The sequence below is a fragment of the Oncorhynchus keta genome, chromosome 10 (genome assembly GCF_023373465.1).
Source record: "Oncorhynchus keta strain PuntledgeMale-10-30-2019 chromosome 10, Oket_V2, whole genome shotgun sequence".
Taxonomy (NCBI): domain Eukaryota; kingdom Metazoa; phylum Chordata; class Actinopteri; order Salmoniformes; family Salmonidae; genus Oncorhynchus; species Oncorhynchus keta.
In genome coordinates, this window is record NC_068430.1 from 73,358,797 (window position 1) to 73,429,954 (window position 71,158).

Here is a 71,158-nt window from a genome sequence, read left to right on the forward strand (position 1 = left end):
TGGGCTTGGTGTTTGGTATTGATGTTAGACACAGTGTGGGCTTGGTGTTTGGTATTGATATTAGACACAGTGTGGGCCTGATGTTTGGCATTGATATTAGACACAGTGTGGGCCTGATGTTTGGTATTGATGTTAGACACAGTGTGGGTCTGATGTTTGGCATTGATATTAGACACAGTGTGGGCCTGATGTTTGGCATTGATATTAGACACAGTGTGGGCCTGATGTTTGGTATTGATATTAGACACAGTGTGGGCCTGATGTTTGGTATTGATATTAGACACAGTGTGGGCCTGATGTTTGGTATTGATGTTAGACACAGTGTGGGCCTGATGTTTGGTATTGATGTTAGACACAGTGTGGGCCTGATGTTTGGTATTGATGTTAGACACAGTGTGGGCCTGATGTTTGGTATTGATATTAGACACAGTGTGGGCCTGATGTTTGGTATTGATATTAGACACAGTGTGGGCCTGATGTTTGGTATTGATATTAGACACAGTGTGGGCCTGATGTTTGGTATTGATGTTAGACACAGTGTGGGCCTGATGTTTGGTATTGATATTAGACACAGTGTGGGCCTGATGTTTGGTATTGATATTAGACACAGTAGATGTTTGGTATTGATATTAGACACAGTGTGGGCCTGATGTTTGGTATTGATATTAGACACAGTGTGGGCCTGATGTTTGGTATTGATATTAGACACAGTGTGGGCCTGATGTTTGGTATTGATATTAGACACAGTGTGGGCCTGATGTTTGGTATTGATGTTAGACACAGTGTGGGCCTGATGTTTGGTATTGATGTTAGACACAGTGTGGGCCTGATGTTTGGTATTGATATTAGACACAGTGTGGGCCTGATGTTTGGTATTGATGTTAGACACAGTGTGGGCCTGATGTTTGGTATTGATGTTAGACACAGTGTGGGCCTGATGTTTGGTATTGATATTAGACACAGTGTGGGCCTGATGTTTGGTATTGATATTAGACACAGTGTGGGCCTGATGTTTGGTATTGATGTTAGACACAGTGTGGGCCTGATGTTTGGTATTGATGTTAGACACAGTGTGGGCCTGATGTTTGGTATTGATGTTAGACACAGTGTGGGCCTGATGTTTGGTATTGATGTTAGACACAGTGTGGGCCTGATGTTTGGTATTGATGTTAGACACAGTGTGGGCCTGATGTTTGGTATTGATGTTAGACACAGTGTGGGCCTGATGTTTGGTATTGATGTTAGACACAGTGTGGGCCTGATGTTTGGTATTGATGTTAGACACAGTGTGGGCCTGATGTTTGGTATTGATATTAGACACAGACACAATTTCCACAGATTTTTCATTACGAAATGTTTTTCAACTTCTCCAAAAAATGTCCAATAATTATAACCTGGAAATTACAACGACATTTCCTGTTGCTGCAGGATTAGTTTCCTGCTGTGGCAAACTGGCTCAAACTAAGATAATACGTATGTATAAGGAGGCTCGTTGATTGACAGGTGATATTGTCTTTCTGGTAGGGCTGACTGGAGTGGACTGGCCTCTGGTGTTGGGATATCTTTCTGTTGTGGTTCTGTTCTTCATTGTACTGGTGGGCGTGGGTGTGGCGGTGCAGAGGAAAGGTAATGTTACACCTGTTAACCTATACTCTGTTCCCAGAACAGTTTGTGCTCTCTTGTCAACCAGGAGCGGTTTACCTTAATAGGAGTTTGCAGGACAGCACAAACTGATCTAGGACCAGGCTAGTAAACCTTTAAAGAAATGTCATTTACCATTCAAATATGACATCACTGACTCTGTTCATTACACCTTTTCAGTTTGTAATTCTCTTCTCTCGTTTCTCTTCTCATTGTCCAGTTAAGGTAATGGGGGAAGAAAAGCGTAAAAGGTGGGTGTTGGATCCTCTATGAGTCTCTAACTTTCAGGGAAGTACAGTAATATCATAGAGCATGAGATGTTTTAGAATAGTTTTCTAATAGTATTTCTCCCTTTAGAATAGTTTTCTAATAGTATTTCTCCCTTTAGTATAATTTTTCAAATAGTTTTTCTCCCTTTAGAATAGTTTTCTAATAGTATTTCTCCCTTTAGTATAATTTTTCAAATAGTTTTTCTCCCTTTAGAATAGTTTTCTAATAGTATTTCTTCCTTTAGTATCATTTTTCAAATAGTTTTTCGCCCTTTAGAATCATTTTTCTAATAGTTTTTCTCCCTTTAGAATAATTTTCTTAAAGTATTTCTCCCTTTAGAATCATTTTTTCTAATAGTATTTCTCCCTTTAGAATAGTTTTTTAATAGTATTTCTCCCCTTAGAAAAGTTTTCTTATAGTTTTCTCCCTTAAGAATAGTTTTCTAATAGTTTTTCTCCCTTTAGAATCATTTTCTTAAAGTATTTGTCCCTTTAGAATAATTTTCTTAAAGTATTTCTCCCTTTAGAATCATTTTTCTAATAGTTTTTCTCCCTTTAGAATAGTTTTCTAATCGTATCATTTTTCTAATAGAAAACTATTCTAAAGGGAGAAAAACTATCAATTTAAAATAGTATTTATAGTAATATTTCTCTCTTGTGTCTAGGGAGGGGGCTCTTCTATGGGCCAGGCTTCATTCCGGGGACCATGTTCTTGGTGAGTGTTTGTAAGTGAATAGAGTGATTCAATGATCTTAAGTCTCATAATGCCTTCATATAGTCATCATCACTGACATCCTTCTTTACATGATTCTATTTGTTTGCGTGTTTCCAGACCTGACCCTCAAACGTGTCAGCATTACCTCTCAGGTAAGGTCTCTCTCTCTCCAATTCAACTCAATATACTTTGTTATTTATCTAAAAGGTCAACCTAGTCATTGACTTCCTCCACCTTTTGGACACCTAAGCAACAACCACATGTCTAATCATACATCACAACTCTCTCTCTCTCTCTCTCTCTCTCTCTCTCTCTCTCTCTCTCTCTCTCTCTCTCTCTCTCTCTCTCTCTCTCTCTCTCTCTCTCTCTCTCTCTCTCTCTCTCTCTCTCTCTCTCTCTCTCTCTCTCTCTCTCTCTCTCTCTCTCTCTCTCTCTCTCTCTCTCTCTCTCAGCAATAACAATAGTAGTAGAGGAAATGGGATTACCATGAACAGCAACTACAACAACAATATCAATGAGAATAATAATACATTAAAGCAATGTTAGTAGACCAGTCTCAACCTGACTGAGAAGCCACATGGCATGAAAAGCAAAACAAGATGGGAAATATTATTGACATTACATTGCACTTTTCACTGGCTGACCCTCAGGTTGTGTGCTCCCTGAGTCTGTACCTAGTCAGTGTTTCCCTCAGTTGTTTTATCAGTCACAGTGGTCAGATAGTCTGACACCATGTACTGTCCGTTTAGAGCCAAATAGCATTGATGTTTACTTTGATTTTCTTGTGGTGTCTTTCCAATAGGTGATGTATTCTTATTTTGCTTTGTGCTGTCCTGAGGCTCTATGGGGTTGGTTTGGGTTAGTGAACTGAGCCCCAGAACCAGCTGGCTGAGGGGACTCTTCCATTGTTTCATCTCTTGACATTGTAGAGCTGTGTGATGGAATGTTTTGGGGTCACTTGTTTTTAGATGGTTGTCAAATTTGATGGCTCTTTTTTGAATTTGAATAAGGAGGGGTATTGGCCCAATTCTGAGTTTTTCATTGCACTTGCAATACAGTCTTGCAAAACACTGCATGCAGTATTTCGATGGGATGTTTGTCCCATTTAGTAAATTCATTATTAGAGAGCAGATCCCATACTTCGCTGCCATATAGAGCAATTGGTTCTATAACTGATTGGAACATTTTGAGCCAGATTCCAATTGAAATTTCGATTTTAATGTTCCTTTTAATGGCATAGAATGCTCTTCTTGCTTTGTCTCAGCTCGTTTACAGCCATGTGAAAGCTACCTGTGTTGTTGATATTTAGTCCTAAAAACGTGTCGTTTTTGGTGTGTTGTAATAGAACTGTGTCCAAATAGAATCATTATATTCAGGTCTGACAGAACCTGTGCAGATGATCTAGGTGCTGATGTAACCCCTCCTTAGTGGGAGACAGCAACACCAGGTCATCTGTCTACAGCAGACCCTCCTTAGTGGGAGACAGCAACACCAGGTCATCTGTCTACAGCAGACCCTCCAGCAGACACCAGATTTGCGTGACACTTGTTTTGTGTTGTGTACGGTGAAACCAGTTGCTGCAGATTCGTCTAATGTTTTTGCCAATTCATTAATGTAGATGTTAAATAGTGTTGGACTTATTGGGCAGCCCTGTTTCACTCCATGTCCCTGAGAGAAGAAGTCTGTTTGCTTGTTGCAAAACACATATTTGTTTTTAGTGTACATTGATTTAATATCATCATTATGTTTTCCTCCAATACCAGTTTCTATTAGTTCATTTAAAAAAAATAGTTGTGTGTCAAATTGAATCAAATGCTTTATTGAAGTCGACAAAACACGAGTACTTGTGCTTTTGTTTTGGTTTACTTGCTGGTCAATTAGAGTGTGGATGGTAAATGTGGTCTGTTGTACAATCTCTTTTTTTTTATTCTGGCTTCTGCTCAGGACGTTGTGTTCATCAAGGAAATGACGTAGTCTACTATTTATGATACTGCAGAGAATTTTCCCCAAGTTGCTGTTCCTCTGTCATTATTTGGGTCAAATTTGTCTCCATTTTTATAGATTGGTCTGATCAATCCTTGGTTCCAGAAATAGGGGGAAATGTCTTCAGTGAGGATAATGTTGAAGAGTTTGAGTATAGCCAATTTGAATTTGTGATCTGTAAATTATATAATTTCATTTAAAATACCATCAGCACCACAGGCCTTTTTGGGTTGGAGAGTAAATTGTTTTTCCAATCATTCTTCTTCTGTAGTTGGGGTATCCACAGGATTCTGATAGTCTTTGAATGCTGATTCAAGGATTTGATATTTTTCTTGTATATCTTTTTGTTCTGGGCTCTTTGTTATATTGCTGTAGAGGTTTGCAAAGGTGATTTCTCCACATATCCCCATTTTGGATAGCCAATTCCTCATGGTGAGGTTTGTTTGTCTCCCGGAAGTGGTTTGATTCTATGGATTCCTCAATTCCATCCAGCTGATTTCTAATGTGCTGTTCCTTTTTTGTTCTTAGGGTGTGTTTGTATCGCTTCAGTGTTTCCCCATTTTGAAGGTGTGTATTGTTGTTGTCTGATTCTGTGTTTTGCATTAGATATATTTCTCAATGACTTTCTTTGATTCGCCTGGGTGGGTTTGAAGCTGGGCCTGAGCTGCACTGGCTGTGGTGGGCGTTGAGGTTGGTGGTGCTGTGGCCGGGGCTGGGGAGCCTGGGTGCTGGTCCGGGGTGTTGCCTTAGTGATCTCGGGGTGGAGATTGCTTCGCTGTTTCTGGGTGGAGAGGTTGGGTTTAAAGTCATTGAGAGTCTTGACAAGGATGGTGACTGTCTCCCTGTACAGGTGAACATGGTCCTAGAGACAGTCCAGATCGAGGGTGGGATGGTGGGGACTGTCTCCCTGTACAGGTGAACATGGTCCTAGAGACAGTCCAGATCGAGGGTGGGATGGTGGGGACTGTCTCCCTGTACAGGTGAACATGGTCCTAGAGACAGTCCAGATCGAGGGTGGGATGGTGGGGACTGTCTCCCTGTACAGGTGAACATGGTCCTAGAGACAGTCCAGATCGAGGGTGGGATAGTGGGGACTGTCTCCCTGTACAGGTGAACATGGTCCTAGAGACAGTCCAGATCGAGGGTGGGATGGTGGGGACTGTCTCCCTGTACAGGTGAACATGGTCCTAGAGACAGTCCAGATCGAGGGTGGGGTGGGGGGACTGTCTCCCTGTACAGGTGAACATGGTCCTAGAGACAGTCCAGATCGAGGGTGGGGTGGTGGTGACTGTCTCCCTGTACAGGGGAACATGGTCCTAGAGACAGTCCAGATCGAGGGTGGGATAGTGGGGACTGTCTCCCTGTACAGGTGAACATGGTCCTAGAGACAGTCCAGATCGAGGGTGGGGTGGTGGTGACTGTCTCCCTGTACAGGTGAACATGGTCCTAGAGACAGTCCAGATCGAGGGTGGGGTGGGGGGACTGTCTCCCTGTACAGGTGAACATGGTCCTAGAGACAGTCCAGATCGAGGGTGGGATAGTGGGGACTGTCTCCCTGTACAGGTGAACATGGTCCTAGAGACAGTCCAGATCGAGGGTGGGATGGTGGTGACTGTCTCCCTGTACAGGTGAACATGGTCCTAGAGACAGTCCAGATCGAGGGTGGGATAGTGGTGACTGTCTCCCTGTACAGGTGAACATGGTCCTAGAGACAGTCCAGATCGAGGGTGGGATGGTGGGGACTGTCTCCCTGTACAGGTGAACATGGTCCTAGAGACAGTCCAGATCGAGGGTGGGGTGGGGGGACTGTCTCCCTGTACAGGTGAACATGGTCCTAGAGACAGTCCAGATCGAGGGTGGGATGGTGGGGACTGTCTCCCTGTACAGGTGAACATGGTCCTAGAGACAGTCCAGATCGAGGGTGGGGTGGGGGACTGTCTCCCTGTACAGGTGAACATGGTCCTAGAGACAGTCCAGATCGAGGGTGGGGTGGGGGACTGTCTCCCTGTACAGGTGAACATGGTCCTAGAGACAGTCCAGATCGAGGGTGGGATAGTGGGGACTGTCTCCCTGTACAGGTGAACATGGTCCTAGAGACAGTCCAGATCGAGGGTGGGATAGTGGGGACTGTCTCCCTGTACAGGTGAACATGGTCCTAGAGACAGTCCAGATCGAGGGTGGGATAGTGGGGACTGTCTCCCTGTACAGGTGAACATGGTCCTAGAGACAGTCCAGATCGAGGGTGGGGTGGTGGTGACTGTCTCCCTGTACAGGTGAACATGGTCCTAGAGACAGTCCAGATCGAGGGTGGGGTGGGGGGGACTGTCTCCCTGTACAGGTGAACATGGTCCTAGAGACAGTCCAGATCGAGGGTGGGATAGTGGGGACTGTCTCCCTGTACAGGTGAACATGGTCCTAGAGACAGTCCAGATCGAGGGTGGGATGGTGGTGACTGTCTCCCTGTACAGGTGAACATGGTCCTAGAGACAGTCCAGATCGAGGGTGGGGTGGGGGGACTGTCTCCCTGTACAGGTGAACATGGTCCTAGAGACAGTCCAGATCGAGGGTGGGATAGTGGGGACTGTCTCCCTGTACAGGTGAACATGGTCCTAGAGACAGTCCAGATCGAGGGTGGGATGGTGGGGACTGTCTCCCTGTACAGGTGAACATGGTCCTAGAGACAGTCCAGATCGAGGGTGGGGTGGGGGGACTGTCTCCCTGTACAGGTGAACATGGTCCTAGAGACAGTCCAGATCGAGGGTGGGATGGTGGGGACTGTCTCCCTGTACAGGTGAACATGGTCCTAGAGACAGTCCAGATCGAGGGTGGGATGGTGGTGACTGTCTCCCTGTACAGGTGAACATGGTCCTAGAGACAGTCCAGATCGAGGGTGGGGTGGGGGGACTGTCTCCCTGTACAGGTGAACATGGTCCTAGAGACAGTCCAGATCGAGGGTGGGATGGTGGGGACTGTCTCCCTGTACAGGTGAACATGGTCCTAGAGACAGTCCAGATCGAGGGTGGGATGGTGACTGTCTCCCTGTACAGGTGAACATGGTCCTAGAGACAGTCCAGATCGAGGGTGGGATGGTGGTGACTGTCTCCCTGTACAGGTGAACATGGTCCTAGAGACAGTCCAGATCGAGGGTGGGATGGTGGGGACTGTCTCCCTGTACAGGTGAACATGGTCCTAGAGACAGTCCAGATCGAGGGTGGGATGGTGGTGACTGTCTCCCTGTACAGGTGAACATGGTCCTAGAGACAGTCCAGATCGAGGGTGGGATGGTGGGGACTGTCTCCCTGTACAGGTGAACATGGTCCTAGAGACAGTCCAGATCGAGGGTGGGATGGTGGTGACTGTCTCCCTGTACAGGTGAACATGGTCCTAGAGACAGTCCAGATCGAGGGTGGGATGGTGGTGACTGTCTCCCTGTACAGGTGAACATGGTCCTAGAGACAGTCCAGATCGAGGGTGGGATGGTGGGGACTGTCTCCTGTACAGGTGAACATGGTCCTAGAGACAGTCCAGATCGAGGGTGGGATGGTGGTGACTGTCTCCCTGTACAGGTGAACATGGTCCTAGAGACAGTCCAGATCGAGGGTGGGATGGTGGTGACTGTCTCCTGTACAGGTGAACATGGTCCTAGAGACAGTCCAGATCGAGGGTGGGATGGTGGGGACTGTCTCCCTGTAAAGGTGAACATGGTCCTAGAGACAGTCCAGATCGAGGGTGGGATGGTGGGGACTGTCTCCTGTACAGGTGAACATGGTCCTAGAGACAGTCCAGATCGAGGGTGGGATAGTGGGGACTGTCTCCTGTACAGGTGAACATGGTCCTAGAGACAGTCCAGATCGAGGGTGGGGTGGTGGTGACTGTCTCCCTGTACTAACATGGCCTAGAGACAGTCCAGATCGAGGGTGGGATGGTGGGGACTGTCTCCCTGTACAGGTGAACATGGTCCTAGAGACAGTCCAGATCGAGGGTGGGATGGTGGGGACTGTCTCCCTGTACAGGGGAACATGGTCCTAGAGACGGTCCAGATCGAGGGTGGGATGGTGGGGACTGTCTCCCTGTACAGGGAACATGGTCCTAGAGACAGTCCAGATCGAGGGTGGGATGGTGGGGACTGTCTCCTGTACAGGTGAACATGGTCCTAGAGACAGTCCAGAATCGAGGGTGGGATGGTGGTGACTGTCTCCTGTACAGGTGAACATGGTCATAGAGACGGTCCAGATCGAGGGTGGGATGGTGGTGACTGTCTCCCTGTACAGGTGAACATGGTCCTAGAGACAGTCCAGATCGAGGGTGGGGTGGGGGGACTGTCTCCCTGTACAGGTGAACATGGTCCTAGAGACAGTCCAGATCGAGGGTGGGGTGGTGGGGACTGTCTCCCTGTACAGGTGAACATGGTCCTAGAGACAGTCCAGATCGAGGGTGGGATGGTGGGCCAAGTTTACATTGACGTTTATTCTTTGGATTGTGGCAGGGTGGAAGTCCTTCCTCTGTAGAAGGGTTGACACCACGATCCTTGAGTTGGGGAAGATTGCGGAGATCTCTCTCACTCTCATTTATGGGTTATATTGGCAAGGGAAACATATGTTAACATTTCCAAAGCAAGTGGAGTAGATCATTTACAGTAAAATGAACAGTAAACATTACACTCACAGAAGTTCCAAAAGAATAAAGACATTTCCAATGTCATATTATGTCTATATACAGTGCTGTAACAATGTGCAAATAGTTCAAGTACAAAAGGGAAAATAATGAAACATCAATATGTTTGTTTTCACAACGGTGTTTGTTCTTCACTGGTTGCCCTTTTCTTGTCACAACAGCAGTGAGCCGGTCTTCTCCTGAGAGCCATGTCTGCCTGCGACGGCCTTTCTCAATAGCAAGGCTACGCTCACTGAGTCTGTACATAGTCAAAGCTTTCCTTAAGTCTGGGTCTGCCACAGTGGTCAGCTATTCTGCCACTGTGTTCTCTCTGTCTAGGGCCAAATAGCATTCTAGTTTGCTCTGTTTTTGTTGTTGATTCTTTCCAATTTGTCAAGTAATGAACTCATGTTTTGGTTGGGTCTAAATGTGTTGCTGTCCTGGGGCTCTGTGGTCTCTGTCTGCCTCCCTACTGAACACAAACACACTTTGAGTCAACATCCCATGACTGCTCCTCTGTGACCTGGGCCAGCCTGCATGGGCCCTCCTCCTCTCGTGAGCTGTAATCATCTCATTAATTAGCTTGATGAGGTGGATTATTAAACTAAACCCTCTCCCCAGACAAGGTGCTCGTATATGGGTTACCGTGGACAGAGTCACCACAATGCTGTCGTCACGACTTCATGTGAAGGTATATTCCATATAATCCATCAGGGGAAACGGACGGTCTTTGGATCCTAAAAGAGCCTTGAAGCTATAATCCATCAGGGGAAACGGACGGTCTTTGGATCCTAAAAGAGCCTTGAAGCTATAATCCATCAGGGGAAACGGACGGTCTTTGGATCCTAAAAGAGCCTTGAAGCTATAATCCATCAGGGGAAACGGACGGTCTTTGGATCCTAAAAGAGCCTTGAAGCTATAATCCACCAGGGGAAACGGTCTTTGGATCCTAAAAGAGCCTTGAAGCTATAATCCATCAGGGGAAACGGACGGTCTTTGGATCCTAAAAGAGCCTTGAAGCTATAATCCATCAGGGGAAACGGACGGTCTTTGGATCCTAAAAGAGCCTTGAAGCTATAATCCATCAGGGGAAACGGACGGTCTTTGGATCCTAAAAGAGCCTTGAAGCTATAATCCATCAGGGGAAACGGACGGTCTTTGGATCCTAAAAGAGCCTTGAAGCTATAATCCATCAGGGGAAACGGACGGTCTTTGGATCCTAAAAGAGCCTTGAAGCTATAATCCATCAGGGGAAACGGACGGTCTTTGGATCCTAAAAGAGCCTTGAAGCTATAATCCATCAGGGGAAACGGACGGTCTTTGGATCCTAAAAGAGCCTTGAAGCTATAATCCACCAGGGGAAACAGTCTTTGGATCCTAAAAGAGCCTTGAAGCTATAATCCATCAGGGGAAACGGTCTTTGGACCCTAAAAGAGCCTTGAAGCTATAATCCATCAGGGAAACGGTCATTGGATCCTAAAAGAGCCTTGAAGCTATAATCCACCAGGGGAAACAGTCTTTGGATCCTAAAAGAGCCTTGAAGCTATAATCCACCAGGGGAAACGGACGGTCTTTGGAACCTAAAAGAGCCTTGAAGCTATAATCCATCAGACGAAACGGTCATTGGATCCTAAAAGAGCCTTGAAGCTATAATCCATCAGGGGAAACGGTCTTTGGACCCTAAAAGAGCCTTGAAGCTACAATCCATCAGGGGAAACGGTCTTTGGACCCTCTAAAAGAGCCTTGAAGCTATAATCCATCAGGGGAAACGGTCTTTGGACCCTAAAAGAGCCTTGAAGCTATAATCCACCAGGGAAACGGTCTTTGGACCCTAAAAGAGCCTTGAAGCTATAATCCATCAGGGGAAACGGTCTTTGGATCCTAAAAGAGCCTTTGAAGCTATAATCCATCAGGGAAACGGTCTTTGGATCCTAAAAGAGCCTTGAAGCTATAATCCATCAGGGGAAACGGTCTTTGGACCCTAAAAGAGCCTTGAAGCTATAATCCATCAGGGGAAACGGTCTTTGGATCCTAAAAGAGCCTTGAAGCTATAATCCATCAGGGGAAACGGTCTTTGGACCCTAAAAGAGCCTTGAAGCTATAATCCACCAGGGGAAACGGTCTTTGGACCCTAAAAGAGCCTTGAAGCTATAATCCATCAGGGGAAACGGTCTTTGGATCCTAAAAGAGCCTTGAAGCTATAATCCATCAGGGGAAACGGACGGTCTTTGGATCCTAAAAGAGCCTTGAAGCTATAATCCATCAGGGGAAACGGTCTTTGGACCCTAAAAGAGCCTTGAAGCTATAATCCATCAGGGGAAACGGTCTTTGGATCCTAAAAGAGCCTTGAAGCTATAATCCACCAGGGGAAACGGTCTTTGGACCCTAAAAGAGCCTTGAAGCTATAATCCACCAGGGGAAACGGTCTTTGGATCCTAAAAGAGCCTTGAAGCTATAATCCATCAGGGGAAACGGACGGTCTTTGGATCCTAAAAGAGCCTTGAAGCTATAATCCATCAGGGGAAACGGTCTTTGGATCCTAAAAGAGCCTTGAAGCTATAATCCATCAGGGGAAACGGACAGTCTTTGGATCCTAAAAGAGCCTTGAAGCTATAATCCATCAGGGGAAACGGTCTTTGGATCCTAAAAGAGCCTTGAAGCTATAATCCATCAGGGGAAACGGTCTTTGGATCCTAAAAGAGCCTTGAAGCTATAATCCACCAGGGGAAACGGTCTTTGGATCCTAAAAGAGCCTTGAAGTTATAATCCATCAGGGGAAACGGACGGTCTTTGGATCCTAAAAGAGCCTTGAAGCTATAATCCATCAGGGGAAACGGTCTTTGGACCCTAAAAGAGCCTTGAAGCTATAATCCATCAGGGGAAACGGTCATTGGATCCTAAAAGAGCCTTGAAGCTATAATCCACCAGGGGAAACGGTCATTGGATCCTAAAAGAGCCTTGAAGCTATAATCCACCAGGAGAAACGGTCTTTGGACCCTAAAAGAGCCTCTTCTAAAGGAAGTGTTTAGATTTTACGTAATGAAACCGCATGTGTTGCTTCAAAAGAAAAAGGAAGTTTTCAAGTTGGACTTAAATGTGCTGTAATAATGAAACCGTGTGTGTGTGTGTGTGTGTGTGTGTGTGTGTGTGTGTGTGTGTGTGTGTGTGTGTGTGTGTGTGTGTGTGTGTGTGTGTGTGTGTGTGTGTGTGTGCCCATGTGTGTGTGTGTGTGTGTGTGTGTGTGTGTGTGTGTGTGTGTGTGTGTGTGTGTGTGTGTGTGTGTGTGTGTGTGTGTGTGTGTGTGTGTGTGTGTGTGTGTGTGTGTGTGTGTGTGTGTGTGTGTGCAGGAATGGGGTAACGACGACAGAGCAGCAGAGACAGTCTACAGCAGGTCGCCTCCATGGAGAACTCTCTCTACATTTGGCAACACACCATCCTCCTGACCTCTTTCACCTCTCTCTCGTTCCCTCTATTCTCACTCGCTCGCTCTCTCTCTATTCCTTTTTCTGTCTATCTTCTTATGTCTCTCTCCCTGACCCTTCTCATCTCTATACAGTACTTCTCTTCATGCTCCCTGTCCTTCTTTCTGATCTCTTGTTCTCTCTGTCACCTTTCCTTTCCCTCTCTATCCTTCTTTTCGCTCTCCATAAACCCTTTCCCTCTCGATCCCTCTCCATACTTCTTCTCTCTCTTTCCCTCTCCCTCCATCCCCTCTTTCTCTCTCCATAAACCCTTTCCCTCTCTATCCCTCTCTTCTCTCTCCCTGAACCCTTTCCCTCTCTTCTCTCTCCCCTGAACCCTTTCCCTCTCTTCTCTCCCCTGAACCCTTTCCCTCTCTATCTCTCTCTTCTCTCTCCCTGAACCATTTCTTTTCTATCCCTCTCTTCTCTCTCCCTGAACCCTTTCCCTCTCTATCCCTCTCTATCCCTCTCTCTCCCTCTCTTCTCTCTCCCTGAACCCTTTCCCTCTCTATCCCTCTCTTCTCTCTCCCTGAACCCTTTCCCTCTCTATCCCTCTCTTCTCTCTCCCTGAACCCTTTCCCTCTATATCCCTCTCTCCTCTCTCCCTGAACCCTTTCCCTCTCTATCCCTCTCTATCCCTCTCTTTTCTCTCCCTGAACCCATTTCTTTTATATCTATCTATATTAATTGATCTAAAAGGTCAACCTAGTCTCTTTGACTTCCTCCACCTTTTGGACATCTAAGCAACAACCACATGTCTAATCATACATCACAACTCTCTCTATCTATGGGAAACATGTTCTCTCTGTTTACATTTCTGGCTGAAAAAATAGCCGTGATTACAGGAACAGAGGAGTCCACATTTCCTCTAACGTGTTTAGTTTCACAAGTTTGCATTAGGTCACTTTCACTGAATCTTATTGAATTTCATCAGTTGTTTCATGTACATAAAATGTATTTTATAATAAAAGCTGTAATTTAATTATAGCGGCTTCATGTGTTTGAGTGTGATGCACGTAGACTTAAGGCCACCTGTAAAAAATATGTGAAATGTCCCTTTAATCAAGAGTATTCATTTGCCCAACAATTTTTTTTTTACATTGAAGTTCCATGAAAGAGACACTAGAGGGCAGTCTCCGTGAAGAGTTCGTACAGCGATAGCTTCTCTTTTACAATTTGTCAGCTGGAAATAATTGAACGTGCATCAGTTCAGCTCCACCTCGCCAGTTTAATGTCTCACCCACAGTCATTGTCAGTGGAAAAACGTAAGAGAGGGCCAGGTTACAGCAAACCCCTAGACCTCTGGAAAAATGTGTTCACAATACATACAGGACAGGAAACCACATATTGTCATGCATTATAATCAGATGTGTGGTTGTTGCTTAGATGTCCAAAAGGTGGAGGAAGCCAATGAGACACACTGCTAGACCGATACTGAGCGACGGCACAACGCATTACTAAAGGTAGAGCGAGGAGAGAAGTATTGTGGTGATACATCACTGATAATAATGTTTATGAGTTTCTATTACAGACTATAAATCACACTAGTAATAGTAGCATCATTGTACCAGTGGCAATTGGTCAGAAAGGCCACTCTGTATGACTCCTGGTTGTATAAGTCAGACAGGGTTGACATGGGATCGCTGCTAGCCGGACCTGTGAGTTTACAGGTGGCCGTCAGATAAGACTTCAGGAGATAAGAGCTGCTGACGATTACCTGTGTCCCAAATGGTACCCTATTCTTGATGTAGTGCACTACTTCTGACCAGGGCCCATAGGGCTTTGGGCAAAAGTAGTGCCCTGCATAGGGAATAGGGTACCCACTAATCCAGTGCCACTGTTCAAGCCAAAGGCTGTTCTCTATTCAAAACACTCCACATGAATATGAGTTAATGGATGACCTGGGCACCCTACTTCTTTACTGTAGTACTTCTCTGTAAGTATATTGCCTGCTATATGGGGACACACGTCACCCTATGGGGCCTAGTGCACTACATATAGGGAATAGGTATCATTTTGGATACATCCCATGGATTTCTGTTGTATGAATATGTAACGGCCCATGATGGATTGAATGAGTGATGTGATTGTTGAGCACAAATCTACAATCCCTCAGGTCAGGAAGAAGGATGTTGTTTCTGCAATAACCATTGGCTTATTGCCTGGAAGGAAGCAGAAATATCATTGTTTTAAAGGTGTCTGGAAATAGAGACTGTACAGTAGGACCACGACACCCTTGCTGAGCATGGATCGTCACGTTCCCGAAGGATACATGTCCTTTATTTAGGGTCAACACCGATGCTTTTTTCACACGTCTTGCTAACCCTGTCAATACCGTGATTATCACATGGTCCTTTATAGCACAGTTCCAGACACTATGGAGGATGAATTACCAGGCCCACTCAACCCTCAACAATCCCACTTCAACCATAAGATATTCAGTAGCTCTAAGAGGACGAACCTCCCTATTCAACCATAAGATATTCAGTAGCTCCAAGAGGACGAACCTCCCTATTCAACCATAAGATATTCAGTAGCTCCAAGAGGACGACCCTCCCTCTTCAACCATAAGATATTCAGTAGCTCTAAGAGGACGACCCTCCCCCTTCAACCATAAGATATTCAGTAGCTCCAAACCATAAGATATTCAGTAGCTCTAAGAGTACGACCCTCCCTCTTCAACCATAAGATATTCAGTATCTCTAAGAGTACGACCCTCCCTCTTCAACCATAAGATATTGAGTAGCTCTAAGAGGACGACCCTCCCTCTTCAACCATAAGATATTCAGTACGACCCTCCCTCTTCAACCATAAGATATTCAGTACGACCCTCCCTCTTCAACCATTAGATATTCAGTAGCTCTAAGAGGACGACCCTCCCTCTTCAACCATAAGATTTTCAGTACGACCCTCCCTCTTCAACCATAAGATATTCAGTAGCTCTAAGAGGACGACCCTCCCTCTTCAACCATAAGATATTCAGTACGACCCTCCCTCTTCAACCATAAGATATTCAGTAGCTCTAAGAGGACGACCCTCCCTCTTCAACCATAAGATATTCAGCAGCTCTAAGAGGACGACCCTCCCCCTTCAACCCTAAGATATTCAGTAGCTCTAAGAGGACGACCCTCCCCTTCAACCATAAGATATTCAGTAGCTCCAAGAGGACGACCCTCCCTCTTCAACCATAAGATATTCAGTAGCTCTAAGAGGACGACCCTCCCTCTTCAACCATAAGATATTCAGTAGCTCCAAGAGGACGACCCTCCCTCTTCAACCATAAGATATTCAGTACGACCCTCCCTCTTTAACCATAAGATATTCAGTACGACCCTCCCTCTTCAACCATAAGATTTTCAGCAGCTCTAAGAGGACGACCCTCCCCCTTCAACCATAAGATATTCAGTACGACCCTCCCTCTTCAACCATAAGATATTCAGTAGCTCTAAGAGTACAACCCTCCCTCTTCAACCATAAGATTTTCAGCAGCTCTAAGAGGACGACCCTCCCCCTTCAACCATAAGATATTCAGTACGACCCTCCCTCTTCAACCATAAGATATTCAGTAGCTCTAAGAGTACGACCCTCCCTCTTCAACCATAAGATATTCAGTACGACCCTCCCTCTTCAACCATTAGATATTCAGTAGCTCTAAGAGGACGACCCTCCCTCTTCAACCATAAGATATTCAGTAGCTCTAAGAGGACGACCCTCCCTCTTCAACCATAAGATATTCAGTAGCTCTAAGAGGACGACCCTCCCTCTTCAAGCATAAGATATTCAGTACGACCCTCCCTCTTCAACCATAAGATATTCAGCAGCTCCGTGTGTTTTACTAACTGAAGTATTTCATTCATTTCGCTGTTCTGCCAGGTATCAAAAGAACAGAGTACACACCCACACAGGGCATGCATCACTTCCATTCATCTAGAACACACACACTTGTCTGTGAGTAGGGACTATTACTGGCGTCGTACACCTGGTATCTGTATGGTGTTTGTCAGCATACCTGACTATTGTAGGCTACTGTATGCTGACAATGCCCCACCCAGTCCCAGGAGGCCATGCATACAATAGGGAAATAAGGTTTTACATGGCTCCTTGTAAATGAATGGGAGATGAAAACGGAACTATTGCCTACCGATCCCATCACAGTGAAGAAGGCACATGGTGTTTACTGGCATGTTGGGTTCCAAAACGCACAAAACGCACATAACTCTCTGATTATTCTGTCCTTGCCACAAAGACCCATTACAACAGACCTACTAATCCACCCAACACCTTCACACCACAACGCTACAGTCGTGCATTCAGGCTGTTGGATGAATGTTTTGTCAAGGTAACATTCAGGTCAAATTCAGGCTTGTATAAAGCTGCTTTGGTTGGAGATTTGTGTTTACAGAATTGGTTATTAAAGGCATAGTGCAGATAGATGTTGTAGTATTTTGCTCATCGGTCCATTCATTGGGCCCCGATCATGTGCATGTCATTGTCAGCAGTCAAGTTTTTAAGATAGAGACCTTATAGTACAGACTCCGAGAAATGTTCAATTCTATACTTGATCCCTTCATGTGGTGGTATCCACACTGTCATTGTCCAGGTGTCATTAAAGTATGTGATGAGGTGTGTTTGATTTATTCTTGATATTGAAATTCTGTCAGGTGAAATATCATTTTGATGTTCTATATCAACTGTTAGGTTGACTTTCCATGTAACTTGGTATCATACAATATTACTCAGATAAAATGTGTGTATTATGAATGAGTTGTTATACAGACGATGATGCTGGATAATCGTGTGCGTGTCACATCATTAATTTTGCGCACCGCCAGCGTTGCTATGGCAGCACCAGTGATAGACAGCCCATAGTGTTTGCCAGCACCAATGGGCTGCGTCCAGTCAGACTGGAACTGTTGAATTATTCAAAGGAGAGATTGGGGAGGTCACTAAAAGTGTGATATTCAGATCTTATGATCTCACCCGGTTCAGTGTATGGTTCAGTGTATGGTTCAGTGTATGGTTCAGTGTATGGTTCAGTGTATGGTTCATTGTAGGGTTCAGTGTATGGTTCATTGTATGGTTCAGTGAGCGTGTGATTTTATTTATTTCATTTAACCATGCTAGTCAATTAAGAACCCATTCTTCTTTATAATAATGGCCTGGGAGGAGGGAAAAGGCCTCCTGTGGGGACGGGGGATAAACATCCTCTTGTTAAAGAACTGTAAGACAAAACAGACAGAAGACACTGTCAACAGCACAACTAGAACAGCAAATAAACAGTGGATGGGTGTGTGTGTGTGAAGTGAAACAACATTCTTCCTTAAGGAAACACAAACTAGTGACAGCTAGAAACAGCTGCATGTCTCAACAACCTGTTCATCTATTTGTCCTTTGAACTCCTCCAGGGACACCAGGTCCTGTCGTTTTAGGTTGGCCTGGATTGCAACACCAGAGGGAACCACCCTTTTTCCATGCTCGGTTCTAATTCGGTACTGTTAGCATAACACAAGATTGAGATCAGAGTTGTATGTGTTTCTCATTTCGTGCTGGAAGAGAGGATATATAAAACATCAGTTCTCCTAACATGGTCTTCAGAATAAGAATGTGCCAGTGTTTTGTTTGTGTCCACAACACTAGAGATCACAATGGTGAGTTGGACGTCTCTGATTGGTGACAAAAGGAAGGGCTGCATGACACAGAGTCAAGAGCCTTCAGTGTGGAGCGTGAAGCTTGCTCATAAATAGTATCACCATTGTCCAACACAGAGAGAAAAGTACAACGAATCAACTCCTTTCTGGCAGCAAAGGAAAAACAAGCTTTGTGTCGGTAGTAAAACCCAAAACGCAGCTTGAGTTTCCTGACAAGGTTCTCTACATGAGTGGTGAAGATCACATTCTCATCCACACAAACTCCCAGATATTTGTATGTTTCCAATGTATTAATTACATGGTTTTCAGTGTTTATTATTGGAAAATACCGTACATGTTTTAGAGGAATTCAGAACAAGCTTCAAATCGAACAGATTCTGTTGAATGATGTTAAAACAGGTTTGAGCGTTTTCAAAAGCCAAAGTCAAACTGCTGCCACTTGACTAAGGAACAGTGTCATCTGCATAAAAACATACATCAGCTGCCTCAATATTTCTCCCAATTTAGTTGAACTACAGGCAAACAACAGGGGACCTAAAACGCATCCTTGAGGCACAACTCTACGGCACAGAGCACAGAAGAAGTACAGTGCATTCGGGAAGTATTCAGACCCCTTCTCTTTTTCCACATCTTGTTACATTACAGCCTTGTTCTAAAGTGGATTATTAAAAAACAAAATCCTCATCAATCTACACACAATACCCCATACAATACCCCATACAATACCCCATACAATACCCCCCCATACAATACCCCATACTTGGCCACTGTTAAAACTGTAACGTATAGCGGGTACAGCCTCAGTGTTCCCACTAAAGGCTCGCTGGAAGTTGCACAGAATTTTCCTTCAAAGTTTGCCAGTCGCAACTTCCAGCGAGCGTTTAGCTCAATCATTGTTCGACACATCCACCCAAAAGGGCAAGGTACATGTTAGGCGTTTTAACTTGAAACAGAACTCTACTAAGTCACACCATTGATGTCATTGTCACTAGGCTGTCATTCATTGATTGAGTGTATGACATTTGGACGCCGTAGGCCTGTGTCAGCCCAGCCCAAAGGCAGTAAAAACTGGGCACGGCTGGCGAGTTATCCTGTGACAGTGGGTGATCCACCCTGCTGATACAACAGCTCCTCACATCACCACTACTGTGTGTGTATCTAATCCTTCTCCCTTGAAGGTGTGTTTCAGTAGCATTCAGACACAAACATGGACGCAGAAAGACATTGGGTTTACATGTATGTATTTGTTCATCCTGACTACTTTATGGAAATCAGAGACATACTGTTCGTGCCAAAAATCATCTTGCATAAAAACACCATCTCTGATGAATGATTATACTACAATGGTATCATACATTAGATTTAGCAGTATTTACTATGTTGACTGACTTGGTTTGTGGTAGCTGACTGAATGTAGGTTACATTTGTTAATCACTTATTATATACACATAATTATATCATAATGCCAACTTACATTCTGTAGAAACGGCTTCTCTATAGTAAATAGAAACTACGGGGAAGGAAATATTCTCCCAAAATTGATTTGTCACAAAATGTGAATTATATACATATGCATATAAATCCATGCTGAGACATGTGCTTCAGAAACAATACAACGCAACCCATTTCAACATCCTTCAACCCTCACAAAAACCGTACTGTAGAGACTCGGCCAGTCTCTTCTGGTAAAAACATCTTCCAATGACCATCCATTGGTTCCAATCCCCCCCCACTAAATTCCAAAGCTCCAATTTACAGTTCAGTTCCAAAGTTCTGATATGACATTAAAATGGTTCCAACAGTTCAGAGATCCAACTCCCAAAACCTCTGTCTCTCCAGTGCATTTTCAGATATTCTACTTCCCTGGTTGTCTGTTTCCAATTCTTCATTCCAATGATCTGGTTTCTTCCCGTCCTTCCCCTGCTTTCAGCAGTAGATCCGGGCCTGTATTCATAGACCGTCTCATAATAGAAGTACTGATCTAGGGTCACGTCCCCCATTGTCTATGTAATCTTGTTCATAATGCTCTAAAAGGACAAACTGACACGAGGCCTGTCTTAGTCCTCCTCCTCCCCTCCATGGCCGTTCATGACCTGGCCGGACTCCCAGCGCTGCAGGAGAGGAGTCTTCTGTCTGGGGGTCCGTGGGCTCTGGAGGCCCTGGAAAAAAGAGAAGGTGAAAAAGAGAGTGAGTACAAAGAGAGAGAGAGAGGGAGACAAGTGTGTGTGTGTGTGAGAGAGAGAGAAAGAGATAAGAGAGAAATATGAGAGAAGCAGAAAGAGAGTAGAAAGTGAAAAGAGAAAAAAAAGAGAAGGGGACATCGAGAAAGAGAGTAGAGGAGATTTATAATGACGGGGAATAGAGGGTAGAGGGAGTTATAATAGAGAGTAGAGGGATTTATAATAGAGAGTAGAGGGAGTTATAATAGAGAGTAGAGGAGATTTATAATAGAGAGTAGAGGGAGTTATAATAGAGAGTAGAGGAGATTTATAATGACGGGAATAGAGGGTAGAGGGATTTATAATAGAGAGTAGAGGAGATTTATAATAGGGAATAGAGGGTAGATAATATGGAGTTTATAATAGAGAGTAGAGGAGATTATAATGAGAATAGAGGGTAGAGGGAGTTATAATAGAAGTAGAGGAGATTTATAATGACAGGGAATAGAGGGTAGAGGGAGTTATAATAGAGAGTAGAGGAGATTTATAATGACAGGGAATAGAGGGTAGAGGGAGTTATAATAGAGAGTAGAGGAGATTTATAATAGAGAGTAGAGGGAGTTATAATAGAGAGTAGAGAGATTTATAATGACAGGGAATAGAGGGTAGAGGGATTTTATAATAGAGGTAGAGTTTATAATAGAATAGAGTAGAGGAGATTTATAATAGAGAGTAGAGGAGATTTATAATGACGGGGAATAGAGGGTAGAGGGAGTTATAATAGAGAGTAGAGGAGATTTATAATGACGGGGAATAGAGGGTAGAGGGAGTTATAATAGAGAGTAGAGGAGATTTATAATGACGGGGAATAGAGGGTAGAGGGAGTTATAATAGAGAGTAGAGGAGATTTATAATGACGGTGAATAGAGGGTAGAGGGAGTTATAATAGAGAGTAGAGGGAGTTATAATAGAGAGTAGAGGAGATTTATAATGACGGGGAATAGAGGGTAGAGGGAGTTATAATAGAGAGTAGAGGGAGTTATAATAGAGAGTAGAGGGAGTTATAATAGAGAGTAGAGGGAGTTATAATAGAGAGTAGAGGGAGTTATAATAGAGAGTAGAGGGAGTTATAATAGAGAGTAGAGGGAGTTATAATAGAGAGTAGAGGGAGTTATAATAGAGAGTAGAGGGAGTTATAATAGAGAGTAGAGGAGATTTATAATGACGGGGAATAGAGGGTAGAGGGAGTTATAATAGAGAGTAGAGGAGATTTATAATGACGGGGAATAGAGGGTAGAGGGAGTTATAATAGAGAGTAGAGGAGATTTATAATGACGGGGAATAGAGGGTAGAGGGAGTTATAATAGAGAGTAGAGGAGATTTATAATGACGGGGAATAGAGGGTAGAGGGAGTTATAATAGAGAGTAGAGGAGATTTATAATGACGGGGAATAGAGGGTAGAGGGAGTTATAATAGAGAGTAGAGGGATTTATAATAGAGAGTAGAGGGAGTTATAATAGAGAGTAGAGGGAGTTATAATAGAGAGTAGAGGGAGTTATAATAGAGAGTAGAGGGAGTTATAATAGAGAGTAGAGGAGATGTTTATAATAGAGGAGTTATAATAGAGAGTAGAGGAGTTATAATAGAGAGTAGAGGGATTTATAATAGAGAGGTAGAGGGAGTTATAATAGAGAGTAGAGGAGTTTATAATAGGGAATAGAGTAGAGGGAGTTATAATAGAGAGTAGAGGAGATTATAATAGAGAGTAGAGGGAGTTATAATAGAGAGTAGAGGAGAGTTTATAATGAGGGGAATAGAGGGTAGAGGGAGTTATAATAGAGAGTAGAGGGATTTATAATGACGGGAATAGAGGGTAGAGGGAGTTATAATAGAGAGTAGAGGAGATTTATAATGAGGGAATAGAGGGTAGAGGGAGTTATAATAGAGAGTAGAGGGATTTATAATAGAGAATAGAGGGAGTTTATAATAGAGAGTAGAGGGATTTATAATGAGAATAGAGGCTAGAGGGAGTTATAATAGAGAGTAGAGGGAGTTATAATAGAGAGTAGAGGGAGTTATAATAGAGAGTAGAGGAGATTTATAATGACGGGGAATAGAGGGTAGAGGGAGTTATAATAGAGAGTAGAGGGAGTTATAATAGAGAGTAGAGGGAGTTATAATAGAGAGTAGAGGGAGTTATAATAGAGAGTAGAGGAGATTTATAATGACGGGGAATAGAGGGTAGAGGGAGTTATAATAGAGAGTAGAGGGAGTTATAATAGAGAGTAGAGGAGATTTATAATGACGGGGAATAGAGAGTAGAGGAGTTCTAATAGAGAGTAGAGGAGATTTATAATGACGGGGAATAGAGGGTAGAGTGAATTTATAATAGAGAGTAGAGGGAGTTATAATAGAGAGCTAGAGGAGATTTATAATGACGGGGAATAGAGGGTAGAGGGAGTTATAATAGAGAGTAGAGGAGATTTATAATGAGTAGAGGGAATAGAGAGTAGAGGGAGTTATAATAGAGAGTAGAGGAGTTTATAATGAGGGAGTTATAGAGAGGTAGAGGAGTTATAATAGAGAGTAGAGGAGATTTATAATGACGGGGAATAGAGGGTAGAGGGAGTTATAATAGAGAGTAGAGGGATTTATAATAGAGTAGAGGAGTTATAATAGAGAGGAGGGAGTTATAATAGAGAGTAGAGGGAGTTATAATAGGGGAGAGTAGAGGGAGTTATAATAGAGAGTAGAGGGAGTTATAATGAGAATAAAGAGAAGTAGAGGGAGTTATAATAGAGAGTAGAGGAGATTTATAATGAGAGAGTAGAGGGAGTTATAATAGAGAGTAGAGGGATTTATAATGACGGGGAATAGAGGGTAGAGGGAGTTATAATAGAGAGTAGAGGAGATTTATAATAGAGAGTAGAGGGAGTTATAATAGAGAGTAGAGGAGATTATAATGACGGGGAATAGAGGGTAGAGGGAGTTATAATAGAGAGTAGAGGAGTTATAATAGAGAGTAGAGGAGTTATAATAGAGAGTAGAGGGAGTTATAATAGAGCGGGGAATAATAGAGTAGAGGGAGTTCTAATAGAGAGTAGAGGGAGTTATAATAGAGAGTAGAGGGAGTTATAATAGAGAGTAGAGGGAGTTATAATAGAGAGTAGAGGAGTTATAATAGAGAGTAGAGGGAGTTATAATAGAGAGTAGAGGGAGTTATAATAAGAGTAGAGGGAGTTATAGAGAGTAGAGGGAGTTATAATAGAGAGTAGAGGGAGTTATAGAGAGAGAGTAGAGGGAGTTATAATAGAGAGTAGAGGGAGTTATAATAGAGGAGAGTTTATAATAGAGAGGGTAGAGGGAGTTATAATAGAGAGTAGAGGGATTTATAATAGGGAGAGGGAGAGGAGAGAGGGAGTTATAATAGAGAGTAGAGGAGTTATAATAGAGAGTAGAGGGAGTTATAATAGAGAGTAGAGGAGATTTATAATAGAGGGAGTTATAATAGAGAGTAGAGGGAGTTATAATAGAGAGTAGAGGGAGTTATAATAGAGAGTAGAGGGAGTTATAATAGAGAGTAGAGGGAGTTATAATAGAGAGTAGAGGAGTTATAATAGAGAGTAGAGGAGTTATAAGAGAGAATAATAGGGTAGAGGGAGTTATAATAGAGAGTAGAGGGATTTATAATGACGGGGAATAGAGGGTAGAGGGAGTTATAATAGAGAGTAGAGGGAGTTATAATAGAGAGTAGAGGGAGTTATAATAGAGAGTAGAGGAGATTTATAATGAAATAGAGGGTAGAGGGAGTTATAATAGAGAGTAGAGGGAGTTATAATAGAGAGTAGAGGGAGTTATAATAGAGAGTAGAGGGAGTTATAATAGAGAGTAGAGGGAGTTATAATAGAGAGTAGAGGGAGTTATAATAGAGAGTAGAGGAGATTTATAATGACGGGGAATAGAGGGTAGAGGGAGTTATAATAGAGAGTAGAGGGAGTTATAATAGAGAGTAGAGGGAGTTATAATAGAGAGTAGAGGGAGTTATAATAGAGAGTAGAGGGAGTTATAATAGAGAGTAGAGGGAGTTATAATAGAGAGTAGAGGGAGTTATAATAGAGAGTAGAGGGAGTTATAATAGAGAGTAGAGGGAGTTATAATAGAGAGTAGAGGGAGTTATAATAGAGAGTAGAGGGAGTTATAATAGAGAGTAGAGGGAGTTATAATAGAGAGTAGAGGGAGTTATAATAGAGAGTAGAGGGAGTTATAATAGAGAGTAGAGGGATTTATAATAGAGAGTAGAGGGAGTTATAATAGAGAGTAGAGGGAGTTATAATAGAGAGTAGAGGGAGTTCTAATAGAGAGTAGAGGGAGTTATAATAGAGAGTAGAGGGAGTTATAATAGAGAGTAGAGGGAGTTATAATAGAGAGTAGAGGGAGTTATAATAGAGAGTAGAGGGAGTTATAATAGAGAGTAGAGGGAGTTATAATAGAGAGTAGAGGGAGTTATAATAGAGAGTAGAGGGAGTTATAATAGAGAGTAGAGGGAGTTATAATAGAGAGTAGAGGGATTTATAATGACGGGGAATAGAGGGTAGAGGGAGTTATAATAGAGAGTAGAGGAGTTATAATGACAGAATAGAGGGTAGAGGGAGTTATAATAGAGAGTAGAGGGATTTATAATGACAGGGAATAGAGGGTAGAGGAGTTATAATAGAGAGTAGAGGGATTTATAATGAGAATAGAGGGTAGAGGGAGTTATAATAGAGAGTAGAGGGATTTATAATACAGAGAGGGATAGAGGGAGTTATAATAGAGAGTAGAGGGAGTTATAATAGAGAGGTAGAGGGAGTTATAATAGAGAGTAGAGGGAGTTATAATAGAGGGGAGTTATAATAGAGGTAGAGGGAGTTATAATAGAGAGTAGAGGGATTTATAATAGACGGGGAATAGAGGGTAGAGGGAGTTATAATAGAGAGTAGAGGGATTTATAATAGATAGAGTAGAGGGAGTTATAATAGAGAGTAGAGGGATTTATAATAGAGAGTAGAGGGAGTTATAATAGAGAGTAGAGGGAGTTATAATAGAGAGTAGAGGGAGTTATAATAGAGGGTAGAGGGAGTTATAATAGAGAGTAGAGGGATTTAATAGAGAGTAGGAGTTATATAGAGAGTAGAGGGATTTATAACAGAGAGTAGAGGGATTTATAATGAGAGGGAGTTCTAGAGAGTAGAGGAGTTATAATAGAGAGTAGAGGGATTTATAATGAGGGAGGAGTTCTAGGAGAGAGTAGAGGGAGTTATAATAGAGAGTAGAGGGAGTTATAATAGAGAGTAGAGGGAGTTATAATAGAGAGTAGAGGAGTTATAATAGAGAGTAGAGGGAGTTATAATAGAGAGGGTAGAGGGAGTTATAATAGAGAGTAGAGGAGATTTATAATAGGGGAATAGAGTAGAGGAGTTATAATAGAGAGTAGAGGGATTTATAATGACGGGGAATAGAGGGTAGAGGGAGTTATAATAGAGAGTAGAGGAGTTATAACAGATGAGCAGAGGAATAATAGGGTAGAGGGAGTTATAATAGAGAGTAGAGGGATTTATAATAGGGAGTTAAATAGAGGGTAGAGGGAGTTATAATAGAGAGTAGAGGGAGTTATAATACGAGGAGTTATATAGAGGGTAGAGGGAGTTATAATAGAGAGTAGAGGGATTTATAATAGAATAGAGGGTAGAGGGAGTTATAATAGAGAGTAGAGGAGTTATAATAGAGAGTAGAGGGAGTTATAATAGAGAGTAGAGGGAGTTATAATAGAGAGTAGAGGGAGTTATAATAGAGAGTAGAGGAGATTTATAATAGAGAGTAGAGGGAGTTATAATAGAGAGTAGAGGAGTTATAATAGAGAGTAGAGGGAGTTATAATAGAGAGTAGAGGGAGTTATAATAGAGAGTAGAGGGAGTTATAATAGAGATAGAGGAGTTTATAGAGAGGTAGAGGGAGTTATAGTAGAGAGTAGAGGGAGTTATAATAGAGAGTAGAGGAGTTATAATAGAGAGTAGAGGGAGTTATAATAGAGAGTAGAGGGAGTTTATAATGAGGGGAATAGAGGGTAGAGGAGTTATAATAGAGAGTAGAGGGAGTTATAATAGAGAGTAGAGGGAGTTATAATAGAGAATAGAGGGTAGAGGGAGTTATAATAGAGAGTAGAGGGAGTTATAATAGAGAGAGGTAGAGGGAGTTATAATAGAGAGTAGAGGGAGTTATAATAGAGAGAGCAGAGGAGTTATAATAGAGAGTAGAGGAGAGTTATAATGACGGGGAATAGAGGGTAGAGGAGTTATAATAGAGAGTAGAGGGATTTATAATAGAGAGTAGAGGAGTTATAATAGAGAGTAGAGGAGAGTTATAATAGAGAGTAGAGGAGTTATAATGAGAGAGTAGAGGGAGTTATAATAGAGAGTAGAGGGATTTATAATAGAGAGTAGAGAGTTATAATAGAGGGAGTTATAATAGAGAGTAGAGGAGTTTTATAGAGAGAGAGGAGTTAATAGAGGGTAGAGGGAGTTATAATAGAGAGTAGAGGGAGTTATAATAGAGAGTAGAGGGAGTTATAATAGAGAGTAGAGGAGTTCTAATAGGGGAATAGAGGGTAGAGGGAGTTATAATAGAGAGTAGAGGGAGTTATAATGAGAGTAGAGGAGTTCTAATAGAGAGTAGAGGGAGTTATAATAGAGAGTAGAGGAGATTTATAATGACGGGTAGAGGGTAGAGGGAGTTATAATAGAGAGTAGAGGAGAGTTTATAATGACGGAGAGGGTAGAGGGAGTTCTAATAGAGAGTAGAGGAGAGTTATAATAGAGAGCAGAGGGAGTTATAATAGAGAGTAGAGGAGATTTATAATAGAGAGTAGAGGGAGTTATAATGACGGGAATAGAGGGTAGAGGGAGTTATAATAGAGAGTAGAGGAGATTTATAATGACGGGAATAGAGGGCAGAGGGAGTTATAATAGAGAGTAGAGGAGATTTATAATGACGGGAATAGAGGGTAGAGGGAGTTATAATAGAGAGTAGAGGAGTTATAATAATGAGAGGGAGTTATAAGGGTAGAGGGAGTTATAATAGAGAGTAGAGGGAGATTATAATGAGGGGAATAGAGGGTAGAGGGAGTTATAATAGAGAGTAGAGGAGATTTATAATGACGGGGAATAGAGGGTAGAGGAGTTATAATAGAGAGTAGAGGAGATTTATAATGACGGGGAATAGAGGGTAGAGGGAGTTCTAATAGAGAGTAGAGGAGATTTATAATAGAGAATAGTAGAGGGAGTTATAATAGAGAGTAGAGGGAGTTATAATAGGGGAATAGAGGGTAGAGGAGTTATAATAGAGAGTAGAGGAGAGTTATAATGACGGGGAATAGAGGGTAGAGGGAGTTATAATAGAGAGTAGAGGGATTTATAGAGAGTAGAGGGGAATAGAGAGTAGAGGGAGTTCTAATAGAGAGTAGAGGAGATTTATAATAGAATAGAGTAGAGGGAGTTATAATAGAGAGTAGAGGGAGTTATAATAGAGAGTAGAGGGAGTTATAATAGAGAGTAGAGGGAGTTATAATAGAGAGTAGAGGGAGTTATAATAGAGAGAGAGAGGGAGTTATAATAGAGAGTAGAGGAGATTTATAATGACGGGGAATAGAGGGTAGAGGGAGTTATAATAGAGAGTAGAGGGAGTTATAATAGAGAATAGAGGGAGTTATAATAGAGAGTAGAGGAGAGTTATAATAGAGAGAGAGGAGTTATAATAGATTGAGGTCATTTATAATGAGAGGGCAGAGGGAGTTATAATAGAGAGTAGAGGAGATGTATAATGACGGGGAATAGAGGGTAGAGGAGTTCTAATAGAGAGTAGAGGAGATTTATAATGACAGAAAGATAGAGGAGCTATAATAGAGAGTAGAGGAGATTTATAATGACGGAATAGAGGGTAGAGGGAGTTCTAATAGAGAGTAGAGGGATTTATAATAGAGAGTAGAGGAGTTATAATAGAGAGTAGAGGAGATTTCTAATAGAGAGGGTAGAGGAGTTATAATGAGAATGAGAGCCTGGTCCCAGAGGGAGTTATAATAGAGAGTAGAGGAGATTTATAATGAGAGAATAAAGGGAGTTATAATAGAGAGTAGAGGGAGTTTATAATACTGGGGAATAGAGGGAGTCAGATTTATAATAGAGAGTAGAGGAGATTTATAATGAGGGGACAGAGCTTAGAGGGAGTTATAAAGAGAGTAAGAGAGTATACAGGGGAATAGAGGGTAGAGGGAGTTCCATAATAGAGAGTCAGAGGAGAGTTATAATAGGGACCCAAGAGAGACAGTTATAATAGAGAGTAGAGGAGATTTATAATGACTCTTAATAGAGGGTTAGAGGAAGTTCCAATAGAGAGTAGAGGGATTTATAATGAGGGCTGAATAGAGGGTAGAGGGAGTTATAATAGAGAGTAGAGGAGATCCTATAATAGGAACCAGCCAGGGTAGAGGGAGTAATGAGAGTAGAGGAGCCATTTATAATGAAGGGGAAGAGAGGGTAGATGGAGTTAATAGAGAGGAGAGGAGTTTATATGAATAGAGAGTAGAGGGAGTTATAATAGAAGAGTAGAGGAGATTTATAATGATGGGGAATAGAGGGTAGAGGAGTTATAATAGAGAGTAGAGGAGAGTTATAATAGAGAGTAGAGGAGTTATAATAGAGAGTAGAGGGAGTTATAATAGAGAGTAGAGGAGTTATAATAGAGAGTAGAGGGAGTTATAATAGAGAGTAGAGGGAGTTATAATGTAGAAGTAGAGGGGTTGTTATAATAGAGAGTAGAGGGAGATAACAGAGAGTAGAGGGAGTTATAATAGAGAGGAGAGGGAGTTATAATAGAGAGTAGAGGGAGTTATAATAGAGAGTAGAGGGAGTTATATGAGAGTAGAGGAGCTATAACAGAGAGTAGATGGAGTTATGTAGAAGTAGAGGAGAGTTATAATGAGAGTTAGAGGAAGTTATAATAGAGAGTAGAGGAGTTATAATAGAGAGTATGAGAGGAGTTATTTATATAAGAGTAGATGGGAGTGTATAATAGAGAGTAGAGGGAGTTATGAAGTAGAGAGGAGAGGAGATGGTTATTATGTATGAAGGAATAGAGAGGTAGATGAGTTCTAATAGAAGTAGAGAGGAGATTTATAATGACGGGGAATAGAGAGGTAGATGGGAGTTATGAAGTAGAGAGTAGAGGGAGTTATACTAGAAGTATAGAGGGAGGTTATTATGATGAAGTATGGAGGGACATGGTTATAATATGAGAGTATGAGAGGAGTTATAATGTAGAAGTATAGAGGGAGTTGTAATAGTATGGAGAGGAGATGGTTGTTATATATGAAGTAATGGAGAGGACATGGTTGTTTGTGTAGTAGAGGGAGTTATAATAGAGAGGAGATGGTTGAGTTATAAGTAGGAGAGGAGAGGGAGTTATAATATGAAGTAGAGGGAGGTTATAATGTAGTAGAGGGAGTTATAATAGAGAGTAGAGGGAGTTATAATAGAGAGGAGATGGTTGTTATAATATGAAGTAGAGGGAGTTATAATGGTTGTTTGAGTTATAAGTAGAGAGAGAGGTTGTTAGTTATGAAGTATGAGAGGAGAGGGAGTTATAATAGAGAGTACATGGTTGAGTTATAATAGAAGTAGAGGAGATAATAGGTTGTAGGGAGTTATAATATGAGAAGGACATGGGAGTTATAATAGAGAGTAGAGGAGTTATAATAGAGAGTAGAGGTTGTTATATGAATTAGAGAGAGAGGGAGTTATAATAGAGAGGAGAGGACATTTATAATGATAAGTAGAGAGGTAGATGGAGTTATAATAGAGAGGAGAGGTTGTTATAATGAAGTAGGAGAGTTATAATAGGTTGAGGGAGTTATAATAGAGAGTAGAGGAGTTATAATAGAGTAGTAGAGGAGATTTATAATGAGGGTAATAGAGGGTAGAGGGAGTTATAATAGAGATGTAGAGGAGTTATAATAGAGAGGAGGGAGTTATAATAGAGAGTAGAGGAGATTTATAATGTATGGGGAATAGAGAGGTAGAGGGAGTTATAATAGAGAGAGTAGAGGGAGTGTATAATAGAGAGTAGAGGAGTTATAATAGAGAGTAGAGGGAGTTATAATAGAGAGTAGAGGGAGTTATAATAGAGAGTAGAGGGAGTTATAATAGAGAGTAGAGGAGTTATAATAGAGAGTAGAGGGAGTTATAATAGAGAGTAGAGGGATTTATAATGAAGGGAGATAGAGGGTAGGGGAGTTATAATAGAGAGAGAGGGAGTTATAATATGAAGTAGGAGGGAGTTATAATAGAGAGTAGAGGGAGTTATAATAGAGTAGAGGAGTTATAATAGAGAGAGAGGGAGTTATAATAGAGAGTAGAGGAGATTTATAATGACGGGGAATAGAGAGGTAGAGGGAGTTATAATAGAGTATGGAGAGGAGATTTATAATGACGGGAATAGAGAGGTAGGGAGTTCTAATAGAGAGGAGAGTTATAATAGAGAGTAGAGGGAGTTATAATAGAGAGTAGAGGAGTTATAATAGACGGTAGAGGGAGTTATAATAGAGAGTAGAGGGAGTTATAATAGAAGTAGTAGAGGAGATTTATAATGAGGGGAATAGAGGGTAGAGGGACATAATAGTTATGTAGAGGGAGTTATAATAGAGGAGAGGGAGTTATAACAGAGAGTAGAGGGAGGTTATAATAGAGAGTAGAGGGAGTTATAATAGAGTTAGAGGTTATAATAGAGAGAGAGGGAGTTATAATAGAGAGTAGAGGAGTTATAATAGAGAGTAGAGGGAGTTATAATAGAGAGTAGAGGGAGTTATAATAGAGAGGAGAGGGAGTTATAATAGAGAGTAGAGGAGTTATAATAGAGTAGAGGGAGGTTATAATAGAGAGTGAGGGGAGTATAATAGAGAGTTGGAGTTATAAGTAGAGAGGAGATGGTTGTTAGTTATAAGTATGGAGAGTAGAGGAGTTTATAATAGAGAGTAGATGGGTTAGTTATAATAGAGAGTAGAGGAGTTATAATAGAGAGTAGAGGAGTTTATAATGAAGTATAGAGGGTAATGAGTTGAGGGAGTTATAATAGAGAGTAGAGGAGTTATAATAGAGAGTAGAGGAGTTATAATAGAGAGTAGAGGGAGTTATAATAGAGAGTAGAGGGAGTTATAATAGAGAGTAGAGGAGATTTATTATGAAGAATAGAGGGTAGAGGGAGTTATAATAGAGAGTAGAGGAGTTATAATAGAGAGTAGAGGAGTTATAATAGAGAGTAGAGGGATTTATAATGAGAGAGTTAAGTAGAGAGGCCAGGAGTTATACATAGAGAGCAGAGGAGTTATAATAGAGAGAGATGGGTTATGTATAATAGAGAGTAGATGGGAGTTATAATAGAGAGTAGAGGGAGTTATAATAGAGAGTAGAGGGAGTTATAATAGAGAGAGAGGGATGTATAATAGAGAGAGAGAGGAGTTATAATAGAGAGGAGAGGAGATGGTTATAATGACGGGGAACAGAGAGGAGAGGGAGTTTATAATAGAGAGTAGAGGGAGTTATAATAGAGAGTGAGGGAGCTATAATAGAGAGTAGAGGGATGTTATAATAGAGAGTAGAGGGAGTTATAAGTAGAGAGTAGAGGGAGTTATAATAGAGTAGTAGAGGAGATTTATAATGTATGGAGAGGAGATGGTAGAGGAGTATAATAGAGAGTAGAGGAGTTATAATGTATGGGGAATAGAGAGTAGAGGGAGTTATAATAGAGAGTAGAGGGAGTTCTAATAGAGAGTAGAGGGAGTTATAATAGAGAGTAGAGGGAGTTATAATAGAGAGTAGAGGGAGTTATAATAGAGAGTAGAGGGAGTTATAATAGAGAGTAGAGGAGATTTATAATGATGGGGAATAGAGGGTAGAGGGAGTTATAATAGAGAGTAGAGGGATGTATATAATAGAGGGTAGAGGGAGTTTTAATAGAGGGTAGAGGGAGTTATAATAGAGAGTAGAGGGAGTTATAATAGAGAGTAGAGGGAGTTATAATAGAGAGTAGAGGGAGTTATAATAGAGAGTAGAGGGAGTTATAATAGAGAGTAGAGGAGTTATAATAGAGAGAGAGGTGTTATAATAGAGAGTAGAGGGAGTTATAATAGAGAGTAGAGGGAGTTATAATAGAAGTAGAGGGAGTTATAATAGAGAGTTAGAGGGAGTTATAATAGAGAGAGAGGAGTTATAATAGAGAGAGAGGAGATTTATAATGTATGAAGTATAGAGGGTAGAGGGAGTTATAATAGAGAGAGCAGAGGAGTTATAATAGAGAGTAGAGGGAGTTATAATAGAGATTTGAGGGAGTTATAATAGAGAGTAGAGGGAGTTATAACAGAGAGCAGAGGAGGACATAATAATGACGGGGAGTCCTAGAGAGTAGAGGGAGTTATAATAGAGAGTAGAGGAGTTATAATAGAGAGCAGAGGGAGTTATAATAGAGAGTAGAGGAGATTTATAATGTAGAAGTAGAGGGAGAGGGAGTTATAATAGAGAGCAGAGGGAGTTATAATAGAGAGTAGAGGGAGTTCTAATAGAGAGTAGAGGGAGTTATAATAGAGAGTAGAGGGAGTTATAATAGAGAGTAGAGGAGTTATAATAGAGAGTAGAGGGAGTTATAATAGAGAGTAGAGGAGATTTATAATGACGGGGAGTATAGAGAGCAGAGGGAGTTATAATAGAGAGTGAGGAGTTATAATAGAGAGAGAGGAGTTATAATAGAGAGTAGAGGAGTTATAATAGAGAGTAGAGGGAGTTATAATAGAGAGTAGAGGAGATTTATAATGAGAAAGAGGGTAGAGGAGCTATAACAGAGAGTAGAGGGAGTTATAATAGAGAGTAGAGGGAGTTATAATAGAGAGCAGAGGGAGTTATAACAGAGAGGAGGAGTTATAATAGAGAGTAGAGGAGATTTGTTAATGACTGAACAGAGGGTAGAGGAGTTATAATAGAGAGTAGAGGAGTTTAATAGAGAGTATAATAGAGAGTAGAGGGAGTTATAATAGAGAGTAGAGGGAGTTATAATAGAGAGTAGAGGAGATTTATAATGACGGGAATAGAGGGTAGAGGGAGTTATAATAGAGAGTAGAGGAGATTTATAATGACGGGGAATAGAGGGTAGAGGGAGTTATAATAGAGAGTAGAGGAGTTATAATAGAGAGAGAGGAGATTTATAATAGAGGGTAGAGGGAGTTATAATAGAGAGTGAGGGAGTTATAATGAGGGGAATAGAGTAGAGGAGTTATAATAGAGAGTAGAGGAGATTTATATAAATAGAGGGTAGAGGGAGTTATAATAGAGAGTAGAGGAGTTATAATGACGGGGAATAGAGAGGGGAGTTATAATAGAGAGTAGAGGGATTTATAATAGAGAGTAGAGGGAGTTATAATAGAGAGTAGAGGGAGTTCTAATAGAGAGTAGAGGGAGTTATAATAGAGAGTAGAGGGAGTTATAATAGAGAGTAGAGGAGATTTATAATGACGGGGAATAGAGGGTAGAGGGAGTTATAATAGAGAGTAGAGGGATTTATAACAGAGAGTAGAGGGAGTTATAATAGAGAGTAGAGGGAGTTATAATAGAGAGTAGAGGGAGTTATAATAGAGAGTAGAGGGATTTATAATAGAGAGTAGAGGGAGTTCTAATAGAGAGTAGAGGGAGTTATAATAGAGAGTAGAGGGAGTTATAATAGAGAGTAGAGGGAGTTATAATAGAGAGTAGAGGGAGTTATAATAGAGAGTAGAGGGAGTTATAATAGAGAGAGAGGAGTTATAATAGAGAGTAGAGGGATTTATAATAGAGAGAGAGAGGAGTTATAATAGAGAGTAGAGGAGTTATAATAGAGAGTAGAGGGAGTTATAATAGAGAGTAGAGGGATTTATAATAGAGAGTAGAGGGAGTTATAATAGAGAGTAGAGGAGTTATAATAGAGAGTAGAGGGAGTTATAATAGAGAGAGTAGGGAGTTATAATAGAGAGTAGAGGAGTTATAATAGAGAGTAGAGGAGTTCTAATAGAGGGTAGAGGGAGTTATAATAGAGAGTAGAGGGATTTATAATAGAGAGTAGAGGAGTTCTAATAGAGGGTAGAGGGAGTTATAATAGAGAGTAGAGGGAGTTATAATAGAGAGTAGAGGGAGTTCTAATAGAGGGTAGAGGGAGTTATAATAGAGAGTAGAGGGATTTATAATAGAGAGTAGAGGGAGTTCTAATAGAGAGTAGAGGGAGTTATAATAGAGAGCAGAGGGATTTATAATAGAGTAGAGGAGTTCTAATAGAGGGTAGAGGGAGTTATAATAGAGAGTAGAGGGATTTATAATAGAGAGTAGAGGGAGTTTAATAGAGGTAGAGGGAGTTATAATAGAGAGTAGAGGAGTTATAATAGAGAGTAGAGGAGTTCTAATAGAGAGTAGAGGGTTATAATAGTAGAGATATAATAGAGAGTAGAGGGAGTTATAATAGAGAGTAGAGGGAGTTATAATAGAGAGTAGAGGGAGTTATAATAGAGAGAGGAGTTCTAATAGATATGAGGGAGTTATAATAGAGAGTAGAGGAGTTATAATAGAGAGTAGAGGGAGTTATAATAGAGAGTAGAGAGAGTTATAATAGAGAGTAGAGGGAGTTATAATAGAAGTAGAGAGTTATAATAGAGAGTAGAGGAGTTATAATAGAGAGTAGAGGGAGTTATAATAGAGAGTAGAGGGAGTTATAATAGAGAGTAGAGAGAGTTATAATAGAGAGTAGAGAGAGTTATAATAGAGAGTAGAGGGAGTTATAATAGAGAGTAGAGGGAGTTATAATAGAGTAGAGAGTTATAATAGAGAGTAGAGGGAGTTATAATAGAGTAGGGAGTTATAATAGAGTGTAGAGGAGTTATAATAGAGAGTAGAGGGAGTTATAATAGAGAGTAGAGGGAGTTATAATAGAAGTAGAGGAGTTATAATAGAGAGTAGAGGGAGTTATAATAGAGAGTAGAGGTTGTTTAATAGAGAGTAGAGGGAGTTATAATAGAGTGTAGAGGAGTTATAATAGAGAGTAGAGGGAGTTATAATAGAAGTAGAGGAGTTATAATAGAGAGTAGAGGAGTTATAATAGAGGTAGAGGGAGTTATAATAGAAGTAGAGGAGTTATAATAGAGAGTAGAGGAGTTATAATAGAGAGTAGAGGGAGTTATAATAGAGTAGAGGGAGTTATAATAGAGAGTAGAGGGAGTTATAATAGAGAGTAGAGGGAGTTATAATAGAGAGTAGAGGAGTTATAATAGAGAGTAGAGGGAGTTATAATAGAGAGTAGAGGGAGTTATAATAGAGAGTAGAGGGAGTTATAATAGAGTAGAGTTATAATAGAGAGAGAGGGAGTTTTAATAGAGTAGAGGGAGTTATAATAGAGAGTAGAGGAGTTATAATAGAGAGAGAGGAGTTATAATAGAGAGTAGAGGAGTTATAATAGAGAGTAGAGGGAGTTATAATAGAGAGTAGAGGGAGTTATAATAGAGTAGAGGAGTTATAATAGAGAGTAGAGAGTTATAATAGAGATAGAAGTTATAGAGAGTAGAGGAGTTATAATAGAGTAGAGGAGTTTTAATAGAGGGTAGAGGGAGTTTTAATAGAGAGTAGAGGAGTTATAATAGAGAGTAGAGGGAGTTATAATAGAGTAGAGGGAGTTATAATAGAGGTAGAGGGAGTTATAATAGAGAGTAGAGGAGTTATAATAGAGAGTTATAATAGTAGAAGTTATAATAGAGTAGAGGGAGTTATAATAGAGAGTAGAGGGAGTTATAATAGTTATAATAGAGGAGTTATAATAGAGGTAGAGGGAGTTATAATAGAGAGTAGAGGGAGTTATAATAGAGTAGAGGGAGTTATAGAGAGTAGAGGAGTTATAATAGAGAGTAGAGGGAGTTATAATAAGTAGAGGGAGTTATAATAGAGAGTAGAGGGAGTTATAATAGAGAGTAGAGGAGTTATAATAGAGAGTAGAGGGAGTTATAATAGAGAGTAGAGGGAGTTATAATAGAGAGTAGAGGGTTTTATAGTATGAGTATAGGAGTCTATAATAGAGTGTAGAGGAGTTATAACAGAGAGGAGAGGAGTTTTAATAGAGAGTAGAGGGAGTTATAATAGAGGAGAGTTATAATAGAGAGTAGAGGGAGTTATAATAGAGAGTAGAGGAGTTATAATAGAGAGTAGAGGAGTTATAATAGAGAGTAGAGGGAGTTATAATAGAGAGTAGAGGAGTTATAATAGAGAGTATTTCTCTCTCTCTCTCGGGAGTTATAATAGAGAGTGAGGAGTTCTAATAGAGAGTAGAGGAGTTTTAATATAGAGTAGAGGGAGTTATAATAGAGAGTAGAGGGAGTTATAATAGAGAGTAGAGGGAGTTATAATAGAGAGTAGAGAGAGTTATAATAAGTAGAGGGAGTTATAATAGAGGAGAGGGAGTTATAATAGAGAGTAGAGGGAGTTTTAATAGAGGAGTTTTATAGAGGGAGTTTTAATAGAGAATAGAGGAGTTATAATAGAGGGTTAAAAGTTAGAAAAGAGGGATGATGAAAAAGGATGATTTGAGGTCATCTCATGGATCAACATCGTTGCTTTGTAAACAACAGGTGTAGACGAACAGTGAAATTCTTACTTATGGGTCCTTTTCCAACAATGCAGTTAAAGATAAAGCTAAAAAAGAAACATCTAATTAAAATGTGAATCTATTAGACCGTAATCCATAACCATGTCATGCTATTTTCAGGGCTCTGCTCTAAGTTGACAAGCATCACCATCTTTCTCCCTCCATCCGTTATTATTGAATCTTTCTTATCAGTAGTCTGTGTAGATAAACACTGTAGATAATGTAGCAGGCAGAATGAATGTAGCCTGGTCCCAGATCCCTTTGTGCTTTCTTGCCAATTGAACCCTTTGATCATTGTCAGCACAAACTGATCTGGGACCAGGCTAAAGGGACTGCATGGGGCTCAGTCTAGGGAACAGTGCTTCTAGCTGTCAGACTGGTTTACAATTATGTCAGATTTATAAAGTTGCAGTCAGCCGATGCTAATCTTGTAGTCACTTCAGCTTCAGAGAGATGTGTAACCCAAGAGAGCAACCGTGGAGAAACTCAGGAGGGACTCTCTCTTTCTCTCCACTTTCATTCTCTTTCTTTTGCTCTTTCTCTCTCTCTCTCGCGCTCTTTCCGTACCCAAACTCTATTCACATTTCTAATCCACTGCACTCTCTCTCTCTCTTCCCTCTCTCCCCCCTTCTCTCTTTATCTCAGTTGATTAAGGAAGCTCCATACGATCAGATGTGGTGTTATTAGCTCTGAGGGCTGAATTCACTGAGAAAATGCCACCAATGGAAAATGTACACGTGATCTGGTCCTACAGTATATATGGAACCAGCCTGGGTTAAATGTGGAGTCTAATGTAGAGATAGTGTCCTGGTGTTTATGTATGAAGTATGAAGAGGACATGGTTGTTATGTATGAAGTATAGAGAGGACATGGTTGTTATGTATGAAGTAGAGAGAGGACATGGTTGTTTGTGTATGAAGTAGAGAGAAGACATGGTTGTTATGTATGGAGAGGACATGGTTGTTATGTATGAAGTAGAGAGAGACATGGTTGTTATGTATGGAGAGAGGACATGTTATGTTGTTGGTTGTTATGTATGAAGTATATAAATTAGGGACATGGTTGTTATGTATGAAGTATAGAGAGGACATGGTTGTTATGTATGAAGTAGAGAGAGGACATGGTTGTTATGTATGGAGGACATGGTTGTTTATGTATGAAGTATAGAGAGGACATGGTTGTTATGTATGAAGTATAGAGAGGACATGGTTGTTTATGTATAGAAGTATGAAGAGAGGACATGGTTGTTATGTATGAAGTATAGAGAGGACATGGTTGTTATGTATAAAGTATGAGGGACATGTTGTTTATGTATGAAGAGAGACATGGTTGTTATGTATGAAGTAGAGAGAGGACATGGTTGTTTATGTATGAAGTATAGAGAGGACATGGTTGTTATGTATGAGAGGACATATGTATGAGAGGACATGGTTGTTTATGTATGAAGTAGAGAGAGGACATGGTTGTTTATGTATGAGTATGGAGAGGACATGGTATAGAAGGACATGGTTGTTTATGTATGAAGTATAGAGAGGACATGGTTGTTTATGTATGAAGTATAGAGAGGACATGGTTGTTTATGTATGAAGTAGAGAGGACATGGTTGTTTATGTATGAAGTATAGAGAGGACATGGTTGTTATGTATGAAGTATAGAGAGGACATGGTTGTTTATGTATGAAGTATAGAAGGACATGGTTGTTTATGTATGAAGTATAGAGAGACATGGTTGTTTATGTATGAAGTATAGAGAGGACATGGTTGTTTATGTATGAAGTATAGAGAGGACATGGTTGTTTATGTATGAAGTATAGAGGGACATGGTTGTTTATGTATATGAAGTATAGAGAGAAGACATGGTTGTTTATGTATGAAGTATAGAGAGGACATGGTTGTTTATGTATAAGGAGAGAGGACATGGTTGTTATGTATGAAGTATAGAGAGGACATGGTTGTTTGTGTATGAAGTATAGAGGGACATGGTTGTTTGTGTATGAAGTATAGAGAGACATGGTTGTTTATGTATGAAGTATAGAAGGACATGGTTGTTATGTATGAAGTATAGAAGGACATGGTTGTTTGTGTATGAAGTATAGAGAGGACATGGTTGTTTGTATGAAGTGAAGTATAGAAGAGGAGGACATGGTTGTTTGTATATGAAGTATAGAGAGGACATGGTTGTTATGTATGAAGTATAGAGAGTACATGAGTATGAAGTATGGAGAGGACATGGTTGTTATGTATGAAGTATGAGAGGACATGGTTGTTATGTATGAAGTATAGAGAGGACATGGTTGTTTATGTATGAAGTATAGAGAGGACATGGTTGTTTATGTATGAAGTATAGAGAGGACATGGTTGTTATGTATGAAGTATGGAGAGGACATGGTTGTTATGTATAAAGTATGGAGAAGGACATGGTTGTTATGTATGAAGTATAGAGAGGACATGGTTGTTATGTATGAAGTATAGAAGAGGACATGGTTGTTTGTGTATGAAGTATAGAGAGGACATGGTTGTTTATGTATGAGGACATTATTGTATGTAGAGAGAGACATGGTTGTTTGTGTATGAAGTATGGAGAGGACATGGTTGTTATGTATGAAGTAGAGAGAGGACATGGTTGTTTATGTATGGAAGTATAGAGAGAGGACATGGTTGTTATGTATGAAGTATAGAGACATGGTTGTTTGTGTATGAAGTATAGAGAGGACATGGTTGTTATGTATGAAGTAGAGAGAAGACATGGTTGTTTATGTATGGAGAGGACATGGTTGTTATGTATGAAGTATAGAGAGGACATGGTTGTTATGTATGGAGAGGACATGGTTGTTATGTATGAAGTATGGAGAGGACATGGTTGTTTGTGTATGAAGTATATAGAGGACATGGTTGTTTATGTATGAAGTAGAGAGAAGACATGGTTGTTATGTATGGAGAGGACATGGTTGTTATGTATGAAGTATGGAGAGGACATGGTTGTTATGTATGAAGTATAGAGAGGACATGGTTGTTATGTATGAAGTATGGAGAGGACATAGTTTGTTTGTGTATGAAGTATAGAGAGGACATGGTTGTTATGTATGAAGTATAGAGAGGACATGGTTGTTATGTATGAAGTATGGAGAGGACATGGTTGTTATGTATAGAAGTGGTTGTTATGGATATGAGGACATGGTTGTTATGTATGAAGTAGAGAGGACATGGTTGTTTTGTAGTATGGAGAGGACATGGTTGTTATGTATGAAGTATAGAGAGGACATGGTTGTTATGTATGAAGTATAGAGAGGACATGGTTGTTATGTATGAAGTATAGAGAGGACATGGTTGTTATGTATGAAGTATAGAGAGGACATGGTTGTTATGTATGAAGTATGGAGAGGACATGGTTGTTATGTATGAAGTATAGAGAGGACATGGTTGTTATGTATGAAGTATGGAGAGGACATGGTTGTTATGTATGAAGTATAGAGAGGACATGGTTGTTTGTGTATGAAGTATAGAGAGGACATGGTTGTTATGTATGAAGTATAGAGAGGACATGGTTGTTATGTATGAAGTATAGAGAGGACATGGTTGTTATGTATGAAGTATAGAGAGGACATGGTTGTTATGTGTATGAAGTATGGAGAGGACATGGTTGTTTGTGTATGAAGTATAGAGAGGACATGGTTGTTTATGTATGAAGTATAGAGAGGACATGGTTGTTTGTGTATTAAGTATGGAGAGGACATGGTTGTTATGTATGAAGTATGGAGAGGACATGGTTGTTTGTGTATGAAGTATAGAGAGGACATGGTTGTTATGTATGAAGTATAGAGAGGACATGGTTGTTTATGTATGAAGTATAGAGAGGACATGGTTGTTATGTATGAAGTATAGAGAGGACATGGTTGTTATGTATGAAGTATAGAGAGGACATGGTTGTTATGTATGAAGTATAGAGAGGACATGGTTGTTTGTGTATGAAGTATAGAGAGGACATGGTTGTTATGTATGAAGTATGGAGAGGACATGGTTGTTATATGTATGAAGTGGTTGTTATGGAGAGGAGGACATGGTTGTTATGTATGAAGTATAGAGAGGACATGGTTGTTATGTATGAAGTATAGAGAGGACATGGTTGTTTATGTATGAAGTATAGAGAGGACATGGTTGTTTGTGTATGAAGTATGGAGAGGACATGGTTGTTTATGTATGAGTATAGAGAGGGACATGGTTGTTTGTGTATGAAGTATAGAGGATATGGTTGTTTATGTATGAAGTAGGGAGAGGACATGGTGGTTATTATTATGAAGTTAGAGAGAGGACATGGTTGTTATGTATGGGGGTTAACATTGGTATGGATTAGGGATAAGGTTAGCAGTGTGGTTATAGTTAGGTAAGGTTAGCAGTGTGGTTATAGTTAAGGTAAGGTTAGCAGTGTGGTTATAGTTAGGGTAAGGTTAGCAGTGTGGTTATAGTTAGGGATAAGGTTAGCAGTGTGGTTTATAGTTAGGGTAAGGTTAGCAGTGGGGTTATAGTTAGGGATAAGGTTAGCAGTGTGGTTATAGTTAGGGTAAGGTTAGGAAGTGTGGTTATAGTTAGGGATAAGGTTAGCAGTGTGGTTATAGTTAGGGATAAGGTTAGCAGTGTGGTTATAGTTAGGGATAAGGTTAGCAGTGTGGTTATAGTTAGGGTAAGTTTAGCAGTGTTATAGTTATAAATGTTAGCAGTGTGGTTATAGTTAGGTAATAGCAGTGTGGTTATAGTTAGGGATAAGGTTAGCAGTGTGGTTATAGTTAGGGATAAGGTTAGCAGTGTGGTTAACAGTTAGGGATAAGGTTAGGGTGTGGTTATAGTTAGGATAAGGTTAGCAGTGTGGTTATAGTTAGGGTAAGGTTAGCAGTGTGGTTAAATTAGGGATAAGGTTAGCAGTGTGGTTAAAGTTAGGGATAAGGTTAGCAGTGTGGTTATAGTTAGGGATAAGGTTAGCAGTGTGGTTATAGTTAGGGATAAGGTTAGCAGTGTGGTTATAGTTAGGGATAAGGTTAGCAGTGTGGTTATAGTTAGGGATAAGGTTAGCAGTGTGGTTATAGTTAGGGATAAGGTTAGCAGTGTGGTTAAAGTTAGGGATAAGGTTAGCAGTGTGGTTAAAGTTAGGGATAAGGTTAGCAGTGTGGTTATAGTTAGGGATAAGGTTAGCAGTGTGGTTATAGTTAGGGATAAGGTTAGCAGTGTGGTTATAGTTAGGGATAAGGTTAGCAGTGTGGTTATAGTTAGGGGTAAGGTTAGCAGTGTGGTTATAGTTAGGATAAGGTTAGCAGTGTGGTTATAGTTAGGGATAAGGTTAGCAGTGTGGTTATAGTTAGGATAAGGTTAGCAGTGTGGTTATAGTTAGGGGTAAGGTTAGCAGTGTGGTTATAGTTAGGGATAAGGTTAGCAGTGTGGTTATAGTTAGGATAAGGTTAGCAGTGTGGTTATAGTTAGGATAAGGTTAGCAGTGTGGTTATAGTTAGGATAAGGTTAGCAGTGTGGTTATAGTTAGGGATAAGGTTAGCAGTGTGGTTATAGTTAGGATAAGGTTAGCAGTGTGGTTATAGTTAGGGTAAGGTTAGCAGTGTGGTTATAGTTAGGGATAAGGTTAGCAGTGTGGTTATAGTTAGGGATAAGGTTAGCAGTGTGGTTATAGTTAGGGGTAAGGTTAGCAGTGTGGTTATAGTTAGGGATAAGGTTAGCAGTGTGGTTATAGTTAGGGATAAGGTTAGCAGTGTGGTTATAGTTAGGGATAAGGTTAGCAGTGTGGTTATAGTTAGGGATAAGGTTAGCAGTGTGGTTATAGTTAGGGATAAGGTTAGCAGTGGGTTTTAGTTAGGGGTAAGGTTAGCAGTGTGGTTATAGTTAGGGATAAGGTTAGCAGTGTGGTTATAGTTAGGGAGTAAGGTTAGCAGTGTGGTTATAGTTAGGGGTAAGGTTATCAGTGGTTATAGTTAGGGTAAGGTTAGCAGTGTGGTTATAGTTAGGGATAAGGTTAGCAGTGTGGTTATAGTTAGGATAAGGTTAGCAGTTATAGTTAGGTTATAGTTATAGTTAGTAAGGTTAGCAGTGTGGTTTATAGTTAGGGTAAGGTTAGCAGTGTGGTTATAGTTAGGGATAAGGTTAGCAGTGTGGTTATAGTTAGGGATAAGGTTAGCAGTGTGGTTATAGTTAGGATAAGGTTATCAGTGTGGTTATAGTTAGGGATAAGGTTAGCAGTGTGGTTATAGTTAGGGATAAGGTTAGCAGTGTGGTTATAGTTAGGGGTAAGGTTAGCAGTGTGGTTATAGTTAGGGGTAAGGTTAGCAGTGTGGTTATAGTTAGGGATAAGGTTAGCAGTGTGGTTATAGTTAGGGATAAGGTTAGCAGTGTGGTTATAGTTAGGGATAAGGTTAGCAGTGTGGTTATAGTTAGGGGTAAGGTTAGCAGTGTGGTTATAGTTAGGGATAAGGTTAGCAGTGTGGTTAAAGTTAGGGATAAGGTTAGCAGTGTGGTTATAGTTAGGGGTAAGGTTAGCAGTGTGGTTATAGTTAGGGATAAGGTTAGCAGTGTGGTTATAGTTAGGGATAAGGTTAGCAGTGTGGTTATAGTTAGGATAAGGTTAGCAGTGTGGTTATAGTTAGGGGTAAGGTTAGCAGTGTGGTTATAGTTAGGGATAAGGTTAGCAGTGTGGTTATAGTTAGGGGTAAGGTTAGCAGTGTGGTTATAGTTAGGGTATAAGGTTAGCAGTGTGGTTATAGTTAGGATAAGGTTAGCAGTGTGGTTATAGTTAGGATAAGGTTAGCAGTGTGGTTATAGTTAGGGGTAAGGTTAGCAGTGTGGTTATAGTTAGGGATAAGGTTAGCAGTGTGGTTATAGTTAGGGTAAGGTTAGCAGTGTGGTTATAGTTAGGATAAGGTTAGCAGTGTATTATAGTTAGGGGTAAGGTTAGCAGTGTGGTTATAGTTAGGGATAAGGTTAGCAGTGTGGTTATAGTTAGGGGTTAGCAGTGTGGTTATAGTTAGGGGTAAGGTTAGCAGTGTGGTTATAGTTAGGGGTAAGGTTAGCAGTGTGGTTATAGTTAGGGTTAGCAGTGTGGTTATAGTTAGGGATAAGGTTAGCAGTGTGGTTATAGTTAGGGGTTAGCAGTGTGGTTATAGTTAGGGGTAAGGTTATAGTGGTTATAGTTAGGATAAGGTTAGCAGTGTGGTTATAGTTAGGGTAAGGTTAGCAGTGTGGTTATAGTTAGGGATAAGGTTAGCAGTGTGGTTATAGTTAGGGTAAGGTTAGCAGTGTGGTTATAGTTAGGGATAAGGTTAGCAGTGTGGTTATAGTTAGGGGTAAGGTTAGCAGTGTGGTTATAGTTAGGGAGTAAGGTTAGCAGTGTGGTTATAGTTAGGGATAAGGTTAGCAGTGTGGTTATAGTTAGGGAGTAAGGTTGGGGTTAGGTTTAAAATAGAATTTGAAGAAGAAATAGGCAGTGTTTAAGACTTTGTGGCTGTGATAACTAGTGGCGACAGTATGTTAAGACAAGGTGGTTTTACTGACCTTGTGACTTAACCAGGAAATAAACTTTGAGCCCCCAGTGTTTCGTCCGGCGCTAAGAGCGCTCGTCAAAACGTATGATTAAGCCCCGACCTTTTACCTTCTCAGGAAAACTCCTGGGCCTATATAGATTACGTTTGGTGAGGGAAGGATATAACATACCTCTAATTGGCTATCCGGATACTCATCTGTCTGTGGTGGAGGCCACATGCCCAGCTTCCCAAGAGACTGTCGTGCTGGAGAGAGTGGGAGGAGGAGAGGAAACTATGGTTACATCATGATCTATAATTGACAATAAAACTATAATTGCTCAGACACGGAGTCACAGAGGACTCTTGTTGTATTAGCACACCCTAACCCTGGCGTTCCTCTATTCAGTACTGTACCCAGATAAGCCTGTCCCTGTCTGTCTGGCAGCTACTGTGGGCCTACCGCTGACAACATACACAATACGCCCAGCTTGCCTTGGCACAGCACATCGTAATAATACTGGCACTAATTATTACTGTGATAACAGCTTCATTTGAAAAGCATTTTTCATACGGGTCACATCACTAAGCACTTTGAATGATTTCCAAGGGCGATTTACACCCTGAAATGTATAACCATTAGATTGTATTAGCTCATTACATATTCAGTCATGTTAAACATTCCCTTAGTGTCTACTAACTCCCAGAATCTAAAGTTGCCTCACAAGCATATATTCTAGGCTGGGTTCTACAATTCATCTTGGAAAAGATTTTCTACACTTTGTGCACTTTGTGTTTTGCTGACACAATGAAGGGTCAAGACATGAGTCAGTGATTTTCACTTTCATATATTTTCACTCACTTTTTGATCTGACAGTTAATTGTACAGACGATCCCAACTTTAGTTTAATCAGTTACCCAGTAGTGTATCATTCAGCCTGTTGGCAAAGGTTGCTTACCAAACAGCACCCACCCTATTCCGTGCACTACTTTGGCACCCTATTCCTATTTAGTGCACTACTTTTGACCAGAGCCCTGGTCAACAGTAGTGCGCTATTTAGGAATAGGGTACCATTTGGGATACACACAAAGACTGTGATCTCTGGAGCAGAACTATTGACGACAGTGAGAATGTTGTATTAGATGTTTGATGATGTAGCACTACCTGACCCAATGGGAGATGAAATAATATCCTCACTGAACTATTACATTGTCTTTTCATCATCTCTCCTGACACAGAAGCACACACACACACACACACACACACACACACACACACACACACACACACACACACACACACACACACACACACACACACACACATACACATACACGCGCGGAAACAATTGAACACACACACTATACACTAACCTGTTGGTGTTGCAGAGGCTGTCCGCGATGAGGGGGTAACAGATAGGTCAGGGGTCACCAGTCCGTTCTGTAGTAGTAGAGGTGGAGGAGGAGAAGTGGGACTCTGTACCTCCCTACTGGCTGGCCTCCCCCCTCCTCCTCCTCCTTCCCTGTACAGACTGCTCCTCTGCCTCCGCAGCTCCTTCTCTCTCTCCCTGGCTTCCCGGATATCCTGCTCCACCTTGTCCTGAGACACCGATGAGGAGCGCAGCTTGAAGAAGGGGTTCTCCTTTGGAACCTCCTCTTCCTCCTCCTCCTCCTGATCCATCCTCCCTCCATCCTCATCCCTCCAAAACCCCCTTCTCTCTTCTCCGCTGAATGCACTGGTTGAGGAGTATATAGAAGCGGAGTCGACCACGGTGAGGCCCTGTGTCTCGGTGAGCGTGCCCGTACTGTGGGAGTGCCTGAGGGGCTTGGAGACGTGGTGGACGTGGGCCGGAGCGGGGAGAACCAGGTGGTGGTGGTTATCCAGGATGATTATCTGGCCCCCGGCGCTCTCGGAGAGAGTGGGGCCCCGGGGGACAGGGGCCCCATGAGGGGTGTAGGTGATGCCTTTAGGTGTTCCGGAGGGGCTCTGGTTCTGGGTCTGGGACATCAGCTCCAGGCTACTACGTCTTCTCTCCCCGAACGAGCCTCCGACAAAGGACACGGATGAAGCGTCGTTCCCCTGGATCTCCAGAGTGGAGAGGTCACTCGCCGAAGCCCAGGAGGGTGCCTTGCTCTGGGACAGTATCATCGAGGAGCCCAAGGATGTCTCCTTGGGCTCCTGGAAAGCTTCGAATAACTTCTTCCTTTCCTTGAGCTGGCGTACTGTCCCCTTGTCATAGGAACCTCTAACTTTCCCTAGTCGAACCAGGACCTGTTCCCTCTGGGTCTCTACACTGATCTCCTTCTGCATCTTCTTCCCCGCAAACAGACGGTCCTTCCCCCTGGCTCTTGTCCGACTTGGAAGGCAGGGTCTCAGTCAAGACTGACTTCCTTAGGGGATGTCCACATATTCCTGGGTGGGAGGATTGTTGTGGAGGCCCCTGGATCTCCTGAGGGACTGCTCACGTTGCACTGCCCGACGGATCTCCCTCTCGATGGGGGTCTCGTCGGCCGGAGGCGAGGTGAGGGTGGGGGTGGTGGTTTGGAGCTCCACAGTACTACCAGGGGAGAAGTCGGCAGATACGCCACTGTCACTCTGGCTGTCATCGAACAAGTCCCCTCCCAACTTCATCTTGGAAGCTTTGCTGTGACTGTCTCTCGACATCAACAACCCAGGGTTTGTCCTCTTTTCTTCGATCCGTTCCTCTTTTTTCTTCCTGTCTGCCTCGCCCGCTGCGCCAAGTCCACTCGCTCTCTGCCCTCTCTCTCCACCTGTTTGCCTGTTGTCTCCCTCCCTCTTTCCCACCTTTCTCTCTCCACCCGCCTGCTCTTTCACTACAACACAGCCAGAGCCAAGGAGATCTGCCTTGACCTGATTAGCTGGCTCCTTGGCGACTGTCGCCAGGGGCGGAGCCAGAGTTGCTCCCTTGAACACCTGTTGTGCTGCCACTTCCTGGTTACTATGATGCGTCAGAGCAGCAGTGACATTTCGTAACAACTGCTCCCCCTGCTGTTTGTCTGGTGTAACTACACCCGGGGCTGAGCCAGGTCTACTAGGTGGCTACAAGAGGAGGATCTAGAGGAGGTGGATTGCTCAGGCTGAGGGAGTTTGCTTCTGGTACTGTCCAGCCTAACCCATTGCCTCCGGGCTGAGCTGATGTCTAAAGGCTTGGAGTCTACACTCTGGTTCTCCTCTCCATCACCGGCAAGAGCTGATTCAGGATTTTCCGGGGACTCAGAGAATATGTCATCGGAACTCTCTCTTTTTAGTGGGGAGTGGGTGGTAGTGCTAGTTTCAGCAGCCTTCATAGTATCATGGTTGTTATTGTCTGACATTGTCTTCTCTCTGTCACTACTGATTGGGCACTCACTAACCTCTTGCTTGTCAGCTACCTGCACTGATGGGGGGCTACTGCTAGTTTCAACAGGACCCCCTTCTACAGAAGCCTTCTCAGTAGCACACACCGTCTCTGACAGCCCCTGCTCAAATTCACTCCTATCTGGACGCTCTGCATTCAACTGCAACCGTACAGCGCCATTTTCCATCATCTCAACAGACTGAAACTCCTCTACTTTGTCTTCCTTGGCACCATCTTCTTCTTCTTTGTCTTCCTCCACAACGTCATCAAGGTGAGATCTCGAAGGCCACTCCTGGCTACCCTGGCTGTCAGATGACGACATTTCCTCCTCTACAGAGTTAGAGATCACCTCCACCTTACCATCGCTGATACAGTCAATGGTCTCCTCTTCTTCTTCTTCCTCCTCAAATGGATATGGCTGGGTCTCTGGAGCGCCCTCTGCAGGTGAGGCTTGGCCAATGCAGGCAAGAGGCGACCGAAAAGCAGCGACATCTTCCTCCTTCTCACAGTGATTGTCATCTATCATTTTAAGGTCTCGTTCCAATTCACTATCACCCACCTGGATTCTACTATTAGGCACCTGATTTACCCCAGAAAGTGCCTCCTGCTCCATTTTAGGAACCACTTCTGCCATTTTGTTTGTTGAGTCTGTAAGGTTCTCACTTGAGGGAGACACTTGGGGTCTAGGCTTTGGAGTATCTGGAGATTCTGACCCCAGATCTTCTGACTTTGCTCTGGGTGCCTGTTTGACCAACGGGTGAGGAGGAGGGGTAGTGTCCTGGGCCAGAGTGGGGTCCATTTCGCCCTCCTCCATCCCCCAAACCTCGCTGGCCCACTCGACCAATGAGTCGGCTGAGCTCTGTCGGTTGGCCACCGGCTCCATTGTTGCCATGATGAGACGGGTAGACTGCCAATTGGCTGGCTCTGTTGACTTGAAACAACAGTCTGGACTAGAACAGTTTATAACAGTCAGTCTTCAGCAGGTCGGTCTGGGAGAAAGAGGACAGAGAGGAAATGGAACGATTAGCGGAGCTGAACAAAAACAAACCTGGCGTGAAAACCCATTTCACCAATTTTCAGATCCATTTTCTGTCCTCAAATAGTGTTGTATTATGTCATTCATACTGTATTCCCATACTCCTTACTGTTTGACACACCATTCACTCTGTGTTGTAAAGCTAAATGGTTTATACACCTGTTATAATGCCAACCAGTTGTTGTTGTTAATGCATTGCAGAATGGTTATGGTATTGTATTGCATTGTGTTAGTCTTTGGCAATGAGGTAAAAAATGACTAATACACACGATTCTCCTCCTCTGCAGTAGCCTGACGACTCCAACTGAATTCTTCCTCTGTTCTGTAGTTCGCTACGTACTTCAGTGAAGAGAAGAAACGCTCATGGGCGTGGCGCTCGGTTGGAGCAATATGGTTGGGTAGCCAGGCAACCTCTGCAGTGCAACTTGGAAAGTTTTCTGCTGAGTGGGTCAATCTTTAATGTGCTTAACCACCTCAGAGCCAGAGGCTCAGCAATGCTCTCTCTCACACACATGCATGCGAGTGTTGTACACCAGCTGAGTGAGCAGAACAATGGGTCTGTACTTTGTCCTCATTATTGCCATGGCACCCATGGCACCTCTCTCTCTCTCCCTTTCAAACAACTTGAATAGGTTCATTTACACTCCAAAACAGTCTCACCTTCTAATTTATCACTTAAGCCCCCAAAACATTATAGTATATTTTTCTCCCCATCCTTACTTTAATCAACACTTTCTCTCTAGCATCTCATTTATCCCCCTTCTCTCTCCCACAGTCACACTTTCTCTCTAGCATCTCATTTATGCCCCTTCTCTCTCCCACAGTCACACTTTCTCTCTAGCATCTCATTTATCCCCCTTCTCTCCCAGTCACACTTTCTCTCTAGCATCTCATTTATCCCCCTTCTCTCTCCCAGTCACACTTTCTCTCTAGCATCTCATTTATCCCCCTTCTCTCTCCCAGTCACACTTTCTCTCTAGCATCTCATTTATCTCCCTTCTCTCTCCCAGTCACACTTTCTCTCTAGCATCTCATTTATCCCCCTTCTCTCTCCCACAGTCACACTTTCTCTCAAGCATCTCATTTATCCCCTTCTCTCTCACAGTCACACTTTCTCTCTAGCTATCTCATTTATCCCCCTTCTCTCCCACAGTCACACTTTCTCTCTAGCTATCTCATTTATACCCCTTCTCTCTCCCACAGTCACACTTTCTCTCTAGCATCTCATTTATCCCCCTTCTCTCCCACAGTCACACTTTCTCTCTAGCATCTCATTTATCCCCCTTCTCTCTCCCACAGTCACACTTTCTCTCTAGCTATCTCATTTATCTCCTAGCATCTCTCCCCTCTCCCCACAGTCACACTTTCTCTCTAGCATCTCATTTATCCCCCTTCTCTCTCCCACAGTCACACTTTCTCTCATTTAGCATCTCATTTATCCCCCTTCTCTCCCAGTCACACTTTCACAGTCACACTTTCTCTCAGCTCTCATTTATCCCCCTTCTCTCTCCCAGTCACACTTCCTCTAGCATCTCATTTCCCCAGTTCTCTCTCACCGGAAAGTCACACTTTCTCTCTAGCATCCATTTATCCCCCTTCTCTCCCACTCAACTTTCTCAGTCACAGTTCTCTCTCCCATCTCTCTTCTCTAGCATCTCATTTATCCCCCTTCTCTCCCACAGTCACACTTTCTCTCTAGCATCTCATTTATCCCCCACTCTCTCCCACAGTCACACTTTCTCTCAGCATCTCATTTATCCCCCACTCTCACACAGTCACACTTTCTCTAGCTATCTCATTTATCCCCTCTGTCACAGTCACACACATCTCATTTATCCCCCTTCTCTCTCCCACAGTCACACTTTCTCTCTAGCATCTCATTTATCCCCTTCTCTCACAGTCACACTTTCTCAGCTGTCACACTTTCAGGTTACTCAGGTCCCAGTTTCTAACACCAGACAGAAAAACACTTTCACACATCCATCCCCCTGCTTCCCCTCCCTGCTAAACCATTCACAGTGAATCATTCACAGTCACATGTGGGCTTTTACAGAACAGACCAGGTCCCAGTTTCTAACACCAACAGAAAAAACATGAACAGTAGATCTGGGACAGTATGACAGTGTGCAGCGGTCCTGGCCTGGCACACTGCAGGTTACACACACAAAACAATGCCACAACTCACAGTGCCCTTTTTGCAGACGCTGTAAGGAATCATTAGCAGAGGCATGTGGGACAGAACAGAGACGACTGGGGGTGAACCAATGGGATGAACACTAGATCTGGGACAGTATGACAGTGTGCAGCGGTCCTGGCCTGGCATACTGCAGGTTACATTCAGAAAACAATGCCATGTCCTGACCTGGACGTGATTACATTCACATAACAATGCCCTGTTAGAGCGGACAAGCCTGGACACCTTCACTATGAATGGAGGAACATGGGATAGGACATGGGGTGATGGGTTTATAACTGGCCATAGGGGCCTGGACTGCAGGCTATTCATTGGTTCACCTCCTGCCCTGCAGGTTATTCATTGGTGGGAAAATGTTGTGGATAGAGCTAGAATATCAAGATTGGACATGCACCTTTTTACAGATAAATGATATTGTGACAGACAAGGCTGTCCCCTCTAACCATTACATTTCTATCTTCAAAGTAGATAATACTTTTTACAACGTAAGAATATTGGAAACGTGCAAGTCAACCACAAAGGTAGTGTACATTGGGACGCAGCCTGACTTGGATTCCAACAGTGAATACATTTCAAATGGATATGTAAATGAGTGTTCCTCCACTTGAGAAAATAACAGGTCCTTGGGCTATGAAAGAGGAGGGACACACACACACATGAAAATGATGTTTCGCCACAGTAGGGAGGAGTAAACATTTAACTATTGTGAGAAAGAAAGCTCCTTAAATCCCTATTTAGGAACACACACACACACACAGACAGTCTTGTTTAACTAACCTTGTGGGGACACACAATTGATTCCCATTCAAAATCCTATTTTCCCTAAACCCTGACTCGAACTTTAACCCCAAAACCTAACCTGAACACTAATTCTTGCCTTAACCCTAAACGGCTAGAATTAGCCTTTTTTCTTGTGGGGACAAACAAAATGTTCCCAGTTGGTCAGATGTTTTTTTGTTTACTCTTCGTGTGAGGGAGCTCTAGCAGGGCAGAAATTTGACAAACTGACTTGTTGGAAAGGTGGAATCCTATGACGGTGCCATCTTTAACGTCACTGAGCTCTTCAGTAAGGCCATTCTACTCCCAATGTTTGTCTATGGAGATTGCATGGCGGTGTGCTCGATTTTACACAACTGTCAGCAACGGGTGTGACTGAACTAGCCGAATTCACTAATTCAAAGGGGTGTCCACATACTTTTGCATATATAGTGTATTTTACAGGGAGCACAAAGCTGATCTCCAATGGGACTGTCCCAGGATATTCCCATGTGCCGTGAGATAACAGGGAGTTGGGAAGATGCAGATCAGTGGGATATAATATAATAGGCTAATATCTCTCCTCATTAGCAACGAGGCTTAACTTGATGAAAGGAGCTTCAGAAAATGTGATCATCATTAAATATACATTTCCCACAGGAGGTATTGCATATAAACTTCATATTTTCTTTTATGGCTGGCAATTATCTGGCAACTAGTGGTATGTAAAGTATGTTTTCCATGTAATAAACATTGAATTGTAAACATCAAACCAACAGCATATTACAAATGAGATCTGTAACAGGAATTTATAATCTGATAAAGCGAACCTTCTCCACACAAGAAGGACTACACTGTACCAGTAGCATGGTTACATACGTTGCATGGCACACACTGTGACATCACTTTAAAAGGAGCCCCTCAATACCTAGTAAGTTTATGGCACCTACCTGTTGATATGGTATCGTCTGTGCTGGTGACGACGCCACTGGGCTGGAACGTTCCTGATCTACAGGGGACCTTCTTATTCTTATTCTTGTTGTGGGATTTGGGACGTCGATCCTACAGGTACGTCATGTCTAATCAGAACCAAGTACCCAAGTAGGACCATGTACCCAATAGTTCTGAAAGTAGGTTACTCTCTCCCTGGCCCTGTCCATGTCCGTACTCACACCCACATTTCCCCCCTTGCTTGTGCACACGCCCACATCTGCAGAAACACTCTCTCTCTCTCTCTTTCACAAATGACTAATTGTTCACTGTTCCATCCAGTTTAATCTGAGAATTAACAGTATGAGCACTTTAATGCATATGGACAAATGAGGTTATGCCAAATTATACAAAAGTAATCCAATTATAAAATACTTTTCTTTCCCATTGTGCATAGAGTCCGAATGTCGTCCCGACATTCCCGCTGGATCCCACTGTCTCTGTGAATCAGCTTCAACTCTGGGACATTAAATCAGTCTGTGAACGTAATTACATCTGTTAAAGAAGCAAAGAAGACAGAATAATATGACAAATCGTGCATCTTTTTCCCCTCAAAATTCTACAGGTCATCGACAAACAGTAAACACAGAAATGTTGGATTAATAATAATAATATACAAAACAGACGACAGAAAACGTGTCTCTACATCGGTCTCAGGGCCCCCACTCTCTGATCGAGCTTCGTCTTCTTCTCCTCGTCCTCAGAGTTTCCAGGGGAGCTGATAGGAACCACAGAGGGCATCCCCCGGCTCCATCACCACTGGCGGCGGCAGCCCCATACACTCCACCTGTTTCCTGAACTCTTCCATCTCCTCTTCCTCTACCTCTCTCCCACCCTCCGTCTTCCTCAGCAGGTACAGGTCCGTGGACTCCCTCCTCCTGGAGCTCACCTCCCACCTAAAAAAATCATTATACTTTACTGTTGTGCTTTTCCTTTCTTGTACTCACACCAGCACTTGTTTTTCTCCCTGTCACTGGTTTAGCTGATAGAGCGAATTCAACTCTTACCCTACGAGATCCAGAGCCTGCTGGTTCTTCTGTTCTACCTGATAATTCATTTCACCCACCTGGTGTCCCAAGTCTAAATCAGTCCCTGATTAGAGGTCCAGAGTTGAGTTTGAGGGTGATAGAGGCTATCCACTGGACACACACTGGTTGAATCAATGTTGTTTCCACGTCATTTCAGTGAAATGACTTCTGTGCCCAGTGGGTGTTTTGAAGAACGGTTCACTTGCAGTGATTGTAATGCAGAATGTGGTTGTTTCTACCTACCTGACCTGAGCTGAATAGCCTACACCAGTGTTTCTCAACTCCAGTCCTAATCTACCCCCAACGGTACACATTCTTGCTGTAGCCTCTGGCAACCACACCTGATTCAACTTGTCAAGGCCTTGGTGATTAGTTGACTAGTAGAATCAGGTGTGTTTGTGTGGATCTACAACAGAAACGTGGGTACACCTGGACCAGAGTTGAAAAACACTGGAATACCCCTAACAGTAAGTTGTTCTGGATAAGAGTGTCTGCTAAAATGGCTCAAATGTACAATTCTATAAATGACCCACTTCATCACCAGACAATCTGGGCAGGAGGTCTCCAGGAAGACCCCAGTGAGGTTGAATCGGCCCCCCACGTCGAACTGGAAGGTGCTGTTGCCGTTGATGAGTGAGATATTGTAGGTTAGAGACTCGCAACGGCTGCCGAAATGGTTAGTCTGGGTGTAGTGGACGGTTGTGGTGGTGTTGGAGTTCTGGGTGGTGTTGGGGTTCTGGGTGGTGTTGGGGTTCTGGGTGGTGTTGGAGTTCTGGGTGGTGTTGGGGTTCTGGGTGGTGTTGGAGTTCTGGGTGGTGTTGGGGTTCTGGGTGGTGTTGGGGTTCTGGGTGGTGTTGGGGTTCTGGGTGGTGTTGGAGTTCTGGGTGGTGTTGGAGTTCTGGGTGGTGTTGGGGTTCTGGGTGGTGTTGGGGTTCTGGGGTGGTGTTGGGGGTTCTGGGTGGTGTTGGGGTTCTGGGTGGTGTGGTTCTGTGGTGGGGGTTCTGGGTGGTGTTGAGTTCTGGGTGGTGTTGGGGGTTCTGGGTGGTGTTGGGGTTCTGGGTGGTGTTGGAGTTCTGGGTGGTTTGGAGTTCTGGGTGGTGTTGGAGTTCTGGGTGGTGTTGGGGTTCTGGGTGGTGTTGGGGTTCTGGGTGGTGTTGGAGTTCTGGGTGGTGTTGGGGGTAGAGGGTGAAAACTCCATGGTGATACCGTCTCTGGTCTGTGAGAGAGATGAGATGTGATTATTATTCGTTTTCATACAGAAAACCACTATAGAAACAATCCATACAACATACAAACTTGTCACAGAACAATTACCGGTACAATGAACGTGGAAAGGCAGGTTAAATGTAGCCTAGTTGACAAGTGTGCTAAAAATCTATTTAAAGGGGGCAATCTGCAGATGTTACATCCATTTTTGGACTTAAACATTTATGATATTATTATGATTTATGATATTTATGATATGTACCCATTGATTCTTGAAGAATAGAACTTATAAATGCCTCATGAGCTTAGTTCAACTGTCACACCCCATACAGAACCCCAAATATAAGCTTGTTTTAATCCAATGTTTTGTAAATATTGTAAATGCCTCAAAATATGCTTAAAACTATAATTGTGATACCTTGGATGGTCAGTCCTTGCTTCCATAGCTCTGTCTATGAATTTGAGAGTGGTTACATTTTTCCAGGCCTATTCCTTGTTTTAACTTTGGACCAGGATCCGCAAAGGGTTCTAGGGAATAGGGTGCCACATAGTGGATAGGGTGCTACCTTGAACTCTCCAGGGATGCAGGGTGGCTCAGGCTGCCTGCGACGAGGGCCCATTTCCTCAAGAGCTGCTGGTCTAGTCGTGGTGGATCCATGGGCTTAAGGAGGTCCTCACAGGCTAGAGCTGCAGCAGGAGCTGATTGGCTAAAAGGCAGGAAGTACAGGAGAGTCGTGGCACATAGAGCGAACATGGCTTCAGTGTCTAGGTCTCACTATATCTATTCACCAGTATATCTATCTACTGTGGGTCTATCTATAGCTATAGAATCTACGATATGTATCACTATATCTATCCTATATATTTATATGTATCACTATACCTACAGCATCTATCTACTGTATGTCTATGTGTCATTGATGTGTCTGTGTGTATGGAACACTGGTGCTGGGATAGAGGGGTCCAGTCTTATAGCTCTGCTATGGTACAATGTTCTTCAATGTCAGAAAGTTCCACAGTTGCAGAGTACCAGTAAACTGGCACTTTTCCAAGGCAATTCCAAGGTTGCGAAATAAAAACTATACTTTTTGTTCATCTATGTTCTGTGCTTATCTGGTGAAAAGTTGCATGCTTTTATCTGAGACATTATTCCATAGTGTCAAACATGAAACAATCCATGAGACTCATTTACGTCTAGTGTTCTCCTAACTCTTCTAGTGTTCTCCTAACTCTTCTAGTGCTCTCCTAGTGTTCTCCTAACTCTTCTCGTGTTCTCCTAACTCTTCTAGTGTTCTCCTAACTCTTCTAGTGTTCTCCTAGTTTTCCTAGTTTTCTAGTGTTCTCTAGTTTTCTAGTGTTCTCCTAGTTTCTCCTAACTCTTCTAGTGTTCTCCTAACCTCTAGTGTTCTCCTAATTCTTTAGTGTTCTCCTAACTCTTCTAGTGTTCTCCTAGTTGTTCTAGTGTTCTCCTAGTTTTCTCCTAATTCTTTTAGTGTTCTCCTAACTCTTCTAGTGTTCTTCTAGTGCTCTCCTAGTGTTCTCCTAACTCTTCTAGTGCTCTCCTAGTGTTCTCCTAACTCTTCTAGTGTTCTCCTAACACTTCTAGGATTCTCCTAGTTTTTCTGCAGACATACAGTGTATCAATTGTGTTATTGACTATACGTTTGTTTATCCCATGTGTAACTCTGTTTTGCTTTATCTTGGCCAGGCCGCAGTTGTAAATGAGAACTTTTTCTCAACTAGCCTACCTGGTTAAATAAAGGTGAAATAACATTTTAAGAATTGCTCTGGTACAATACGAAGTGCAATTAACCTGTTGTATGTTCAGAACACTGGTGTGGTTTAGCATCGTACCGCAACGAGGTATTTATTTAACAATTCTAACTTTTACTTTCATGTCTATAAATGCCTAGTTGTGGAAATTGGAACTCGCTGGATAAAAACAGGTTTGTATTGTTCGTAGAGATTCTGCCTTTGTTGAGAAGAAAAGTTTGGCTTGTAAAACCCTATGGTTTAGAGTTGGTTGATTTTCCAGATTGACTGACCTTCATGTCTTGTAAAGTAATGATGGACTGTCGTATCTCTTTGCTTATTTGAGCTGTTCTTGCCATAATATGGACTTGGTATTTTACCAAATAGGGCCATCTTCTGTATACCACCCCTAACTTGTCACAACACAACTGATTGGCTCAAACATATTAAGAAGAAAATACATTTCACAAATTAACAAGGCACACCTGTTAATTGAAATGCATTCCAGGTGACTACATTGTGAAGCTGGTTGAGAGACTGCCAATAGTGTGCAAAGCTGTCATCAAGGCTAAGGGTGGCTACTTTTAAAGAATCTAAAATATATTTGGATTTGTTTAACACTTTTTAGGTTACTACAATGATTCCATATGTGTTATTTCATAGTTTTGATGTCTTCACTTTTATTCTACAATGTAGAAAACAGTAAAAATGAAGAAAAACCCTTGAATGAGTAGGTGTGTTGACTGGTACTGTACTTCAAAATACACAATATACAAATATCTTTCAAAACCTAAATACTCTTAAAACGTGACAACATTCTATCGAAAATATTTGGGGTGGGGAATATTTAGGTTTATAACACCACAGCAGAAGAATCTGATGAGTAAGCTAAAAGTGAAGCCCGACAGCGTTCTCTACTACATGGTTTCCCAACCCTCTCCTCGTCCCCCAGACGTTTCACATTTTTGTTTTAACCCTGAACTGGCACACCTGATTCAAATAGTCAACACCCAAAACGAGCTCCTGTAAAACTGCAGGCCTTAACACTGAGAAAGTGTAATGGCATCAGCTCCTAACAAAGTTTTAGCTCTGAATAGTGTGGACCCTATAGACTCTGGAAAAGTGTTAAATTGAACACTCAGAGTTGATTCAATGCTGAAGAATTTGCTGTGAACATCCCTACTGGATTCCACTGTCTCTGTGAATTAACTGAAGCTCTAGGACTTTAACTCAATGAATGTCATTAAATCAGTTAAAGAAGCCAGGAAGACAGAGTATGATGAATCATTCAGTACAGTACAAGCATACAGTACATTGACAAACAGTACATACAGAAACAGAAAAAAAGTGTCACCACGTCTCTCCCAGAATCTATACTTCCATCACATTGATGGGTCTTCTTCTACCCGTCTTAAGAGGGCAGGGAATCAGGGACGAGAGGAATCACAGAGGGATTTCCCAAGATACATCAGCACTGGCGACGGGAAGAACGCCACGTTTCCTGAACTCCTCCATTTCCTCTTCCTCCACCTCTGTCCCGTCCCGTCCTCCACCTTCCTCAGGAAATACAGCTCCGTGGACACCCTTATTACGGAGCTCACCTTGTATTGAAAAGGAGATGAGATACCATTACCTTAGCTTGAATAACATATTTAATGAGACCAAACAGGTTTATGTTACACAGAGCATTATGGGTACTGTAGTTAATCATGCTACCCACCTCATCACCAGGAAGTCTGGGCAGGAGGTCTCCAGGTAGACCCCAGTGATGTTCCAAAAGCCCCTCATGTCTAACTGGAAGGTGCTGTTGCCAATGGAGATGCTGTCGGGTATATACACTACTTGCACCAGCCGCCATGCCGGTTCCGGTTCTGGTGTTGGTAGCAGATGTAAACTCCATGGTGACTGTCTTCTCTCTGTGAGAGAAGAGATGTGGTTATTATTGGTTCATACAGCAGCCACAAAAAAAATAGAAACAATCACAATATTTTTTTAAAACTATAAAAAAAACAATTACAATGAATAAATGGGGAATGACAAGTAAAATGCAATTTAATCCAAAATGGCACCCGATTCCCTATATAAAGCTTTAATTTAGACCACGGACAAAATACAGTGGGAATAGGGTGCTACATTTACATTTACATTTAAGGGAAGAGGGGTGCATACATGACATCCAGTGGAACAGCCACTATCTAAATCTTTTTTTTGGGGGAGAGAAGGGGGGAAGAAGGATTACTTACCCTTGCTACCTTGAGAGCTAATATGGTTGAGTAATACCAGGGGTGGCTCACACTGTCTACGACGAGGGCCCATCTTCCCAAGAGCTGCTGGTCTAGTTGTGGTGGATCCAAGGAGGTCCTCACAGCCTAGTGCAGCAGCAGAGCTGATTGGCTCGAAGACAGGAAGCAGAGGAGAGCTGTGGCATATAGAGCGAACATGGCTTCAGTATCTAGGTTTCACTATATCTATCATATCTAAAACATGTATCACTACATTTATCTTGTATTTCTATATCAACAGTATGTCTATACTTCATTGATGTGTCTGTGTGTATAGAACACTGGTGCTGGGATAGAGGGGTCCAGTCAAAGCTCTGCTGTCCTGCTATGGTCAAATGTTCTTCAAATGTCAGAAAGTTGGACAGTTATAGTGCCAGGAAAATGACTCCTTTCTATGGCAAATTCCAGGATTGCAAAAATAAAAAGCTTTTTTTAATGCTCATCTCATGTACAGTTGTGTGCTTATTCGAACCAGTGATCTTTTGGTTACTGTCCCAATGCTCTTAGCCACTAGGCTACCTGCTGCCCCATTTTTATACTCTCCCAATGAATACATTTCTTAGTAAGGGTTTTTTCTACAGACAGTATTGCTTTGGTATAGCATACTTAAGTAATAAGGCACGAGAGGGGTGTGGTATTTGGCCAATATACCACGGCTAAAGGCTGTTCTTATGCACGAATCAACACGGAGTGCCTGGATACAGGCCATGATATATTGGCCACATACCACAAACCCCTGAGGTGTCTTATTGCTATTATAAACTGGGTACCAAGGAAACAAATGACTGGTTTTGTCATACCCGTGGTATACGGTCTGATATACCACAGCTATCAGACAATCAGCATCCAGGGCACAAACCACACAGTTTATAAAATACAATTGACCTTTGCTATGTTCAGAGCACTGGTGTGGCAAAAGCCTGTGTGGGAAAAAGTTAGTGTCTGCATCCCAAATGGCACCCTAATGCCCAAGAGCCCTGGTCAAAGGTAGTGCCCAAGGGACCTGGTCAAAGGTAGTGCACTATGAAGGGAGCGGGGTGCCATTTGGGATGCACCGTTGTGTGTTTGGACTCTTCCCATCAAAGGTTACTCCATAATCTGTGTGTTTTAGCTTAGAATGGAGCAACATGGTAGTTTTTCATTGTCCAATGTTGACAAATGGTGAGACAGGAGACAGGACATCAAATAATATTTCACAAGTGTCAGTTTAATCACTAAACCATTATTGAATAGTTCAAAAGTATCCTGTTGAAAGAAAGATATACATAAACCCCACTGCCACTTGATTTCATGGTGGTTATATACATGTCAGAGTACTGTTTGTATTCTATGGAAAATACACAGAGAAAATAAAATGCATAGAATTTAGATATAAAAACATACTTTCCCTTTAACAATTGATAATGGACCAAAATAAGATTAAAACATGTTGACTACAATGCTTCCCACAGTTGTGTCAAGTTGGTTGGCTGTCCTTTGAGTGGGGTCCTTTCTTAATCCACACAGAAAGCTGTTGCAGTTCTTAACACTGAAACCGGTGCACCTGACACCTGTTACCAAACCCTGTTCAAAGACATTTCAATAGGTTGCTTGCCCATTGACCCTCATGCACAATCCATGTGCAAGTGGATTTAACAAGTGACATCAATAAGGGATCATAGCTTTCACCTGGTCAGTCTGTCATGGAAAGAGCAGGTGTTCCTAATGTTTTGTACACTCAGTGACCTACTTTCAACCAGAGCCCACAGACCCTGGTTAACAGTAGAGCACTTTGTTAGGACTAGGGTTTCATTTGTGACACATACCTACTGTACTGGTCATGATTCAAACCACAGGCCTTTCTGACACATACCTACTGTACTGGTCATGATTCAATCCTCAGGCCTTTCTGACACATACCTACTGTACTGGTCATGATTCAATCCTCAGGCCTTTCTGACACATACCTACTGTACTGGTCATGATTCAATCCTCAGGCCTTTCTGACACATACCTACTGTACTGGTCATGATTCAATCCTCAGGCCTTTCTGACACATACCTACTGTACTGGTCATGATTCAATCCTCAGGCCTTTCTGACACATACCTACTGTACTGGTCATGATTCAATCCTCAGGCCTTTCTGACACATACCTACTGGCCTTTCTGACACATCTACTGGGTCATGATTCAATCCTCAGGCCTTGCATTGGACAAAAGATGATAAGGGCCTTCGATAAGCATTTCCCTTGTAAGATACAGCATAATGGATCAAGACTGGTCTTTCATTCTCAGTACCAGCCAACAGTAACACAGCCAAGGCTAACAGGGTTGTGTTCATCAGGGTTGTGTTCATCAGGTTTGTGTTCATCAGGGTTGTGTTCATCAGGGTTGTGTTCATCAGGGTTGTGTCCATCAGGGTTGTGTTCATCAGGGTTGTGTTCATCAGGGTTGTGTTCATCAGGGTTGTGTTCATCAAAAGAAAAAAACTGACTCGAACAGGGAGGGCCTACCTGGACCTGGTCCAATAAGAAAAACAATGGTTTTGAATTTTCATTTCAAAGCACTTCGCCCTACTGAACAAAACCCAGGTTCCTCTGGATGGGTAACTGAGCTATACCCTTAGGGAAGGAGATCCACAAGGCACTTCAGTAATAACACCATCTTACCACCCCCCATCATTCACAGTGTTAGAGGCAGACTCAAGTCCCTCTTGTAGTATTAGACAGAGAAAGCATTGGAGAATTTGGTAGAGATAGAGAGCGAATGAAATGATTGATCACATGACAGAGCAGCACTGGCAGGTCTTGCGTTTGGGAGCCACATCGACCCCTCCCTCCGCCTCTCCCCTGGTAGCGGTCAGTGTCTCTGGGGCGGCTGGAGCCTGCTCCCCCAAGGCCAGGGTCTGGGCCTTGGATGGGAACAGCAGGGGCTCCTGCTCTGGCTCAGTCCGGGGCTCCACTAGGGACACCTCCAGGAACTGGCCCCCAGGGAGGATGGCTGATTCTGGGGCCACCGAGGCCTCCTCTTCCCCCTCGACTTCCACTTCAGTCTTCACTTCCACATCGCCCTCTGCCGGCTCGCCTGCAGCCTCTCCCTCTGCGTCGGGCCTGGGGGTGAGTAAGGTCTCAGAGTAGACGGGAACGGCAGCCCCAACGCCATCTGGGGCCTGCAAGTCAGACACAGGAGCTTCCTCTACTGGCTGTGCCTCTTCCTCTCCACCACTGTTTCCCACACCCTCCATCTGTCCTTCTCCTAAATCTCCTATTACTGTGTCCATCTGTCCTTCTCCTAAATCTCCTATTACTATGTCCATCTGTCCTTCTCCTAAATCTCCTATTACTGTGTCCATCTGTCCTTCTCCTAAATCTCTATTACTATGTCCATCTGTCCTTCTCCTAAATCTCCTATTACTATGTCCATCTGTCCTTCTCCTAAATCTCTAGTTACTCCATGTCCTTCTCCTAAATCTCTAGTCCCATCTGTCCTTCTCCTAAATCTCTCGGGGTCCATCTGTCCTAAATCTCCTATTACTGTGTCCATCTGTCCTTCTCCTAAATCTCTAGTTACTATGTCCATCTGTCCTTCTCCTAAATCTCTAGTTAAATCTGTCCTTCTCCTAAATCTCTAGTTACGGGGTCCATCTGTCCTTCTCCTAAATCTCTAGTTACTGTGTCTGCCTCTGTCTCAGTCTCTTTTGCTACTTCTGAGGACTCTTCAGGAGTTGTCTCTGGTTTCGCCTCCTCAATTCCTCCTTCCTCAGGAGATTCTGACCTCTGATTGGACGCAGCCGAGTCAACTTCCTGTTCCTGACCCGTAGAGGAAAGATCATTTGCCAGCTCGTCTCCCTCGTCATTGATAATCACTCGCTCCGCTCGCATCATGATCAGTCCGCCTTCTTCGATTACCGGAGCCTCGCCTGGCTCCGTCTCCGTGAACCCCAGGAACGTCATGGTAATGGCACCATCTTCAGGGACGACCGTCACTGGACCGTTGGTGCCGTTGTGCAGTCCGCCCTCCTCTGATGCATTGTGGGTAGCAGCTTGCCCCTCCCCCTCTCCTCTCCCATTGGTGAGGATCTCAGCTCGTTCCAATAGTGCTGCCTCAACTGTTCCTAAAACTGTGACAAGACAGACAGATCATAGTTAGGAAATGTTTCACTCATCTTCCCAGTCTTCTATCAGCAAGACCCTTGGCAAGGATGCACATTAATCTTACCAAGCTCTGGAAAGTCCAGCTAGAGTAGTGAGCACGGAAGAGGCAGGAGAGTGGAACATTTGTAGAAACTTGGAGAAAGTTATGGAGAGTAAAGGAGAAAGACAAGAAAAGAGGCCGGCCAATGGGACGAGTGATATTAGAAATCTAAAAGAAGTGAAGAGAGAGCAGCTTCCAGAATCAACGCTGTTCTGGACTCATGACAGAAGGTCCTAATGATAGGAGTGACATTTCAGCACCAAGCCAAAGGCATGTTGCCCATCCCTGTGACCCTGAATCCAACCAACCAGAACATTTCCACTGACTTGGCTTGTGTTGTGTGCTCTTTGCCCCATAGAAATAGAATTACTAGACCCATCATGGTGCAGCCAAACAGCAGTGGTCTAAAGGAATTTTCACGTTCTAGAAATTCTATTTCTATGCTTTCCCCTGATAACTTTACACATGAGATTCTTCATCAGCATCAATTTATATGTATTCCATCTCATTCAAATGCATAGATACTGTATGCATGTATGAACTTCCACTGACGAATGAATACAACGTATTGCCTTTGTAATACAAATACCATCAAAGACCAGTACAGTCTGTAGTGTCTTCTGGGACTAGAACCCATTTCAGTTGATTCAGAGTAAAGGAGAGATGAAGGTAACATTGTTAACCCCTTACCGGATTCAGCCTCTACTTCTTCCTGTCCATTCTCCAAGATAACTGCTTGGTCTGCTTCTGTGGGAATATATGGAAATAAGACTCTTTTTAAATCAGTGTTTATTAAGCCCAACATTCAACTGTCCCGATTCTGTTCAAATCTATTGGGTTATTTACGATGTCTTTTTACCACACATCACATTCATTACCAACTCAAACAGAAACAAAGATGTATTATTTTATCTTTCAACAATTCAATTGATTGGGTCAAGTAATATCAAGCTGGAGCAACGACTGCTACCAGCGGTTGCCAACAGTAACCGGTGGTGACAGCTAGACAGTCACTCATTCATTCAGAGACGGGTGACACCTACCTGCTGTAGCCTCCACCACCACCACCGCTGCATTCTATTGGAGGAGACAGACAGGGGCGGGGTTAGACACTCCAACCACATACCATTCTTTTATTATTTTCAGTCTCAAGTTGTAACCGTGACCCTAGATGAGGAATGCCATTATAAAAGGGTAGATGAGCAATGTCATTCACGCATTTTCAACCCACAAGAGGGAGCTAATGAGACTTTAGGGCCCAGCATCCACCAGCGACTACTCAATACCTAATATCCCTACTTTAAAAAAGTAGACTCAGTGAAATGACGTTGCCACAAGCAGCACCGCAGATATTGAGATGAGTGAGATGCAAAGACTTCCTCTCACACAGTATCTGCGCGTGTGTACGGGGTTCTCTCAGTTACAGCCTGGTAGCCAGGGCACCGAAACAGCATAGAAGTTGAGCCTCGCGCTTCAGCGCTCTTAGTTGTTACGGAAATTGACCCACTATGCTGTTTTACTTTCTGCTTCTACGTTGGATCACCGAGTCGACCTTTAAAGAGGGTGGGAGGACAACCCCTTTATAACAAAAGCTCAGTGTTGAGGGTAGCCCCATCTCTGCCATGCCACAAAACCCCCACTATCATACAAGTCAACCTTCACTGGTCTGCTCCTTGGCTACGAGACTAAACAACACGCTCGGCGTGCGATTCCCGTCTCTACAACCTCTAAAATCAAAGGTTAGGAGAAGAAATACAAACATAAGAACAAAAGACTTGAAGAGGAGGAGAATTCTTTGTTGTAAAATACAAGGTCATTCTGAGGTAAACAGTCACAGTTGCCTTGAGGTGGAGCGATCACACACGTCTAAGTGGTACATTGTTGATGCAAGGAGGGCTTGGTCTTGGTAAAGCTCCTGCCTCTGAACGAGAGGTGCTACATCAAAGCTGCATGGTACATTGTTGATGCAAGGAGGGCTTGGTCTTGGTAAAGCTCCTGCCTCTGAACGAGAGGTGCTACATCAAAGCTGCATGGTACATTGTTGATGCAAGGAGGGCTTGGTCTTGGTAAAGCTCCTGCCTCTGAACGAGAGGTGCTACATCAAAGCTGCATGGTACATTGTTGATGCAAGGAGGGCTTGGTCTTGGTAAAGCTCCTGCCTCTGAACGAGAGGTGCTACATCAAAGCTGCATGGTACATTGTTGATGCAAGGAGGGCTTGGTCTTGGTAAAGCTCCTGCCTCTGAACGAGAGGTGCTACATCAAAGCTGCATGGTACATTGTTGATGCAAGGAGGGCTTGGTCTTGGTAAAGCTCCTGCCTCTGAACGAGAGGTGCTACATCAAAGCTGCATGGTACATTGTTGATGCAAGGAGGGCTTGGTCTTGGTAAAGCTCCTGCCTCTGAACGAGAGGTGCTACATCAAAGCTGCATGGTACATTGTTGATGCAAGGAGGGCTTGGTCTTGGTAAAGCTCCTGCCTCTGAACGAGAGTGCTACATCAAAGCTGCATGGTACATTGTTGATGCAAGGAGGGCTTGGTCTTGGTAAAGCTCCTGCCTCTGAACGAGAGGTGCTACATCAAAGCTGCATGGTACATTGTTGATGCAAGGAGGGCTTGGTCTTGGTAAAGCTCCTGCCTCTGAACGAGAGGTGCTACATCAAAGCTGCATGGTACATTGTTGATGCAAGGAGGGCTTGGTCTTGGTAAAGCTCCTGCCTCTGAACGAGAGGTGCTACATCAAAGCTGCATGGTACATTGTTGATGCAAGGAGGGCTTGGTCTTGGTAAAGCTCCTGCCTCTGAACGAGAGGTGCTACATCAAAGCTGCATGGTACATTGTTGATGCAAGGAGGGCTTGGTCTTGGTAAAGCTCCTGCCTCTGAACGAGAGGTGCTACATCAAAGCTGCATGGTACATTGTTGATGCAAGGAGGGCTTGGTCTTGGTAAAGCTCCTGCCTCTGAACGAGAGGTGCTACATCAAAGCTGCATGGTACATTGTTGATGCAAGGAGGGCTTGGTCTTGGTAAAGCTCCTGCCTCTGAACGAGAGGTTCTACATCAAAGCTGCATGGTACATTGTTGATGCAAGGAGGGCTTGGTCTTGGTAAAGCTCCTGCCTCTGAACGAGAGGTGCTACATCAAAGCTGCATGGTACATTGTTGATGCAAGGAGGGCTTGGTCTTGGTAAAGCTCCTGCCTCTGAACGAGAGGTGCTACATCAAAGCTGCATGGTACATTGTTGATGCAAGGAGGGCTTGGTCTTGGTAAAGCTCCTGCCTCTGAACGAGAGGTGCTACATCAAAGCTGCATGGTACATTGTTGATGCAAGGAGGGCTTGGTCTTGGTAAAGCTCCTGCCTCTGAACGAGAGGTGCTACATCAAAGCTGCATGGTACATTGTTGATGCAAGGAGGGCTTGGTCTTGGTAAAGCTCCTGCCTCTGAACGAGAGGTGCTACATCAAAGCTGCATGGTACATTGTTGATGCAAGGAGGGCTTGGTCTTGGTAAAGCTCCTGCCTCTGAACGAGAGGTGCTACATCAAAGCTGCATGGTACATTGTTGATGCAAGGAGGGCTTGGTCTTGGTAAAGCTCCTGCCTCTGAACGGAGGTGCTACATCAAAGCTGATGCAAGGGTACATTGGCTACTTGTTCTTGGTAAAGCTCCTGCCTTGAATTGGTCTGCTACATCAAAGCTGCATGGTACATTGTTGATGCAAGGAGGGCTTGGTCTTGGTAAAGCTCCTGCCTCTGAACGTGAGGTGCTACATCAAAGCTGCATGGTACATTGTTGATGCAAGGAGGGCTTGGTCTTGGTAAAAAAATCCTGCCTCTGAACGAGAGGTGCTACATCAAAGCTGCATGGTAAATTTTTGGGAAAATGTGAATCAATTGTTGGTCCCCAAAAGGCTTCACTTGGTAAGAGCTCCTGCCTGAACGAGAGGTGCTACTCAAAGCTGCATCTTCCATTGCTGCCCAGCTTGGTCTCCTCTCCTCCTCTGAACGTTTAGGTCTGTCTCAAAGCTGCATGGTACATTGTTGAGTGCTTTAGGGCTTGGTCTTGGTAGCCAGAAAAAAACTTCACTTTTAACCTCAGGTGTAAATCAAAGTGCTATAAGAAACTTACAATACATGTAAATACACAAGAGGGCTACTTGGTAAACCCTGCCTCTGAACGAGAGGTGCTACTATCAAAGCTACATTGTTGATGCAGGACTTGGTCTTGGTAAAGCCCTGCCTAACGAGGGTGCTAAAACAACGTATTATTATGGGAAAATGTATTATTCCTCTGATAAGCCCTCGAGGTCAGGACTAGTAAGACGAGGTGTAGATGTAACCCCTACGGGGTGTAGGCCTTGTTCTAGCATGTATGCTAGCTATAGCCCCTTCAATTGGTCTGCGTTGACTCAGTGAGTGTTTATGAGGTGACACAGACTTGGCCATCCTAATTCTCTGTGTCTGTAGGTGTGTGTAGGTGTGCAGACTTTTAACCCCAGATGTGTAGAGACTATAACCCCTACGTGGTGTAGAGACTAGTAACCCCTACGAGGTGTAGAGACTATAACCCCTACGAGGTGTAGAGACTATAACCCCTACGAGGTGTAGGAGGTGTAGAGACTATAACCCCTACGAGGTGTAGAGACTATAATCCCCCAAAAGGTACGTATAGTAAGACAGTGTAGAGACTGTCACCCACAGGTGTGAGACTTCCATCTGGTGCAGAGACTACGACCCCTCCGTGCAGAGACTACGACCCTGTCTGCAACCTGCAGAGACACAGACCCACAGGTGCAGAGACTTCGGTTCCCCTCAGGTGCAGAGAAAAACCCCTCAGGTTTAACCTCACGTTGATAAAAGGTGCAGAGCTACGACCCCTACCAGGTGCAGAGACTACGACCCTACGAGGTGCAGAGACTATAACCATTACAGGTGCAGAGACTATAACCCCTACGAGGTGCAGAGACTACAACCCCTACGAGGTGCAGAGACTATAACCCCTACGAGGTGTAGAGACTATAACCCCTACGAGGTGTAGAGACTACCCCCTACGAGGTGCAGAGACTACGACCCCTACGAGGTGCAGAGACTACGACCCCTACGAGGTGCAGAGACTACAACCCCTACGAGGTGCAGAGACTACAACCCCTACGAGGTGCAGAGACTACAACCCCTACGAGGTGCAGAGACTACAACCCCTACGAGGTGCAGAGACTACGACCCCTACGAGGTGCAGAGACTACGACCCCTACCAGGTGCAGAGACTACGACCCCTACGAGGTGCAGAGACTACGACCCCTACGAGGTGCAGAGACTACGACCCCTACCAGGTGCAGAGACTATAACCCCTACCAGGTGCAGAGACTATAACCCCTACGAGGTGCAGAGACTACAACCCGTACGAGGTGAATAGACTACGACCCCTACGAGGTGCAGAGACTACAACCCCTACGAGGTGCAGAGACTACGGCCCCTACGAGGTGCAGAGACTACGACCCCTACGAGATGCAGAGACTACGACCCCTACGAGATGCAGAGACTACGACCCCTACGAGGTGCAGAGACTACGACCCCTACGAGGTGCAGAGACTACGACCCCTACGAGGTGCAGAGACTACGAACCCTACGAGGTGCAGAGACTACGAACCCTACGAGGTGCAGAGACTACGACCCCTACGAGGTGCAGAGACTATGACCCCTACCAGGTGCAGAGACTACGACCCCTACCAGGTGCAGAGACTACGACCCCTACCAGGTGCAGAGACTACGACCCCTACCAGGTGCAGAGACTACGACCCCTACGAGGTGCAGAGACTACGACCCCTACGAGGTGCAGAGACTATAACCCCTACGAGGTGCAGAGACTATAACCCCTACGAGGTGTAGAGACTATAACCCCTACGAGGTGTAGAGACTATAACCCCTACGAGGTGTAGAGACTATAACCACTACGAGGTGTAGAGACTATAACCACTAAGGTCAGAGGTGGGTGTATAATCTGAAGCTGGGATCTAACAAACAGCCACAACCCTAGACAGACAACATGGAGAGTATAGAATGGGTGGTCCTTCTGTGGCTCAGTTGCAGAGAGCATGGCGCTTGTAACCCAGGGTAGTGGGTGCAGAGACCCGGGACCACCCATACGTAGAATGTATGCACACATGACTGTAAGTCGCTTTGGATAAAAGCGTCAGCTAAATGGTGCATTATTATATTATATTATAATGTCTTAGAGAATAAGAGTCTTCATACAGCTACTGGTAGACTATGAGGTGAGGCTGGCCTCCTACAAACACACTGCATGTACAGCACAACACATAAGAGTTGAGAGTATAGAAAGCCCTAGAAAGAAAGTGTGGTGAGTATGGTATCTATGGTGTGAACCAAGCATTGAGAGTATCTAGTAAGTATCTAGCCCTATACAGTTAACGTGGTGAGTATACATGTAGCCCTATACAGGTAATGTGGTGAGTATACATGTAGCCCTATACAGGTAACGTAGTGAGTATACATGTAGCCCTATACAGGTAATGTAGTGAGTATACATGTAGCCCTATACAGGTAATGTAGTGAGTATACATGTAGCCCTATACAGGTAACGTAGTGAGTATACATGTAGCCCTATACAGTTACCGTAGTGAGTATACATGTAGCCCTATACAGTTACCGTAGTGAGTATACATGTAGCCCTATACAGGTAACGTAGTGAGTATACAGGTAGCCCTATACAGGTAACGTAGTGAGTATACAGGTAGCCCTATACAGGTAACGTAGTGAGTATACAGGTAGCCCTATACAGGTAACGTAGTGAGTATACAGGTAGCCCTATACAGTTAACATAGTGAGTATACAGGTAGCCCCTATACAGTTAACGTAGTGAGTATACAGGTAGCCCTATACAGGTAATGTAGTGAGTATACAGGTAGCCCTATACAGGTAATGTGGTGAGTATACAGGTAGCCCTATACAGGTAACGTGGTGAGTATACATGTAGCCCTATACAGGTAATGTAGTGAGTATACAGGTAGCCCTATACAGCTAATGTAGTGAGTATAGAGGTAGCCCTATACAGGTAATGTAGTGAGTATAGAGGTAGCCCTATACAGCTAATGTAGTGAGTATAGAGGTAGCCCTATACAGCTAATGTAGTGAGTATACAGGTAGCCCTATACAGCTAATGTAGTGAGTATAGAGGTAGCCCTATACAGCTAATGTAATGAGTATACAGGTAGCCCTATACAGCTAATGTAGTGAGTATAGAGGTAGCCCTATACAGCTAATGTAGTGAGTATACAGGTAGCCCTATACAGCTAATGTAGTGAGTATACAGGTAGCCCTATACAGGTAATGTAGTGAGTATACAGGTAGCCCTATACAGGTAATGTAGTGAGTATACATGTAGCCCTATACAGCTAATGTGGTGAGTATACAGGTAGCCCTATACAGGTAATGTCGTGAGTATACAGGTAGCCCTATACAGGTAATGTAGTGAGTATACAGGTAGCCCTATACAGGTAATGTAGTGAGTATACATGTAGCCCTATACAGCTAATGTCGTGAGTATACAGGTAGCCCTATGCAGCTAATGTAGTGAGTATACAGGTAATGCAGCTAATGTGTGA

General features: G+C 42.8%; 1 protein-coding gene and 4 long non-coding RNA genes across 20 annotated transcripts; 3 read left to right on the top strand and 2 right to left on the bottom strand.

Moving 5' to 3' along the window:
- The first annotated feature begins 5,629 nt into the window (after positions 1-5,629).
- On the top strand, positions 5,630-8,065 carry LOC127932334 (uncharacterized). 8 transcript variants are annotated; one of them, XR_008144883.1, is made up of 7 exons: positions 5,630-5,718; positions 6,107-6,171; positions 6,622-6,816; positions 6,947-7,076; positions 7,206-7,464; positions 7,529-7,655; positions 7,851-8,065. It is a non-coding gene; the product is annotated as an uncharacterized LOC127932334 (long non-coding RNA). The 8 variants fall into 8 exon arrangements; XR_008144886.1 differs by lacking the exon at positions 6,107-6,171; XR_008144879.1 differs by lacking the exon at positions 5,630-5,718 and having other exon boundaries at positions 6,033-6,171.
- Positions 8,066-19,594: 11,529 nt separating this feature from the next.
- LOC118379602 (neurofilament medium polypeptide-like) lies at positions 19,595-55,061 on the bottom strand. 6 transcript variants are annotated; one of them, XM_052527909.1, is made up of 5 exons: positions 54,659-55,061; positions 53,058-53,993; positions 46,137-49,110; positions 44,956-45,029; positions 19,595-20,529 (listed from the first exon to the last, which is right to left on the bottom strand). In XM_052527909.1, the coding sequence occupies exons 3-5, from the start codon at positions 47,071-47,073 to the stop codon at positions 20,428-20,430; spliced, it is 1,113 nt and encodes a 370-aa protein (XP_052383869.1). In that variant the 5' UTR covers positions 47,074-49,110; positions 53,058-53,993; positions 54,659-55,061; the 3' UTR covers positions 19,595-20,427. The 6 variants fall into 6 exon arrangements, with proteins under 6 accessions (XP_052383869.1, XP_052383867.1, XP_052383866.1 ...); XM_052527907.1 differs by lacking the exons at positions 19,595-20,529; positions 44,956-45,029 and having other exon boundaries at positions 47,107-49,110; positions 53,058-53,592; positions 53,744-53,993; XM_052527906.1 differs by lacking the exons at positions 19,595-20,529; positions 44,956-45,029 and having other exon boundaries at positions 47,107-49,110; positions 53,058-53,169; positions 53,473-53,993.
- Positions 21,242-22,848, top strand: LOC127932335 (uncharacterized). The gene is made up of 3 exons (XR_008144888.1): positions 21,242-21,611; positions 21,744-22,062; positions 22,627-22,848. It is a non-coding gene; the product is annotated as an uncharacterized LOC127932335 (long non-coding RNA).
- Positions 42,172-44,132, top strand: LOC127932336 (uncharacterized). 4 transcript variants are annotated; one of them, XR_008144889.1, is made up of 4 exons: positions 42,172-42,523; positions 42,847-42,936; positions 43,481-43,840; positions 44,049-44,132. It is a non-coding gene; the product is annotated as an uncharacterized LOC127932336 (long non-coding RNA). The 4 variants fall into 4 exon arrangements; XR_008144891.1 differs by lacking the exon at positions 44,049-44,132 and adding an exon at positions 43,870-43,953 and having other exon boundaries at positions 43,481-43,780; XR_008144892.1 differs by lacking the exon at positions 44,049-44,132 and adding an exon at positions 43,870-43,953 and having other exon boundaries at positions 42,877-42,936; positions 43,481-43,810.
- Positions 55,062-62,957: 7,896 nt separating the features above from the next.
- Positions 62,958-64,917, bottom strand: LOC118379600 (uncharacterized). The gene is made up of 3 exons (XR_004824676.2): positions 64,583-64,917; positions 64,230-64,286; positions 62,958-63,465 (listed from the first exon to the last, which is right to left on the bottom strand). It is a non-coding gene; the product is annotated as an uncharacterized LOC118379600 (long non-coding RNA).
- Between the last annotated feature and the right edge of the window lie 6,241 nt (positions 64,918-71,158).

What these genes read in the sequence shown, in the direction of transcription:
- LOC118379602 (XM_052527907.1), bottom strand. Translation starts at nt 49,013, where the DNA reads ATGGCAACAATGGAGCCGGTGGCCAACCGACAGAGCTCAGCCGACTCA.